A 71286-nucleotide genomic window follows, 5' to 3' on the forward strand; every position below is an offset into this window, starting at 1 on the left:
GACTAACTAAATTGTTGGTAGTTTTATGGCCTTTGAAGCAAACAGAGAGCTTTGTTTTTGTTAGTCTGGTTTGTTCATACAGGATAAGGTCAATCAAGACATCTTTATTTTTATTTCTCCTAATGGTCTGGGTTTTTACTGTTCTGGAATGTACTTGAAAGTATTATGTTTTACTTGTGCTTGAGTTTACAGAAGGTCCTTGAATTTATAGAGGCTACCTGAATCTCTGAATATTCCTAAAATTGCTGCACTTTATGGTAAAACTTAGTACAACCTTCATTAAAAAAAAAAAAAAAAAAAAAAATATATATATATATATATATATATATATATATATATATATATATATATATATATATATATATATATATATATATATATATATATATATATATATATATTGTTGCTTAAACGTATGCATTGATTCACTCATGTACCAAAATCAGTTTTAACTGAAAAGAAATTGATCCCACTTTGGACCGGGTCCTTTTACATGTTTACATAATTTGTGGCATTTTGTTCAAAGCAAATAACATGCAAACTTTAGATGCCTGATCTTAGCCAATGAGGATGGTGTATGAAAACATCGGACAGATCGGTCTTGATCACATTTTTCGTGATCATGATGATTTTTCGTGATGTTAGGACAAAATCTGTAGGAGCAGCTAATATGAAAACATTTGTTTTGCTGGTGGCAATAATAATAGGCCAATGCGAAAAGGGTGGCATTTCTTCCTTGGCCTAGTGGGAATGTGCGAGTAAAGTTTCACTGCAATTGGACGCTGCGTTCATACTTTGAGGCATTGTTTTCAAAATGAGCAACATTTAGATATCCCTTCAGGATAAGACCCGTGGTGCAATAGGGCAGGTGAAGCTGGTGTTCCGTTAAGCAGATTATGCATTTTTTGATGTCAGCCCTGGTACCATTTGCAGGCAGGTGTGTGCCAGTCACATGTGTGTGACTGGCACCTGAGCATGAGTCCTGCAACTTTGATATCTGTCTGGTGTCCATGGTTCCTCTGTGAAGCAAGGGTGAGGAACCGGGCTTCTTGGGTTGTTGTCTTCCTTTGACACTGTGAGCTTGTAGTTTGGCTATTTTAACTATTTTAAAACCTTTTGGACATACAAGGTTTCCACCGGACAGCAACGATATGAATTAGACCACGGGACCGTCATTTTATACCATTTCCTTTCACTTTGGGACCCCCAGTCTGCACAGAGAATCCTCAGTGTTAATTCAACTCTGAGAGCGTACAAAGTACAAATTAAGTACAATTAATCAACTCAGTCCTTAGAGGATGTTTAAACAGCACGAGGTTGAAACAATAACAATAACACTTAATTAAACAACACACGCTTCAATGACTCGCTTAATCACACAGACAGACACTCTGATTTTAATTGTTTATTTGAGATCATCAGAAGTGTAAAATGAATATGAATGAAAAGAGGCCTCTTCCTGGGGTAGCGATGGGTTCAGGGAGGCCCAAAATCCTGGTTCTCAAAAAAAAAAAAAAAAAAAAAATCTAAGTGTCCAGGGCCCTTGAGGAGGTGGGCCCCTGCCTTCCTGCCTCCGGGGATTTTCTTGCAGGTGCCTGGAAGGCCGACCTGTGCCATCGTATAGTTATGCCCAGGACAGAGTTCTCTTCCTGGGGTAGCGATGGGTTCAGCGAGGCCCAAAATCATGGTTCTTTGAAAAAAATCAGAAATCGCGCTATGTGTCTGCATGGGCTCCAGAGGTACGCGGGGACCCCCTGGAGGACCCCCGGCCGAAAATCTAAACTTTTTTTTGGCTTGTAGATCTGCTCTTTTTCGGGCCAAAACGGCCGGTACCGCCCGGGCCGTGGGTCGCTCGGATGTGGTGGAGGAGGATGTGGTGACCATCGCAGTGCGCGCCGCCGGGAGCTCACCCACCGCCCCCCCTCACAGGGGGAGGATGGCAGGCCTCCGCGGTCCGGCAACCCCACGGCGCGCGCCTCAGCTGGGTGCGCTGTGGCGGCGGAACAGGAGGCCTACCTGGTTGATCCTGCCAGTAGCATATGCTTGTCTTGAAGGGTGCTGCGGACTCGTCTGAGTTGGGCGTGCAGGCACTGCCAAGTGTCCACGCCGGGACAGTAACTTATATGGGCGTAGACAACATAGGTGGCGCACGCAGGAGTTGAGTAAACCAAAGTTCCCGATCGTAGACCCGCAAGGCATGTTACCTTGATGGGGTTGGGGGGGGGGGACTTGACATGAACCTGCGAGCAGCTACGTATCTATGTGGGTCGTGCCCTGCGCCCCGGTTGTCCCGCAACTCAGCAATGGCAACGCCCGGGTTAACCGAACGAGATTCCCACTGTCCCTACCAGCTACCTAGCGAAACCATAGCCAAGAGAAATGAAATCGGCTTGTACCACCAGGTACCTGCGGTCCGTAGGCCGCGGGACCCCCCCGACTTATCGCCCAGGGAGGGGCGCTAAAGTGTGGGTCCGCGGACCTGGCCGGTGAGCCGGGTCCGACGCGCTAAGTCCACAATAGTCCCAAGGGCGCGCCTCGCAGTTTGTACCACCAGGTCCCCGCGGTCCTTGAGCCGCGGCCTGTCACTTCACTTAACGCCCGCCGAGGGGTGCTTAAGAGTGGGTCCACGGGACCGCCTGGAGAGCCGAGTGTCCCCCGGAGGCGGGGGTCCCCCGGACTGGAGCGAGTACCCAGGTTCGGGGCTCCCTGGGCCAGGTCGAGGCCTCCCCGGGGGTCCCCGGGGGTCCCTGGCTGGAGAGGCCTGACCCGATGCACTCTAGCGTCATTTCAAAGTAACAGCAAATTTCGCGATCACTTATGACGTGTCACACAGCTGGATCACTGGAACCAGAGCTGTGGATGAAAATATACATGCATAGAATTATATGCAGGTATAAGTAAGTACAGAATAGAAGAATAGACAATTCATCAATGTGGATGGCCACATTGTTATCTGTATGGTTAACAATGTTGTGAAAATAAGCCATTTATTCCTGAAATAGTGAATAAGCACTTGGATGCGCAAACTTACATTTACTGTAATGAATGGAATCCTGACCGCGTCCCTCTTTTTACTCGTACACCCCCCTATGTAAGAAATATTGGTACAACTCCTGGAAGTCATCTTGAAAAATGGCGGCCATGTGGATTTTTTTGGGTGGCCAGCTCCCTTTTTCACAAGAGTGGAACTTGAAGAGTATTTGTGCCAATATCATCCTTGTATCACAACCTGAAAGATTATATCACTATTTGCTCTGCTAAGGTGGCAGCCATCTTGAAAAAATGGCCCTTACCGCAGGGGTCTTCAACGTTTTCAGCCCAAGGACCCCCTAGTTGAGAGAGATGAAGCAGGGACCCCCTCTATATTGTATAAAATTGTGTTTCAGATGAAACTTTTTTTGTTTACTTGGTCTTCTCTTTTTCCCCTCTACACCTATACCTCTTTGCCAAAAATAGCCGATCTACAAGCTCACAACGCAGCGCGAGGCGTTGCTGCGTTGTGAGCTTGTAGATCTGCTGTTTTTGGCTAAAGTTCACCTCAGAAAAGGGATGGGGTTAAAAATCATATCACACAGAGATTTGGCGGACCCCCTGTAGTAACTCTGAGGACCCCCTGGGGGTCCCGGACCCCCTGTTGAAGACCCCTGCCTTACAGAGTATGTGTGCCAAATTTCATGCTTGTATCACAAAGTGAACGATTCTTGTGAAATTTGCCATTAACCTGCTGTACTATAATGCATTTGTGTGCATGTCTGCGTGCGTTTAGAGTGTGCGTGTGCGTGTGCGTGCGTGCGTGCGTGTGTGCGTGCGTACGTGCGTGCGTGCTTGCATGCGTGCGTGCACATCACAGCAGTGGTATAAAACCCCACCGCTGGACAAAGCGTTTAGAGGAGGGAGGAGGGAGGAGGGAGGACGGGGGGTCAGAGACATGAAGACGCTTCCACACACACACCTGTTCCTGACATGCATGTTGTTATGTTCATTCTCTGATGTACAAGGTTATTATTCATGTTTAGCATTTCTCCCTTTCTTTCTTTTTAAATGTATTTACATTTAATATATTTTTAAAGTAGGTATGTTAGTTTATTTATTTTGTATTATTATGTCTAAGTATTTTAATAGCCTACTATTATTGTGAGATATCGGCTATTTTCACTATTTGAAATGGAGCTTAAGTGGTTAATTCATTACATATCTTGAGTCCCGAGTTTGATCATTTTTCATTTGTAGTCATTGTACATGTGGGGTAGTCTGGGGCGACGTAAAGAACGTGCTGGAAAAACTGTGGAAATAGCCGACATATAAACTCACTACCTATTTTAAACATATAAACTCACTACCTATTTTAAACATATAAACTCACTACCTGTTTTAAACATATAAACTCACTACCTATTTTAAACATATAAACTCACTACCTGTTTTAAACATATAAACTCACTACCTATTTTAAACATATAAACTCACTACCTATTTTAAACATATAAACTCACTACCTGTTTTAAACATATAAACTCACTACCTATTTTAAAAATGACATTGAAACGAAACTGAACTCGATAAACACAGTCATAATGGAAACCCAAATGAAAAATGTCAGAGCTATGATTCTTCTGTGTTTTGTCCTTCTTAGCTTGGTCTTCCTGTGACATACAGGCCCAGTTTGGAGTCAACAGATTTCACAAGGTATGTTATGTAGTATGTGTGTTTTAGGTATATGCATGAAATGTCTTGACTATATCGTCTTTTTTTCTGTTTTTCTCTTCGCTCTGTCCCTTTCTGTCCCCCCTTTTGTCCTTTCCTGAAAACAACTGTCTCCATGTGTGTCAAATAATCGATTTCAAAATACTACTGTTTACAGTCTATAAAGCTTTAAGTGGTTTAGGGCCAAAATACATTTCTGATCTTGTACCATATCATGACCTCTCAGGTCATCTGGGATAAAGGTCTGCTTTTTGTCCCTAGAACCACAAATAAACGTGGGTAAGCAGCATTTCACTTTTTATGTTCCACATATCTGGAACAAACTACCAGAAAACTGCAGGTCTGCTGCCACTCTTATTTATTTTAAATCACAACTAAAGACCTTTCTGTTTGCCAATGTCTTTGATTGAGCTACTTTTCTTTTTTCTCTTTTCTTTTCTCTTCTGCACTGTAACCATCTGTACATTTTTACTTCTTTTGTTTCATCCATCCTAATGTCATGTTATAATTGTGTTTCCTTTGCTTGATGTTCTGCGTAAAGCACGTTGAATTGCCTTGTTGTTGAAGTGTGCTTTACAAATACAACTGCCTTGCCTTGCATTATCATCAATATATAGGTTATATAATTATAACCCTGTTGTGTGTCCTTTGAAGGCAGGTGACTTGGTCCTGGGCGGTTTGTTTCCCATCCATTCGATTCCATTCTATCCTGAACTGAGTTTCTACTCCAGGCCAGAGGAACCAATCTGCTACGGGTGAGCCAGCACAACTTGACCATTAAGACCTGGAACGCATCTGTGTCATTTTTTTATTTGAGCTAAAAAAGCTTTATTTTACGTACTCAGTTATTCAAAAATAGCCGATCTACAAGCTCACAACGCGTCAAGCCTGTTTTTTAAATATTGAACCAATGAAAAGTATTAAAAGAGCCTGTGACTAAATAATAACTACATTGGATCCATTAGAACGCAGACTATTTTTATATATTTTTTTACGTTTCCTGAAAAGCAACAGTTGGACATACCACCTGACAGAGACAAAACACAGAGAACAGGGAACTTATTTTGATTTACAGTATGCTGTATGTTTCTACAAATATACATATTTGCAATGAGTGTTTGTTTTTTTTCCACGGGGGTTAAAACGGAAGGCTTTTTTGTTAAAAAGTTAAACATCTATATTCTATAGTAATCATTGCTATAGAGCAGGGGTCGGAAACTTTTTTGACATGAAGTGCAATGTTTTCATTTTCTTGATAGTCAGTGTGCCATATCAACATCAAGTTTAATTATGACATCACATCAACATGTTATATTTCCAACTGATTTTGATTGGCCATAAACATAAAAACCTTTATTTTTAGTCTAATTATTTAACGCAATAAAAATAACCTGCACACCGTCTACACTTGCACAATAAGGACAAATGTATTTAGGCCTAAATAACATTGTCCTTATTGTGCATGTGTAGACGGAGTGCGGGTCATTTTATTGTGTTCTAATCTAGACATCTGATCCCTGCCTACACAGCCGTCTCTGAGCTGATCAGGTGTACATAAGACCTCCATTCTTTTCTCTCTTTTTCCTCTTCTTCTTTAGAACTTTCTTTCAGGATGATCATTAGACTCAGAGCAATAACCCACCTAATCTCCCAAACTCCCTCACCAGTCAGACTTTAGGAGTTTGAATGAATGTAGAATGATGTGCAGGATGTAATTTGTAGATTAAAGGTAGGGTAAGTGATTTGCAATTATTCAAATAATTGCAAAATGGGTCTATGTTCTGATAGTGCTCGTTACTATAGAGTGTCCATATAAGGAGTCTCCAATGTCTCTCCAGCTCTTTATTCAACAGAAAATGCATTTTCAGAGCTCTCTCCTGATTGGCTTAAAATGTGTCACTTACTGTACCTGAAAATGTACTATATTCTGTTTACTAAAGAGCTGGAGAGACCCCTGTGACCGAACAAACGCTCTGTAGCAATGATTACTATCAGAATATAGTACTTGAACCTCTTTAACAAAAATAAAAAAATACCAAAAAATATCAATTACCCTACCTTTAACCTTTTTTTAATATTCAATTTCATAGAAAAAAAACTGTCTCTCACACTTATGCCAGTGTGCCAGTGATCACCCTCCCCTATGCCAATGTTGGCACCCGTGAATAAGGTTGCCTACCCCTGCACTACACTGTCTCTCTGCCTTCTATGTATGTGTTTACCTTGTTTATTGAATGTCTACATTGTACATTGTAGGTCCTAGTGGATGTAATTAGTAGGCTAATATTAACTCATTAGTAATGCGTGTATAGTCAAATATGGTCGATTTAGAAAGATTTGCCATCCCAATTTTTGCCACTAGAGACAAAATGGTACACAAATGGCATACAAATGGTGGCCGCCGTCTTAATGGAAGATCTCGCGAACATCCTATGTTTACTGGTGCTAGATCTATGTTTACTGGTGCTATAAATCTATGTTTACTGGTGCTAGACCTATGTGTACTGGTCCTAGATCTATGTGTACTGGTGCTAGATCTCGCGAGAGTGTGTTGCTGGAACAGAGGAAAGTTGATTTTCTCCTGATTTGCCTCTCTGAAAAAATGTCCTTTTAGTGTCAGAATGTTGGGAAGATTGTGTGGCTTGTAGCGATTGGGTCTAATGTTTAGTTCAGTGACCATGGGGTTAAAGAAATGGTTCAGAAGCTGTGTCCCATTTGAATGAATAGAATCCCTCCTGATTCCGTTGTTTTTAAAGAGGCGACCACCTACGTCACACAGATACAGGAAGTAAACCGGAGATGGCGTAGCAGTAGTGGCTCAGAGCCTCTGCCTGATGACCAATAGCCGCTCTAATATCTCCTCTGGCCAACGGGCCATTCCCATTTAGGATAGTGGATAAGATGTTGGCTTTCCACATGGGAGACATGGTTCGAATCCCAGGCGTTACACTGGCATGTCTTTTTTAGTCTTGGGTATAGTTTTGACGTCCTTTCAGTCAATCGCAGGTCACAGTGTATGTAATGAGTAATTAGTAATTAGTAATATTAATTAGTAATTATGTGTAGATTTAACATCCTAGGTTTCAGACGGTCGCAGGTCATGGCGTTCGCCGTGGACGAGATCAACGGAGACCCCGCCCTCCTGCCCAACGTGACGCTGGGGTACCGCCTCTACGACACCTGCTGCATTGTTCTGGGCGTGGGCTACAAAGCCGCCGTCTCATTGGTCAGCGGCAGGGAGGAGCGCGTCCGATTGGACGAAAACTGTGCCGGCTCCCCTCCGGTGGTGGGAGTCGTGGGCCCGGAGTCGTCGACGCAGTCCATCGCCCTGTCAAATATTCTAGGTCTGTACCAAGTACCTCTGGTAAGTAATCTATACGTATTAACACATCCGCTGCCAGGGACGCAGATCTGCGTCCTAATAGATAAAACCGTGGGCTGCCAGAGTAATCTAGGACGCATATCTGCGTCCTAATGTTTAATTTAGTTAATAGACGATCACGCTGTTTTATTTACATTCCAAGATCATTTTTGCTTCCGAGTCACTTCCGCTTCACCCGGAAGCAATTTCAGCGGTTTCCGTTTCCGGTTTCCGGTTTTAGCTTGAAAAATGCGCTAATGCGGCTAAAATACGTGTTTTCAAAGGGTATAAAATACAAACGGATAGCTCCACTTCTATTCTCTTTGGTCCGGGTGACGATCAGTCATCGTCGTCGTGTATCACATCGTTTTTAGGCCGATCAGAGATTGTCGAAGACGTCACATTCGGTTTATGTTGTTTTGACTGTTTGAGCCTGGAGGGGGCTCCAGGCTCAAACAGGTGCCCGCACGGTTAACACAACCCCTGCAATACATCAAAACGTCCGGCTCGGCTGGGACAAGATGTGCGATTACTTTTCTCGCCGTTACCCTTTAACACAGCAACGTAATACTTAAGAAACAACGGCAAAAAACCTTATTGACTTTCTATGGATTCTTTCGGACAAATCAGAAAACCTCACCTCACTTTGGAGCCACATTACTCTGGAATACTGTTACGCAGAAAATTGATTTAAACGTGAAATAGCGCGCGCTAACAACGACTTTATCCTGGTTCAAACGGTATTACGAAGTATGGCATTCATTTATGAAATGTACAAGGTTTCTGCCTGACAGGGACAATATGCTCATATCTTATCCTCTGCTTGAAGGGGACATTTATAAAAAGAAAATGTGTATAATTTGCATATTTTGTTGGTCAGATATTTTTTATATCAATTATATAACATATTACATATCGTCGATGTTGGGTGGAAATCTTGCATGTCCAAAACCGTTCCTTTTTGATTATTATTATTTTTTTAAATAGTGAAAATAGCCGATCTACAAGTTCACAACGCCTCGCAATGGCGTTGTGAGCTTGTAGATCTGCTATTTTCACTTCATCAAGTAAAGCATTAATTTACAAAAAAAACATTAAAAAATAAATAAATTGAGACATGAGGTTTCTGCCTGACAGCAACGATATATTTTGTACATTTTGATGGTCAGTCATTTTAATAAATTAATATATTACATTATATTTTGTACATTTGGCAGGTCAGTTATTTTGCCACCTGTTCGTGTCTGAGTGACCGTCAGCAGTTCCCTTCCTTCTTCAGAACCATCCCAAGTGACCACTTCCAGGTATAATGCACACAAACTTGTCCATGTTGCAGCACTGTGTTAACTTCCAGGTATAATGCACACAAACTTGTCCATGTTGTAGCACTGTGTTAAATTACAGGTATAATGCACACAAACTTGTCCATGTTGTAGCACTGTGTTAACTTCCAGGTACTAATGAACAGATTGCACTAACTAGTCCATGTTGCAGTATTGTAGGCCTGCCCCCTGAAAGGTGTTAATTCTAATAGTCAGTGGAAGAACCCCTTTCTTTTTATCTGTGGTAAAAAGGGGTGCATTTCGCCTTTCCGACATGTCGCCTTTCCGACGTTAACGAACCCTATACCTAACCCTAACCGCACGTGGAAGCCACTAGTCGGAGTGGCGAGATGTCGGAATGGAAGGAGCACCCCGGTAAAAAGACCGCCTTTCTTTTTTATCTGTGGTAAAAAGATGCCCTTTTTTTTTAGCTGTGGTAAAAAGATGCCCTTTCTTTTTTATCTGTGGTAAAAAGAAAAGACATACACATGTGCTGTTACCTGGTAGAAGATGTTCCGCACACTTGACAAACATTCCCTCTAGTGGGTGTAATGGGTATTGCATTATAGCCTCTCATTACAGGAGCTGATGGTGCCAGAACAGAATGATTATACTTTTTCTTCCCTATTCATTGTGAAATATGTAGGAGATGAACTGATCTGACTGTGTGAATAATCTAACCGGAACCCGCACCCGGAACCACAAGGTTTTATTTCCTTTTTTTTTCTTTCTCGGTAGGCGAGGCCTAGACCGGATCACACGGCCATTTAGAAACAAATACCAGGCTTTCTTCTGAGGTGGAAAGTCTGGTTACGCGAGGTTAATGCGTTTCATGCACCCACCAGCATCACCTACAGGTCATCATACAAACCTCATATAGGACCATCAGGTCATTCTTTAACCATCAGGTCATTCTTTAACCATCAGGTCAGAGCCATGCAGCACATCATGAAGAGGTTTGGATGGACCTGGGTGGGACTGGTGGTAAGTGATGATGCTGATGGACGCACCGCTGCCAGATCCTTAAAGGTACAGCAACACATTATTTTACACGATGGATATTAAAATAATGTGGAGAGAAAAACAAAGGGGAAAAAAAGAGGAGGGCTGTGGACAGTTCAGAAACCTGCCTACCAGTGACATCATCGATGGGGGATTCCAACCAAATAGAAACTACAGCCTTTTTTCTTCTAAAAAGTTACCATGCTATAATTAGAAGCCATTGACGGCTATTTTCAGAGGTATAAAATGACTTGTCAGTACATTTATAGCCAGGGGTGCACATAACTGGTGCGCAGGTGCGCATGCGCACCAAAAAAAAAAAATGCGCACCACATTAGACGACGCGAGGCGCTTTTGCGCACCAACAGCTGGGACAGGAATCCCAGGAATTTCCAAGCTTTTATTTTTTAGCAAAACTAAAAAATAAAAGCCTGGAGATCGAGGCTAGGAATTTACTTCCTGAAGTCACACTCACACATGCATTGCACCGCGATGCACGCCCATACACAATACACACCCATGGGGAGGAGGCGGAGGCGGGGGGAACACATGCTGCAGTGTACGCGACCGTGTGAGTAGCGAGGCCTCGTAGCCTCACAGCCTGTCGCACACAACAACACGCTGCTGGCTACGGTACAGGCACTCGTCAACATGTCTAAGAAGCAAGCCCCATTAAGTCATTATTTTGGTGTTTCACCACCTCCAAAGAAACGCCAGACTGGACCCCCACCCGAAAAAAAACGTTGGTTTGCGGAAAAGTGGCTGGAGGATGTCGGCTGGCTCCAAACCGATGATAAACGCACCATGATGTGGTGCAAAATATGCCGTGAGTTTCCCAACCTGGCGGATAAAAGCAGCCCGTTTTATACAGGGACAAAGAATTTCAGTCACCCACCCTTTGAGAAGCATGAGAAAAGCAAAGAGCACATCAACGTAGTGAAAACAATTGATAACAGGAGCAGCCAGGATCGGAGTCGCCCTCTTGACAAGTGGCAGGACAACATTAATGAAGAGCAACGTCAAGCACTGTCTAATATATTTCTGTTGGCCTTCCACAAAGCGAAACATGCACGTCCTATGCGTTCATTTGAAGAGGACATTGCACTATTCAAGAGGCTTGGAGTTAATGTCGGCAGTGCCTATCATTCACGAGAAGGGGGGTCCCGCCTCATGCAGACCATTGCACAGACAATCAGCTCGGAACTGTTTGAAAAATTAAAAATAGCTGAATTTTGGGGTCTGCTCTTTGACGGATCCGAAGACATCAACAAAACGGAGCAGGAAATTGTGTACATTGTTTCGGTGTCTAGCAATGGAGACTTTAGCTCAGATTTCCTTGGATTAATTAATCTGGGGGTAAAGCGATCAGCACAGGACATAGTGGATGGACTTGTGCAACTATTCGATGAATGTGGATTAGCGGACGAGTGGCAGACGAAGTTGGTCTCGGTCTGCACAGATGGAGCAGCTGTCAACGTGGATGTATACAACGGCGTCATCCCTAAATTACGTCAGAAGGTGGTCATCGGGGATTCCCTTGTGCACGTTCTGTGTACAGCCCACACCCTGGAGAACTGCGCCAAGTCAGCTGATCGCATGGTACCATACTGTGAGTCTTTTAATCGTTCCGTCGTCAGGTTGCTAAGCTTTTATTTGCAGAAGGGGGGTGCAAAAAGAACAGCACAACTACAGAAACTATGTGATGAGAATGGCATTGCCTGTGTGAAACTAGGAAAGTTTCACAACATTAGATGGTCTGCATGGAGACAAGAGACTCTCTTGAAAATATGGAGATTATTGCCTGCCATTAAAATTCAACTGGCTACAAGTGATGACAGTGACCTAAAACATGTCTGCACAGAGCGTTTTCACTGTTTCCTAGCACACATGCTTGATACTGGGAAGATCTTACAATTCCTCTCCCTTAAGTTCCAGCAAGATAAGTTGACTATTGGTGAATGCAAAGATGAGCTCATGGTAGCTATTGGACAGTTGACACTTCTGCTTGACAGTGATGGCAAATACAGGACAGAGACTGTTTCAAATGCTGATGCTGACAGGGACAAGATTAATGTACTGAGAGGTTTAATTCAGGAGTTTGAAACCAGATATGAATCCCTCAAGTCATGTGATCAATTTCTCATTTTTGATCCTTCAACTTGGCCTCAGGAAATGAAAGACATCCACAGTTTTGGCAACACAACACTTAGTAGCATCCTTCAGAATTATGAGGGCAGCATTTCTGTTGACAGAGACTCCACTCTAAGAGAATGGATGCGTTTAAAGCAATCAGCAAAACGTTTAGCAGCCTCCTCTGTGTATGACTTGCTGAACATAGTGAAGACAAGCAATCCAGATATTTACCCCAACATTCTGAAAGTCCCTGTGTTGTCTCTTACACTGCCCTTGAGCAGTGCTGCTTGTGAGAGAGGATTTTCACACCTCAATATAATAAAAAACAAGTACAGATCCTGCCTGTCAGACTCTCGCCTCTCATCCCTGATGCACATCCACCTGTCTAAGCTGACAACTGAGACTTTTGACCCAAAGCCAGCTGTTGCCTTGTGGATGCAAACAGCTGATCGCAGGCTCAACCAGGGGGAGAGGAGTAGGCCTAAATCTACAGTGGTTGAAATTGAGGACAGTGATGACAGCAGTCAAGAGAGCAGTGATGAATGATGATGTCCAGCTTGTAGAATAAATGCTTAGGTTGTAGCATCAAGAAAACTGAGCTCAAAGAGCAGCCAGTTCATTTCAGTGTTTACAGAACAGACATTCAGTGGTTAAAGAGATGTGATGTCTGATGTGATTTCAGTGTGTTTAAACAGAAGACATTCTATGCTTAAAGAGATGTCAGTTGATTTCAGTGTGTTTAAACAGAAGACATTCTATGCTTAAAGAGATGTCAGTTGATTTCAGTGTGTTTAAACAGAAGACATTCTATGCTTAAAGAGATGTCAGTTGATTTAAGAGTGTTTAAAGAACAGACTTTCATGCTTAAAGAGCAGTCATTTGATTTTGCATTTGTTTCTTTTGTTTTGCATCCAACACCCTCACACACACCATACTTTGCACACATCCACTCACCTACACTACTGATTCTACAGACTAACACACACCATAATTTGTTAATTCATCTTTATTTATGAATAAATGTTTTTTTGCTATAAGTTATCCATGTATCCCTCTTTTATCCATCCTGCGAGACGTGTCGCGGCAAAATGAGCACCAAGTGACATACCCAGGTGCTCTTCTGAGCACCAGACCAAAAAAGTTATGTGCACCCCTGTTTATAGCCATAGTTTTAGTCGTCATAGCTTACTTTTAATTTAGTTTTCGTCAGTGAAAAAGGTATCGACCAATATTTTTCGTCATAGTTTTAGTCGATTAAATTAACCCTGGTTGTTCTACCTTCTCAGTGTGACCTGCAAGCGGTCTGGTGTGGCCTGTCTGGCCTACATAGAGGTTAGAGCCATGCAGACCCAAAACTGGAGCTCGTTTTTCGCTTTCCCCAAATGTCAGCTGTTTATTAGCGTTTTTGTGTTCGCTGGCTCCCGGGTTGCCAAATCATGTGCGTGAAACAAGTGCCGGTGTTGCCACATCCGTGAAACAATCGGACCATCCTTGAAACAAGCGGACCATGACGCACTTTGGGTGCTCATATCCCCCGACGGGTAAGGTCTACTTATATTAATAAGGTAAACATTTTGTCTCAGCATGTGCGCTAACTTGAATGGAGGGGGTGTTTGGGAGGAAGCACCGTACAGTTTATGGGGCAGGGACCGTATCTCAGCAACACTGAAAGCGCTAACTCTCATTGTTCGTGTCATGAGTAAATGAGCCAATAAGCTGCCCGCAATGAGGGGTTTTCCAGACACCGACTCCCAAAGCTCAGTTAGCTCACTGACAGTGACACACAGCAAGGAGAGGGGGAGAGAGAGCAAAGTGGGATCAGGACAGCAGAATCACCGTAATTTCTCAAATAAATCGCCCTGTCTTTCATTTTGATTCCCCGACTTCAAAATAGGGAAAAAATTGCGTCCCGTACCAGTTCAATATGGGACGCGTTGTTTAGTTTCCAAAAACGGGACGATTCCATATTTTACGGGACGGTTGGTAACCCTACGCAGCAAGCTGACAATTATCAATGCCTGATTTTCTTTCCAAGCCAGTGCCAGCGAATGCAAAATCCCAAGTCACCAGAAGTGTGTGGGATTATGCTGCGAGGACATAAGATCATTCCAAACGGTGGCTGGAGGACGATTTCTTATTTTCTAGTGTGATGTGTGTGTTCTTGCCTTCTTGTGGATTTGTTTTAATCAGAGCGCGAGAGAGTGCAGCTAATGTGCGCACACCAGTGAAAGCGCACAATCGAAAATAATTAATTCATAATAATAAATAAATAACTATAAAATGTGCTCCTCGGAGCACAGTTCTCCGCCAGTACTGTTCCTGATTAATCCTGTCTTACCTCACTTCAAAAGATATAAATGATCTTTTGAAGTGACACACCTATTTATAGGACTCTATTTCATCATGCGTCTCGCTAGCCAATCAAAGCACACCCTTTCAACATATTGTCACGTGTCACGTGAAGCTTGACCAATGTTAGCTTGGTGGACACACGGAAGGACGAGAACGAAAACATAGTCTCCTGGCGGAGAAAACAAAAAGGTGTCGGGCTTCGGGCCGGGCTCAAGCTGTAAAATTGCGCCACCTATCGGACCAGGGGCCAGGGCCGGTCTAAGGCCCACATTTTCGCCCTGTGCAAGGCTCTAATAGAGGTTCTAACCCTGGTTGTTCTACCTTCCCAGTCTGACCTGGAGCGGTCTGGTGTGGCCTGTCTGGCCTACATAGAAGTTTTCCCCGCAGACAGTGACCCGGCAGAGCTGCAGAGGATCGTCTCTGTCATGAAGACTTCTACAGCCAGAGTGGTGGCTGTGTTCGAACTGGGAGGACACATGAGGAAGATGATGGCTGAGGTTTTTATCATCTAACACCTAATACATTGTTAATTAACTGTTAATTAAAATACAGGTTTTTCTTCTTTTTTTTTTGGAGGCACGGTGGCGCAGTCGGTAGCACTGTCGCCTCACAGCTAGAAGGTCCTGGGTTCGATTCCCGCCGGGGACGCTGTGGGCGCTGGGGGTGTGTCTTCTCCTCCGCGTCATCAGCGCCCATACCATACCCTCACAAAAACATGTAGTAATCCTGGTCGCTATACCGCCTCCCCCATGACAGCCGGGGCGCCTGATGGAGGGGAAGGGATCTGGTTGGAATAACGTGTTCCTTCCACGCGCTACCTCCAACCAGGGAAACTCCCCCCTGTCAGGTGACAAGAAGGTCAGTTGGCTCTCAATCATTGAAGGAAGCATGAGCTCGGCCCTGGCCTCCCTAGGCTGTGGGGGACTGGTGTAGCGCCCAGTATCACTTAGGAAATTGGCACCGGGGTGAAAAAAATGGGTTACAAAAATCGCAGGATAAAAATGTCAATAGAAATAAAATACACGATTTTTGGAGTGCGACACCTAGGCACAGCCAAGCATAAAATGACTTGTCTTAGTTCTACTGGATCTCATTTTAGTCTAGTTTTTATTTGTTGACAAAATTAGCAGTATATTTAGTCTTAGTTTTTGTCATTGTAGCCTCGTTTTCATTTAGTCTTTTGTTGAAAAGAATGTAGTCTACGAACATTTTATCATAGTTTTAGTCGACAAAATGAACCCTGCTAATAGTGGAACAATAGTATATTGTGTTGAACTCAACAGGTAATAAGGCAGAACCTGACAGGACTACAGTGGATGGCCAGTGTCTCCTGGGCCACGTTTCCCGACTTCCATACTCCTAAATTCATGCCGTACCTGACTGGCACCCTGGGGATCGCCGTCCGTCGCGCGGAGATCCCGGGACTCAAGGACTTCCTGTTGAAACTCCGCCCTGATGATGAAGACCCTGACAACAGCCATGAAAATAACATAGTGAGTCTGTTTGTTTTCATTTACTGTTTAAGAGATGCTTTACAAAATGAAGAAAGAAAAAAAAACTAGCATAGAAAACATTGAAATTAAAAGGCCAGGTTGCTGTAGGTGGTGATCAGTATCTTGAAATGTATTTTGTGTTTGACTGGGAGTCAATGAAGGTCATGGAGGACTGGGGTGATGTGGTCCCTGGATCGGGTTCTGGTGAGCAGGCGGGCAGCAGAGTTTTACACATACTGTAGCTTCTTGGGAACTTTGGAGCTGACACCGTTTAGTAGGAAAGGAAATTACTGTAACACTGTATTTTATTCATGCTTATACAGACTTCATGGTGTTGTTTCTCCTTGCAGGTGAGGCAGTTTTGGGAGCACACATTTGGGTGTAGGTTTGCCCCCGTCCCACCAGGCTGGGTGGATGGTGGAGGTGGAGGAAGGGTGTGCACCGGAGAGGAAGACCTGGGTGCAGCAGAGACGGCCCTGTTGGACGTGTCTGACCTCAGGGCAGAATACAACGTCTACAAGGCCGTGTACGCCCTGGCCCACGCCCTGCACGACATGCTGCAGTGTGCCCCGGGTAGAGGGCCCTTCCCTGGGCACAGCTGTGCCGGCCTGACCACCGTACAACCGTGGCAGGTGGATTATTCATGTAGGCTCTATAGGGCTTATATTGGACATATAGTGACACATTGGGGAGGGAAAATGTACTTATATTTCAGCTCAGAAATAATTTTCCGGAGTTCCCCTTCTTTAATTTCCTTAAAATAACGTAGATGGTTCAAATTCACTCTAATAACGGCGGAGTGTGTATTAATATTATTATGAATTATGATGCTATTTCTAATGTTGACAATCTTGTCTTCGAAGAACGAAGCAAACTCCTCACACTTTGACTGTGAGGGTTGGTGGAGATGCTCATTGAGGTGGGGGGGATTTAGAAGCCGATCAATAGTGGAGAATAATATCATGGGGTTATTGCTATTATTACTTATGGTTTTAGAGAAATAAGCCTGCCTTTCGCAGCATAGAGCTTTGTTGTATGTGTGGATGCAATTAAAGAGGATTTCACAATGGGCTATTAGCTTACTTTTCCTCCAAGCACGCTCAGCTCTACGGCATTCTCTCTTCAACAGGCCAGTTTGGTTTGTGGTTTCTTTTAGATTTTCTCAGGTGCTACTATATCTATGGTTGACCTTAATGTATGGTTACAGTTGTTAACCTAGTGAAAATAATAGCTCTACAAGCTCACAACGCACTTCATGCCACGTTGTGAGCTTGCATATCTGCTATTTGCACTGCTTCTTAAATATTTGTTTTCTAATTTAGGGAATTTCAAAACATATTCATGAAATTAGTTTTTGAAAAATGTTTGAATTTGTTTTCAACTCTAGAAAAGATTTTAAAATAATAATACATAATGACAAAATTTAGGAAACAAAAAATAAAGGTATTTTCACTCACAACCAACAAAAATGGATCTGCGATCCACAAATGGGTCACGACCCACTGTTTGGGAAAAAGTGCTCTATATAGTGTATATTGTATGCACTATTATTATTAGTATTTGTTCATCGTCTCATGTCCATAATGTTTCCAGCTCGTGCATTACCTGGAGAAGGTCAGCTTCACCACGTCAGCTGGTGATCATGTATCATTTGATGAGAACGGCGATCCTCTACCAATCTATGATGTCATGAACTGGGCGTGGCTTCCTGACGGAACCGTCAAGCTCAGGAATGTGGGCGGAGTCAGGATGTCCGCCTCCGGCGACGCAGAAGTCGTCCTGGACGAAGATATGATCTTCTGGAACTTTGAATCCACCAAGGTCTCTTTATGCTCAAATCAATGTTCTGGAGCTCATGATGAGAGTGTGTGTTAGTATGTATTATTAACTGATAGTATATTTGATAGCAATTATATAGTTTAAAGCTTTTTTCCTTCTCTGTGAAGTATAATGGAGATGTTCCTGAGACAATGTCTAGTTGTCTAGGTGAGGTGGCTCAGTGTCCAGCTAATTCCATGGAATGTTAATTTGACTTAGACCCGAGTAAAGGTCAATTTAAAGGGTCAAGAGTGACCACAATGGAATGATCTGTGTTTTGTTCTTATTAATGGATAACAGATGTGTGTGGATCGGGGCGGTGCAGCGGATCTGGCGCAGCGCTCAGGTCCTGGACCTGGTGAGACGAAGGAGGAGCCTGGCCAGGAGACAACCCACAGAGCCTAGTCCCTCCACGTGCCAGAGCCTCCCCGAGTCCCGGCAGAGTACTTCCGGAGAAGCGGACTGAGTGGCCCTGTCTTGCCCTGTAGGACTGACCGTGGGTAGCTACTGGGACGTAAGTCGGGGCTTGATCAACCCTGGCTGGGTCACCTGGGTGAGGGTGTATGTTGCGAGACCCGAAACACCCTATGACCCCAGGCTACAACACTGATGATACGTCCCAGTTGCATCCATGTGATGTTTTTCCGCATTAGTAATTCTATTTATAGTGGCTCATAGGAATAGACTATGTGACAACCAGGAATAGTTTGGTGACCACAGGAGAGACTGGTGACAGCCGGAATGTAGACGGCATCCCGGGAGCAGTATGGGTTGGCGCCCCATGCTGTGTCTTCCGTGAGGAAGAAGCCCAACAAACCCGCGGTGAGGCCTTTAGGAGGGCCATTCAATCAATCCGCAAGTGGAGCCTGCAGTACCACCACGGGCCAAGGAACCATCACGCCAGAAGGAAATGTTTGGATCGGGGCGGTGCAGCGGATCTGGCGCAGCGCTCAGGTCCTGGACCTGGTGAGACGAAGGAGGAGCCTGGCCAGGAGACAACCCACAGAGCCTAGTCCCTCCACGTGCCAGAGCCTCCCCGAGTCCCGGCAGAGTACTTCCGGAGAAGCGGACTGAGTGGCCCTGTCTTGCCCTAGGACTGACCGTGGGTAGCTACTGGGACGTAAGTCGGGGCTTGATCAACCCTGGCTGGGTCACCTGGGTGAGGGTGTATGTTGCGAGACCCGAAACACCCTATGACCCCAGGCTACAACACTGATGATACGTCCCAGTTGCATCCATGTGATGTTTTTCCGCATGTAGGAAGGAGGAGCTTGTGGAAGTGAATTGTATTATGTAAATCTCTCTCACTGTGGATGGACATTAACATTTTACTAACCCAGACAGGCCTGTCCTAATAAACCAAGCTTAGAATGATCCTCTCCAGTTATTATCAGAATCTGACCACTGAAGTTACGTAGTAACAGTGTGATTTAGTTTGGACCAGAGGTCTAATGTAACGATGCAGATCTATGGTTTAAACTGAAATTGACTGTTGTTATTTTGCTGTGCTGCTGTTCTTCTGGAACCTGGCTGGATTAATTCATTATTTATAATTTGATACAATTTAAAATAGTGTATTAATTACATGACTATAATTAACGTACAGGTGTCATTGTTATTGTAGCCTCCTGAGTCAGTGTGCAGCGAGAGCTGTTCCCCTGGAACCCGTGTGGCCAGAAGGAAAGGAGAACCTGTCTGCTGCTTCGACTGCATCGCCTGTTCTGACGGACAGATCAGCAACCAGACCGGTTGGTTTACATCTGTGGTTCTCAACCGAAAATCTCACGTTTGTGCTCCACCCATCTCAAAATCGATTGATTGATGATGACTAACACATTGACTGCCTGAGCTTAAAACATTGTTTAACATCCCCATGCCAGCGTTTTTACCTTATATTGACGATCTTTGGACAGTCGCGGGAGCCGCGTTGTAGACACAGAGGTTTACCACGATCGGCCATTTTGTTCGTATCGCCCGTTGAATAAGGTTCGTTTTCACCAAAGAAAGAACATCGGGGTGGACGGAAGTGACGTTTTTTGGGATGACGTCACATGCGTCCATTCCTTCTCTCAGAGTCAAGGGATCATTCCTAAGTTGTGTTAGAGCGCCCTCTTGTGGAATTTTCAAACACAAAAATGCCTTGGCAGACATTGTGTTAACATGGCTGCCGTGTCAAGTAGTCATCGTAAATCAATCGATTGTGTTCCAATGTTGATAATTGGAATACTATACGTTAAGTTGATTTGCAGAAAATTACCAAAGCAGACTTGGCAACAATGACATAATAGTCGTAAGATAGTAAGAAGTAGAAATGTTGTGCCTTTTTAGGACGATACTTTACTTGTCTGTCCCTTTAACCTCTGTGTCTTTTTTAGACTCTACAGAGTGCACCAGTTGTCCAGAGGACTTCTGGTCCAGTCCCCAGCGTGACCACTGTGTCCCCAAGATCATGGAGTTCCTCTCCTACCATGAGGCCCTGGGTATCTCCCTGACGACCATCTCGTTGCTGGGCACACTTTGCTGCGCCATTGTCCTGGGAATCTTCGTCTATCATCGAGACACACCCATGGTACGCGCCAACAACTCGGAACTCAGCTTCCAACTTTTGCTGTCACTGAAACTGTGTTTCTTGTGCTCACTTCTGTTCATCGGACATCCCAGACTGTGGACTTGTCAGCTGAGGCATGCGGCTTTCGGGATCAGCTTTGTGCTGTGCGTCTCGTGTATCCTGGTAAAGACTATGGTGGTGCTGGCTGTGTTCAAGGCTTCCAAGCCTGGGGGTGCAGGCATCATGAAGTGGTTTGGTGCTATGCAGCAAAGAGGAACAGTTCTGGCTCTTACTGCCATCCAGGCAATAATCTGCACAGCCTGGCTTGTGTCTGCCTCACCATCTCCACATAAAAACACACAATACCACAGTGATAAGATAGTCTATGAGTGTGAGGTGGGATCAACAGTTGGTTTTGCCGTGTTACTAGGTTATATCGGTTTACTGGCCCTCCTTAGTTTCATCCTAGCGTTCATGGCAAGGAATCTTCCAGACAACTTCAACGAAGCCAAGTTAATCACTTTCAGCATGTTGATATTCTGTGCCGTGTGGATAGCCTTCGTCCCGGCGTATATCAGCTCTCCGGGCAAATATGCCGATGTAGTGGAGGTGTTTGCTATTTTAGCGTCTAGTTTTGGCCTCTTGGTGGCGCTGTTTGCACCCAAGTGTTATATAATGCTTTTGAAACCCGAGAGAAACACTAAGAAGTCCATCATGGGTCGCAACGCCACCAAGACGTAGGAGCAGAAATGCAATGATAAAACATGTTCTATTTTATAACAATAATATATATGGATATATTTGATTGCTGATAACATCGTTAGTTAGTTTTGATTGCTTGAATACTGTATTAGTCAGAAATGTCAACAGCATGGAGGTACAGTGAAACATTTAGGTTAAACGGATGACACACAAATAAAGGTCCTGGTGACTTGTTTCCATTGTGGTCCTATATATTAAATTCATCAACATAGCATGCCATGTAATATCAGCACATCAATATATGACATCACAATTACAAACAACTATATGTACAAAGGAGAACAAAGTAAAAACGGCGGCACCAAATGACACCTCCTATTGTCTCCTGATTCTTTTGAAAGAAACCAGTGATTCACATCCTTTAACGGATGATGTCAGGGCATTCCACACTGAGAGAGAGAGAGAGAGAGAGAGAGAGAGAGAGAGAGAGAGAGAGAGAGAGAGAGAGAGAGAGAGAGCTTTCTATGTACCTCCGATAATCATGTTTAAATGTATTCATTCATTTATTTTGCACATAATACACTGCATTTAGTCCTGAAATATACACTTTAGAATGCCAATCTGTTCAAATTAATTTGTGTTCTATGTAATTGTATTTGAAGCATAGAACCAGTGTTGAATTTACATTACATCATGTATGATTATTTGATGACCCGTCCAAATAAACAAAGAGAAGTCTGTAAAAAAACAATAATAGATCAACAAGACTACAATACATATATATAGAGCTTCATCCATAAAATGTATTTAGAGGCCGGGATTCAAATTCGTGTTTCCCATGACGAGAGGCATGAAAATTCTACTGCTGAACTAAGATGGAACCACTTGTCAACTAGTGGTCCTGCCTGGACAGTTTTAACTTTCTTAGTGGAAGTAGAGCCGGGAGATCACCTCCAAGTTAACCACCACAGTTACTTTAGTTCTATTGAATTAACCAACTCTACCGTAGATGAGTCAAAATAACGTTTTAATCACACACTAAAACATTCTGGATTGCAGCTTTAATTTCCAGAAATCTCCATTGCCAATGGCTGCATGTACCACAGTCTATTAAATCAATCCATCTCATTAACAATAGCGTCATATAACGTTCAAGCGCAGATATAAGGAATCAGAAGCTACAAAAAGTATGGTACTTTAGGTATTACCTCAAAACATCATCAGTCAACTCTATAACCGTTTGGGATTGTATTTTGCTGACCGCAGGACCATCTCTGGTTATCGTGCCCTGCTCTGTCCCTCAGTCTTTGCTTGTCTTGTTATTAATGCTTCATTTCTACTTAGGCGCACACATCTACAAGCTCACAACGTGTCGCAAGGTGCGGCGACACAGCGCGCTGTGAGCTTGCAGATCGGGGATATTTTCGGCGCGCATCACCCGTGTACGATTAAGTATAAATGAGGTGTAAACACACTGCATCGCAGGGCGGGACACAGGAGCCGCCGCAGTGTGCAAGGAGAGGAGCTCCTCTCCATGCTGACCGAGAGGCAGACTGCAGCAGACCAGGTGATTTATGCTGCCTGTCAGTGGAGCAGATGCTCCGGTGGGAAGCTCAGGCTGCTCAGGTGCAGCAGATGTCCCCTTCCTGATACGGGAAACTCGAGGACTCAACCCTAAAAGGCTCAATGACAATTATATCCACTCCAATCAATTTTGTCTCCACCGATAAGGGCCGGGGGAAGCGCTTGAACGTGCATGCCCCTGCACCCGGTATAGTACACGATAGTGCACTCGAGTTTCCCTCGAGTGCAGTTAGGTGGGGTGTATTTGTTTAAACAATGCCTAACTCCAGGAACACCCTTGGCTCCGGCGTTAATCGCTAGGATACTGTTCAGCAGGCATGCAAGCAATCCCACACATCATGCATGCACGCTCGCGCGTGCACACACACACACACACTCACACTCACACACACACACACACACACAATTACGCATGTATACGCTCAGAGTTGAGTGAACTGTTGCATTTCTGTTGATTTTTGCTTGATTTTTGCTATGTGTTTAAGCAATGCCTTCATCCTGCAATCGCCCAATTGGCTCCAGTTTTAATCGGCAGGTCATGTACAGTACAGCGGGCATGGCAAGCAATCCAACACACACGCATACACACAAATATTCACTTTACACACATGATTCTTTTTTTCTTTGCTGAGCAGATGAGCTCACGCACTGAGGATGTTCCCCATAGAGGAGTGATCAGAGAGAATTCATGAAGAGTGTGGCATCGCATAGCTCACGTGTGTGCGCCCTTTTATCTACAGTAGAGGTCGTCGGGTTAGTCATGTAACCCGAAATACCCAGGTTCCGTTACCTGTTACCTGTGATGGATAATTTATAATCAATAATGTATTAGATTATGATTATTGTAATGTATCACTTTGGATAATTGCATAAAGTATGATGTATTTGCTCAGAAGGGACAGTTCTGTAACTGCTAAGATAAGATGTCCTTGCTCCCTGGCCTACTCTTTCTTACCCGTGGCTACAGTTTATCCATGATGCCTTAGAAAAGACAACCTTGCCACCAAGATGAGCCTTTGCCCCTGTTCATGTTGATATTATATTGTGGGGTGGGCTTAATGAAAGATAAACTGTCTGTTATATTGATGAACATTTTATATTACCAGTAGAGAATATTTTTGACGCTGTACCACCTTGTCTCTCCTGTGCAAATAATCCAGTAAACCTGATTATTATTTAAGACTGACTCCGTGTTACTTCTTTTTACGGTAATCCTTTTTGAGAGCTAAGTTATCAACCCGAGTAAAAAATATTTATGTCTATATTAGCCTTGATGATCGTCTTTCTTGACCGAAGGCTCTGTCTATATTAGGAACAACTTTGGACAGGTGGAAAACTTTAGTTAAACTTGCAGAGTGGCGCATTACTTTACCTGAGTTACATCTTCTGATAGTTGTACTGGAATGTTGACATGAAATAATAATCCTGTTTAGTGTTTCACTACCACGAGCAAAGACTACAGCGCATATTAACAGCGCTGATCAACATACACGTTGAAAGGCTAGGACAAAGATACCAAGGATTCGACAGTGATGTCACTATGCAACAAGGAAGTAGCGACGGACGCTATGTCATGTTCGAAGTTGGTTAAAGCTGGTTTAAAGATAGTAAGGATTCGAATCCTTGGACATATTTTACCCACTCATTTATATACACCAGTTATATTAAATATTGTCGTTTAACGTAACGCTTTGGTTAATGGTTAAAAATGGTAAAATAATCTAGTTAATATCAACATGTTGTTACCGGTATATTCTGCAAAGCACAATGGAAACTCCAAAGCCAATTATAATGTTAAACAACATTAAATGTTAACATTAGAAATTAACGTGGATTATAGTTGGCAATGAAGAAGGATTACACACATCTAGAACGTGGATTTATTTTTGTACAGCTGTCCAATGAGCATTGACTGGGATTATACATCATAATCATGGAGGCTATACATTTAGGTAAGAAAGTATGAAAAGTCTTATTTAACGCTGGACAACTATACAACTAGTAATGACGTTGGCAAACAATTTTGCGTTCGGGTATATCGGGGCTTTGGTTATGTACGGGTTCGGTTCTTGTATGTCACGGTTCTATACAGCTCTCGGTGCTGTTCGGGTCTCTAACAATGGCCCCGGTCCATTTGGTTTCGGGTAATATTTTCGCGGGTCCATTCGGGTATCGGTCCTTCATACTGGACTATGGGCCGGGTGCATTCGGTTCCGGGTAATTTTTTCACGGGTACATTTGGGTACGGGTCTTTATATTTTACCCGTGAAGACCTTTAATCTACAGTTAATACATGGATCATTTCCCCCCCTTCAAAACAATCTGTGTCTGTTTTTTTGAGGCGAGATGAAAGCTGCTTCCGGCGTATTCACGGAGGGAGGGAGGATGGCAGTGAGAGCGGCAGATGGCAGGGGAAAATCTAGGTTTCAAGTTGAGAGGGAATTGAGGGGGTGGTGGTGGTGGGTGGGTGGACGGAGGGAGGGGGTGGTGTCTATTGTTCTTCTGTGTAGTAGCAACCTCCTGACCAGAGAATATTTTCCTAGAGTACAGAGATTATCTTATCGCTGTACTGTTTATTGCGTTCATGCTGCGTCGGCTGCTTTTTTGCCCAGCACTGTGCCTATAAAAGTCGGTCATTATGTAGAGCCTTGTGGCAAGTCCTTTGGCCCGTTGGATATCTGTTGTACTGTAAGAAGATGAAGGAGGGAGGTGGTCTTTGAGGCAGTTTTACTGCCGCTGAAGAGCGATGGGAGGCTGAGGGAAGCTCAGATCGGGAGTGACGTGCAACATAGTGGATCCAATTGGGGACGTTGTACAGTGTGTGTGTGTGTGGTCGACGCCTCAGAGTCACTTTAAACACATGGATTGATTGATTGAGTGACATTTTTTGTTGGCAAAAATGCATATACATGACCCTGTATTTATCTGTCGAGAGGATAAAACACAAAAAATGTGTAAACAGAGGTTTTTAGTTGTGTGTGTCTTGGGAGTAGTAGAGACATACATTAAAATAAAGTCAATAATAAATACTGTAACAGAGAGAGGTCCTCTGTTACCTATGGTTGCACATTTAATGTAACCTTTATTTGTTCATTGAATCGTATTTTCACAGCATATCGGCACTTTATTAACTAAGTCAGTTATTGTTTATTGATACATTCTTTATCTGAACATTTTGAGTTGTGTTTCCTGTCCAGCAGAGATGGCCACTTGGCTAATTAGTTCCACCTGTGGAAACAGAAATGTTTGGTGATAAGCATGATGTTCAGTAAGCTTGGGCTGGACCATAGTCAGGATAGCAGAGGGGGGTGTGATGTGCTTTTGTAGTTGCATGTATTTATGTTGTAGGAGTTTGAAGTTATTATATTGGGTAGTTCATGGAGACTTTTAATATGCTTGTGTGGGTTAAATATATTTATGTATTTAATGTATGTTTATTTATGTATTCATTGTATGCTCTTTCATTTAGAATACACCTTGTAAAACGGTATCGTCCAGGCTCATTAGCTTAGCTGAGCATAAAAGGCTGCCACTCTCCAATGCAATTGACACTGTGCTGGGAGTAGAAACCTTCCTGTGTTTGTGTCAGTTGGTATTGTTCAATTGGTGAATAAATAAACCGGCTGGTTGAACTTTACCATGCCTTTGTACTGAATTGCATCCGCCAAGTCGAGCGTTTTCACAAATACATTCATTCAATTTCTGTATTCTGGGTATATGTCATAATAGGCGAACATTCGGCAGACATTTGTTGTAGAGGGGTAAAAAAAGAAGGAGTGAGTAAGTTAGACCCACTGGGGGACTCTGGTCAACAGAGTATTTAGCATTTAAGTGCATGTTAACTGCCAGTGATGCACCTAACAAATAATTGACAACTGCAGTTAAACACAGCAGTATGGGTTAGCGCCCCAGGCTGTGTCTTCCGTGAGGAAGAAGCCCAACAAACCCACGGCGAGGCCTTTAGGAGGGCCATTCAAGCAATCCGCAAGTGGAGCCTGCAGTACCACCACGGCCCAAGGAACCATCACGCCAGAAGGAAATGTTTGGATCGGGGCGGTGCACCGGATCTGGCGCAGCGCTCAGGTCCTGGACCTGGTGAGACGAAGGAGGAGGCCGGCCAGGAGACAACCCACAGAGCCTAGTCCCTCCACGTGCCAGAGCCTCCCCGAGTCCCGGCAGAGTACTTCCGGAGAAGCGGACGGAGTGGCCCTGTCTTTCCCTATAGGACTGACCGTGGGTAGCTACTGGGACGTAAGTCGGGGCTTGATCAACCCTGGCTGGGTCACCTGGGCGAGGGTGTATGTTGTATGTTGCGAGACCCGAAACACTGGATGACCCCAGGCTACAACACTGATGATACGTCCCAGTTGCATCCATGTGATGTTTTTCTTTATGAAACACAATATGACAGTGATTGCAAGACGTTCGGAGAACTAAACTATAGCACAGCGTGACTGCAGAACTAAACTATAGCACAGCGTGACTGCATTTCTCCATTCAGGATTCAATAGCTGAAAAAAAAAGAACCACTCGTTCAATATTCCACGGCTTGCAACAGTGCTCCCCATTCGCTGACGGGTGCAGTGGCGACTGATAAACCAAACAATGACATGAAAAAAAAAAGAATATCCCACGTTGTTGACATAACCATAACATAACAACCCCACTCCACCTCCAAAACCCTCTCCACACAGGTGCTTGTGGTGTGTGACACAGAACAAAAGCGACATTTGTGACAAATGGCCCGTGCATTGATAGTCTATTGTATGTGTGGATATCTCTTCCTCCCACGTTGACAGTCCACATTACTCTTGTTGTTGCCAACCTCATCCCGGGCCAGTGGTGTTAGAAGTACTCTGATTTATTTTTATACTTAAGTAAAAGTAGCAATGCCAAAGTAAATGTCCTGTATTCAAAATTTTACTTGAGTAAAATACAAAAGTATTGGCATCAAATATATCATTAAAGTACCAGAAGTAAAAGTACTCATTATGTAGAATGTCCCATTTCACAAGTTTAAATGTGCGTCAAGATGCATTGTGAGCTTTTAGATTGTCTATTTTCGAATAGCTGTTGTATAAAATAGGGCTGAAAGGATTATGTATGTTTTGTAATAATAAGCAAAGTCTAATAAGTAAGTACAGTGACTAGTTTTCCCATAATTGTAGTGGATTAAAACGTTCAATGTGGTCCGAACGGGATCTTCCCTTTCTAAACCTTGCCTGTTCTTTTCGAAGAAGCTCATCAACTGAATCACTTAATCTATCTAATATGATTCGGCTGAGGATATTACGGAACAGCATTATTCCTCTCCAATTGTTACAGTTTGCCAGATCTACTTTCTTTGCTAGTTTGACGATGAGGCCCGTTTTCGAGGATTGTGAGTGGACTTGGTCCATAGTAAAGTAAAAATCACACCCAGTGTGAAGAGAGTGGTGCCTTTGAAAGTGTAACTGGTTGCATCCTTGTGTTGCAATCAGCAACAATATGTTGTCACGTGACGTGACAACATACTATCACGTGTCACGTGAAGCTTGACCAATCAGCCGTGCTCAAACATACGGACGGACATACGGACGGACGGACATACGGACACACGGACAAAGTCAAATGTAGGAGTGGTTGGCACCACTCAAAAAGCAAATTAAAAGTACCTCAAAATGTACCTTAAGTACGGTTCAGAATTTTGGTAATTAGAGAAACAAAAACATGAGAACGAGCAACCAAGATATATCTGCATAGTCGTCATATCTTGGTCGGTCGCTATAGCCTCAATCGAGAGAGAAGGTGTCTAGAAGGCGTACAGGGAGAGTGAAATGCTAGGGTCTGGAGTCTGAAGAGATGAGTCTTCAGATAAATCCAGAGGCTTTGACGGCCCAAAAAAGCTTTGAAGGTCAGGCTCTGATTAGTCAACGTTTGACTCAGGAGTTTCTACAAATAGTGTCAATTTGTAAATATACCAATACATTATTGTGTGAAATAAACTGCTTTTTAATTTATATATAGGCTGGTATTTTTTTCACGCATTTATTTCACTGGAAGTTATAACATGTATTAAAAATGAAATCCTCCCGAACTTTCTAGTTAAAATATGTATTTCTTAAAATCATTTTATGTGGTGGCTTTGCTGCCCTGGCATTTGATGTTACAGCCCTCAAAAGATTGACCCCAAAGACAAAATGACCATGCCCCTAAAAGTATTACATTTCAGGACTGGCGTGCATCCGTGCATTGCTTGGGCTTTGAGTTATGATGTGTAATTCAGAAAGAGAAGACACCAACATCTTTTTAGTACACAGCATATTCCTGAGTGTTAATTTTACTTTGAAACTGTGGACACTTAACGGATGTGAATCACTGGCTTCTTTCAAAACTGGCCTGAAAAAGCATCTATCAGAAACATAAAACATCTATCAGAAAGCTACAAGTGGTGTTAGATATGAATTCCCATTGGAATGAGAGGTCGTACACTGCAGTCGTTTTTTTCTTTTTCTCCTCTGTAAATATAGCCATTTGTATTTGTTGATGACATATGTTAATTTATTAATATTCTATGCTGTTGATGATTTGAATACATGGAACCAAGTCCCCAGGACTTTTTTTGTAGGCCTATTATCCTTTTAGCCCAAGTGTTTTACTGTACCTCCGCGCTGTATAATTTTGTTTGACTAATTAAGTATTCAATCCATCAATCAATGCAGTGTAGAATAAAACTAAGCGTTCCTGAAAGCACAACAAACTGTGAATGGTAGAAGAAGTTTCAGATTACTATATTTGTTTTCTTCTTTTTGTTTTACTTAAAAAAGGGTAGCAATTCCACAATATAAAAACACTTTCTTCTTCAAAACAGAAACAACTAGAAAAAGTGCTCCTCGGAGCACAGGTCTCCGCCAGGTCAGGTACGTTATTGTGGCCTCCTGGTGGCGCTATAATAGGCCAATGTGAAAAGGGTGCCGTTTATTCTTAGGCCTTTCACGGCAATCAGATACTGCATTCATGATTTGAGGCATTGTGTTCCAAAAATGTGTTTTGCTAAAGTAGACCTGCTGGTGGTGGCGCAGGCCAATGTGAAAAGCGTGGCATTTTTTCCTCGGCCTAGTGGGAATGTGCGTGTGAAATTTCACGGAAATCGCAAGCTGCGTGCATAGTTTGAGGCTTTTTGTTCAAAACGGACCAATCCTGCACACTTTGGAAGCCAACGTTAGCCAATGAGGATGGAATATGGGAAATCGGACAGATCCGGGTTGATCACATGACTGTAGAGATACTGTGTACCGATTTGCATTTGTTTGGATAAAATCTGTAGGAGTAATATTAAAAAAAAGGGTTTTGCACAAATCCTGGCCTCCTAGTGGCGCTATAACAGGCCCATGTGAAAAGTTTGGGGCAGAGGTTCTGAATTGGCATCCAGGGAGTGTGTGTGCACAGTTTCGGAGCGACCGGGCCAACGGTGCCGGAGATTAGCTGCTAACGGACGGACGGACACACGGACGGACGGACAGGGGGTAAAACATACTCTCTCGCCAAGCCTTTCGGCCTGGCCTGGCGGAGACAATAACAATGATGTAATGTAAAAAATAAGTGCGTAAAGTTTTAAATAAAATATCACACATAACAAAGTTGGTTCGGAACTGAAAAAGACCCCTGTTTTTTCTTGCCCTGAACTGGGAACCAAAGTGGGCAGATGCGATATAAACAATGGCAAAAACAAGCGAAAAATCAGCATTACAAAAAGAAAAGAAAGGGGCCAGTTCGACCGATCAAATTCAACACATAGATGGCCTGGCCTGGAATTGAACCTGGGGCAATCGGGGACTCCTGCTCCACAGGCAGGCTCTCTAACCATTCAGCTATGCTAAAACTGGTGCTCATTACGGGTGGAAATGCAATCCGGTTCGCGGCCAGTTCTGTGAAAGCACCAAGGTTCCAAGAATCTAGAACGGAACCAGTTCTACAACCAAAGTTCTTTTGGTGGAAAGGGGGCCTCATTACATCAATATGTGTCAATAAATATAACCTATTGTTTATTCCATGACAGCACAATGGAAAGCAGTAGCAATTGAACCATTTGGGGAACATTTTGAGTGCATGTCTTGTTTATAGGAAACCTACTGGACCCTTAAATGAACTACATGTTCATAGGGGTGTCACGATACGCCTAGTCCAAGATTCGATTCGACTTTCGATTTTAAGGTCACGATTTGATTCGATTTAAACTCTTAAACTAAAGTATGTTCACATTGTTTGAACAGGTAAGAGCTTTTACAAACATGTAATGTAAATAATAAGCTACGGCTGCTAAGCCATACGCGTGTGGAGCATAATCGACAAACGGTAGCCATTTTGTCAACAACGCGTCGGGTGCCCTCATAATTCACTGGGAAGCCAAAATATTGCCAGACTTTTGACTTAAAGGAAGCGGGAGGGTTTTCCAATTCTTCCGTTTGTGTATTATCATCATTACCATCGCTGGCTTCAGCAGTGGCCATGGTGAAATGTAAAGTACAGACGCAATGCTACAGCTGTCTCTCTCTCTGTCTCCTCCAAACTCCTCTGTGGTGTGTGTGGGTTTGTCCTGTCGTCTTTTTTTTGCTCCCCCGTCGTAAGCACGCATGCGCGATGCACAGAAAAACAATAACAGCGGCTCGAGCATGGCTTCACCCGGACGTGCAATCGGATGTGCGCATGCGCGGGAGTATTTTTTAATTATTAACCCTTGAATCGTGATACGGCTTTTGATTTCGATACACTGTATCGAACGTCATTTTCGGTACTCCACCTCCTTCAGACTATCCTCCAGCTTGGGGAGAACCTCATCCAGATTAGAAGCCAGATTACATCCACGTTTTATTCTGAAATGTACGTCTTTCCTTTAAGAAACCAACAACAAAACATGGTGTTGACCGGGCAGACACTATCACACATGAACGGAACCAACGTTTTTTTGCTGGAAAGGGGGCCTCCTTGGACTGATGAGATAAGAAATATGTCAAAACTAAATTATTATAAACTCACTGACAGGAAACTGAGGCGGAGATCAGGGAGACATGAGAACTCCAGACTTCACAACTCACATGAAGCATAATGTTTAGTGGTGTTTATTTAACAATAGTACTACTATTGTGCAGTTCTTATTTGCCCACGTCTAGTCGAGACGAACAACTTTCAGGTAACCTGGTCGGACATATGAGAGCTGCTGATCTGGCCAAACCATCTAGTAACATTTGCATACTTCTCCTTCTCTTCGAGGTAACACAGCCGAAACAGACGATGAATGCCGTGGTACATGAGAAGATCAGCTAGGGTCACAGCAAGGGGCACTAGTCCACCTCGCCTGGAGGGAATATATGGGACAAATACATGTACTTCTGTTGACACAGGAGGTCTGTGTCTCCCACCTCCTTGATATGATCCTCCAGCTTCGGGAGAACTGTATCTCGCAGGAAATCAATTATATCTACAGGAAGTAGGATGAAGAGAAGAGGAAATTTGGTTGTTCAGTTAAGACTTGGTGCAAATGTGACCACACACTGTAGAATATAGGCTGCAAAGCTCTTTCCCATCATGAAGTTGAACCAGCAAAACAGGTAAAGACATGCGAGTGCATACAGTGTATACTGACCCAGAAAAGACATCTTATACCACCCGGGGACACATGTCACCTTCAGTCTTTAAAAACTCTGCTGGACGTAGAGTGCAGTCACTTCACTGGAAAAGAATACTTCACATCAATACTACATAGTACTGCAATACACCACATATTAATACTTCACAATACTACAACACAAAATACTGCCTACTACACTACATATTAAAACTACATAGTACAACTCTTTGCCTCCCCTACATATTATTGTGTTGCTGTCGGGCAGAAATCACAATATTTTAACTTGTTGTGTTTCTTCGTAAATTAATTCCCTCACTACAGCGTCACACAAAAGCATCAAGAGTAGCAGGTCTGCAAGCTCAACATGCGGTGCGAAGCGCCGTGCTTTGAGCTTGTGGATCTGCTAGAGGCCATGATGCCTCTAGTTGGATGTGACAATAAACACCCTTGAAATGTGTCTCCACTGACCTTTCTAAACTTGGTGCTTAAAGTTTCCTCTCTGTTTTAAAAATATAAATGTTTTTTATTATTATTTTTTGTTCCCCAATCGAGATGGCCACCTCATCCCAATTGATGAGTGCTTGATCCTCTACGGTTGTACAACCTAGACGATAAATCATATGTTAGTGCAGCATTGTTAGGGCTGTTACGACCATCAACTTGTTTCTGTTACCACCGCGCTCTGACTCTTCTGGTGCGTTGTCCTCATGAAACAGTAAACAATGTTATGAGCTTGCACGTTTCAGAGCTGTACATAGGTTTTATCTGCTGCTGTCTCATACTCCAGGATCCTCGCTGCCGAGCTGGACTGCCAGGATTTGCCCAGGGATTCTTCCCCTTCCATCCTGGTTGTGGTGTGGTCGGTCACCTCTTACTTTAACAAAGAAAACATGCATTCCTTCGACTTAATTTAGTTTTTGTTTTTATTCTAACGTTAACCTAAAAAAATAATAATAATTCATAACTGAACCTACATTTAATGTTTTAACAGCATACTGTTTTTAAATACCTGACAGTAATGTTTAATCACATCTCTTTTTTTCACACATTTGTGATTATTTTGGGTCACATGCAGCCCGCTACCTGCGGCCGAATATCTGAATATTGATATATTATTGTTTTCAGATGTTCATCAACACATTTACAGACGACTAAAGTACAACTTCAAAGAAGGGCAAAATACATAGCATAAAAGGCAAACACATTTAAGAAGACAAATTCTTAACTAAAACAGGAGACTAACAAACAGGCAACCAAGTTAGCTTTCAAACAGATCAAATACCCATGGTCACCAATGAACCTAAACAGTCTCAGCGGGGTTGTCCAGGTGAAACTTTTTTTTTTAAACAATGTTGTGGCACTTAAGTCTGCAGTCTCAAAAACTTGCATTTTGTTTTCCTGCAAATAATAAAAATGTAATCTTGACTTGAGCAAAGCAAAGAGGAGGAAACTAGTGTTAAGTCTTGGCCAGGCGAGGATCCATCATCATCATCAGGGGCATGCTGGTCAAAAGCCGCAGCGGCGGACGAGGATTGCAGACTACCCCCAGTTTAGGCGCTAGCGGGAGCACAGTGCTGTCTCCCGCAGCAGGAGTCCCTCGATCAGCTCCTTGATGGATCGTATCTCAACCTCAAGCTCAGCGACCTCCGGTAGTGCTGTCATTGGTTCTGTTAAGATGAAAAAAAAATACAACCAGCTAACGGACAAGAAACTGGGACCAAGCAGCGAAGAACCAGCGGCTGCAAAACAGTTCAACTTCCAGTCCGGAAAGTAGGAGAGAATCTTACCACTGAGGTTTAGTCGTCTCAAGTAAGTTCTTGTCGGAGTTGGCTTTCATTGTAGAAGTGTTGTCTTCAGGTTGTAGCAGGCTGAATTCGGTCGGGTCCACACGTTGCAAGAGTTTCGTGACCATCCGACGACCAAAGTTCTTTGTTAATTTTTCATTTTTTTAGAGCTACATCTTTTTTAAAACCTCGATCTTCGGGTTTATTTCAAAATCAACCAAACCAAAAAGTTCAATATCAAAGTCTATGAAGAAGAGAAGGACAGCCACGCCGATCCAGATGTTATTTTATCCCACAGCCAGATGTTTGCCTAGGTTTTTCCAGTGCTGACAGACGGAGTTGTGTGTGTTGCTGTGATGGGGTCGGTTGTGCCCCCATCGACAACTAGGGACAGATTGACTGCCGAGGAGAAACAGGAGACTAACAAACTGATGAAACCATGAGATATTGCGTTCAGCTGACCTCGGTCAAGGCCGACCACATGTTGTGGACCCAGGCTGGCTCCTTTCTGTAGATCGGGGCCCTTCTGAATCCTGCTGTGTCCAGAGAACCTCTCCTCTTCGGGTGGATTCATGTCATGAGCTTGCACGTTTCAAAGCTGTACATAGGTTTTTATCTGCTGTCTCTTCATACTTCAGGACCCTCGCTGCCGAGCTGGACTGGCAGGATGTGCGCAGGGATTCTTCTCCTTCCATCGGTGGTTGTGGTTCGGTCCCCTCTTACTTTCACAAAGAAAATGTGCATTCCTTCGACTTAAAAAAAAATTGTGTTTTTATTCCAACGTTAACCTCAAAAAACCAAACACTTTTAATTGATCATCCTTGAAAATAGAATCCATTAGGTCAGTGGCTCGCTGCGTCTGTTGAAACTCTGTGGAGATGTTGTCACTTCAAGTCCCGAGTGAAATGACCTGAGGACGCAGTGCTGTGCTCCTCCATTCTCCTGCTTCTGCCAAAAGGTGTGGGACCCGATGCGATAATGGCAGATCTACAAGCTCACAAGCTGGTTCTTTAACAATGTTGTGGCACCCAGGTTTATAGTTTTCTTGCAAATAATCTAAATACAAATTTGACTTGCACAAAGAGCAGGAAACTAGTGTTAAGTCATGATGACCCTTTCTTTGTCTTATTTCAGTTCCTAATAATTTAGTTCTCAATGCACTTTTAAAAATCTGCACCAAGAAATCTAAAGGAGCGGATGATCTCGAACCATATCTTTTGCATCTTAGTGCACATATAATCTCCCCCCCCCCTGTCACCCACATTTTTAATTTAACATTCTCCACCGGACAATTCCCACAATCTGGAAATCAGCACATGTCGTGCCATTGCATAAAGGTGGTGATCCATTTGCTTTAAATAATTATCGCCCAATATCTATTTTATGTTGTCTAGCCAAGGTCCTCGATTCCCTGGTTAGCTCTCAATTGCGATCATTTTTGGATACACACAATATACTGCAACCCCAGCAGTCCGGTTTTAGACCAGGTCATAGTACCATATCAGCCACAACTCTTGTCATAAATAACATAGTAAGTGGCCTGGACAAGCATCGTCACTGTGCAGCCATGTGTATTGATATATCAAAGGCATTCGATACGGTAGACCACTCAATTTTAATACACATTCTTTCTCTAATCGGTTTAAATGCACTCTCAACACGCTGGTTCTCAAACTACCTCTCAGGGAGAACACAGAGAGTTGTCGCTGATGGTTCCAGTTCAACTTACCTGGTAATCGACAAAGGTGTCCCCCAAGGATCCATACTGGGCCCTCTTTTCTTCTCTATATATATAAATAATATGATCATTCCCACTTCGCAATGTGACGTCCATTACTATGCGGACGACACAATTCTGTACAGTATTGCCCCCTCAACCGACCGAGCCATAGCTAACCTCCAGTCCGCTTTTAACAGGTTCCAATTAGCTCTAGTAAAACTCAAGCTGGTCTTAAATTCTAAAAAAACTAAATGTATGCTGTTTACACAAGCCTTAAATACAAATGACTCTTTAGGCATACATACTCTTGACGGTGAACAAATTGAGTTTGTTACATCATACATATACCTCGGCATTTGGTTAGACGTGAAGCTTACTTATAAGATTCATGTTGAACAGCTAATAAGAAAGCTAAGGGGAAAAATTGGTTTCCTATATAGAAATAAGGCTTGCTTCTCCCTCTCTAACAGAAGGATGATTGTTCAAGCTGTAGTTATGTCTGTGTTTGACTATGGAGATGTGCTGTACATGCATACCTCAATATCCATACTAAAACCTCTCGATGCAGTGTACCTAGTGCATTACGCTTCATCACCGGCGATGGTTTTTATACTCATCACTGTACTTTATATGAAAATCTAGGTTGGTCTTCTCTCACCACTCGTAGTGAACAACATTGTGTTTTATTTGTTTATAAGGCTCTGTGTGGCAAGCTCCCATTGTATTTATATTCTTTTTTAAACACCAATCCTTCGGGATATCGCACACGCTCACAAGCGGTTACATGGCGGCTTTCCGACATGTCGCCTTTCCGACGTTAACGAACCCTATACCTAACCCTCAACCTAACCCTAACCGCACGCGGAAGCCACTAGTCGGAGTGGCGAGATGTCGGCATGGAAGACGGTTACCCTCACAAGCTTACATTTCTCTTAAAATTCCTCGAATAAATAGTGAACAAGGAAAATCTGCTTTTTCATTTTATGGCCCTGACAAATGGAATAAACTCCAGGTCTCTCTGAAACTGGATAGTCTGAGTCTTTTAAGGTTCTTCTCATTGAGGTATTACGTGAAGAGTGTACCTGTTTTGCATACCCATTGTGATTTTACATCATGCATATTCTCTATATTCTCTGTATTATTATTATTATTACCCTTATTATTATTATGTTCTTTAAATGTTCTTCTATACTATATCTTATTTCAGTGTTTATTTCTTTCTATTGTACTGCATATACTGTATCTGTGTTGTACTCAGGGCGTCCTCGCAAAAGAGAGCTTGCTCTCAACGGACTACCCTGAATAAATAAAGGTCATTAAAAAAAATATCACCTAGCGATTAACGCCGGAGCCAAGGGTGTTCCTGGAGTTAGGCATTGTTTAAACAAATACACCCCACCCAACTGCACTCGAGGGAAACTCGAGTGCACTCTCGTGTACTATACCGGGGGGAGGCATGCGATAATCCGACAGACCTTTTCTCCGACTATGTGGCATCCGCGTGCGGTTAGGGTTAGGGTGCGGGTTTGGTTCGGGTTTAGTATTGAAACGTCGGAGCGCTGCGCTGTCGGAGGAATGCGCTGTCGGACTAACGTACTGCACTATACCGGGTGCAGGGGCATGCGCGTTCAAGCGCTTCCCCCGGGGTGCAGTACGTTAGTCCGACAGCGCATTCCTCCGACAGTGCAGCGCTCCGACGTTTCAATACTAAACCCGAACCAAACCCGCACCCTAACCCTAACCGCACGCGGATGCCACATACTGTAGTCGGAGAAAAGGTCTGTCGGATTATCGCATGCCTCCCCTTCCCCCGGCCCTTATCGGTGGAGCCAAAATTGATTGGAGTGGATATAATTGTCATTGGGCCTTTTAGGGTTGAGTCCTCGAGTTTCCCGTATCAGGAAGGGGACATCTGCTGCACCTGAGCACCAGCCTGAGCTTCCCACCAGAGTATCTGCTCCACTGACAGGCAGCATAAATCACCTGGTCTGCTGCAGTCTGCCTCTCGGTCAGCACGGAGAGGAGGCTCCTCTCCTTATACACTGCGGCAGCTCCTGTGTCCCGCCCTGCGATGCAGTGTGTTTACACCTCATTTATACTTAATCGTGCGCGGGTGATGCGCGCCGAAAATATCCCCGATCTGCAAGCTCACAGCGTGTCGTGTCGGCGCGCCTTACGACATGTTGTGAGCTTGTAGATCGGGCTATGCTCGGTGCGCGACACCCGTGTGCGCTTAAGTAGAAATTAAGCATTACCCAATAACAATACAAGCCAAGACTGAGGGACAGAGCGGGGTACGATAACCAGAGATGGTCCTGCGGTCAGCAAAATACAATCCCAAACGGTTATAGAGTTGACTGATGATGTTTTGAGGTAGTACCTAAAGTACCATACTTTTTGTAGCTTCTGATTCCTTATACCGGTATCTGCGCTTGAACGTTTTATGACGCTATTGTTAATGAGATGGATTGATTAAATAGACTGTGGTACATGCAGCCATTGGCAATGGAGATTTCTGGAAATTAAAGCTGCAGTCCAGAATGTTTTAGTGTGTGATTATACGTTAGTTTGACTCATCTACGGTAGAGTTGGTTAATTCAATAGAACTAAAGTAACTGTGGTGGTTAACTTGGAGGTGATCTCCCGGCTCTACTTCCACTGAGAAAGTTAACACTGCCCAGGCAGGACCACTACTGATTGACAAGTGGTTCCATCTTAGTTCAGCAGTAGAATGTTCATGCCTCTCGTCATGGGAAACCCGGATTTGAATCCCGGGCTCTAAATACATTCTATGGATGAAGCTCTCTGTTAGATTATCGATATGTATTGTAGTCTTGTTGATTTATTATTGTTTTGTACAGACTTCTCTTTGTTTATTTGGACGGGTCATCAAATAATAATGACCAATACTTCATACATGATGTAATGTAAATACACCGCATTTAGTCCTGAAATATACACTTTAGAATGCCAATCTGTTCAAATTCATGTGTGTTCTATGTCATTGTATTTGAACCATAGAACCAGTGTTGATTTTGACAGCAAATAGTTTTAGTCATAGTCTTTTGAATAAAATTCAACTTTAGTTTTAGTCATATTTTAGTAATCTGAAATGTTTTAGTTTTTGTCTAGTTTTGGTCGACTAAATATCATAGTCTTATAGTCTTATAGTCTTATAGTCAATATAGTCTTAGAATAGGTGAGGAGCTGCTGTGAGAAGCTGCAGCTTCTAGTGCCGTCAAACTGAATGGTTTATCAACAACTCGATCATAGAATACATCTACGGGACTGACAAATGGTTCTTATCTGCTGCAATTATAACTTTTAAAGTCTTTTTAAGTCTTTTTATTCTTATAAACATGCGTTCAAGACGCTCATGTGCGGCAGCGTGGAAGCTAACGCTAGCCGTGGACTAGCTCCACAGACTCTTCCAAACTTTTCTCCAGCCGGTGTGGCTCGTCCTTAGCCTAGATCCGATTGGAGCTTAGTGAATGGAAGACTGAAAGAGCAGGGAAATATCCTAATTCAAGAGCCCTGAACCCTCTACAGCTACTCGGAGGACATTCCGACAACAACTTGCACAGTGGGCAGCTAATTGCTGGCTAACTTTCTACTGCTGGCTAACTTCTAGCTGCTGGCTAACAGCTACTACTAAGAGCAGGGAACACTCCAGCTAGAGCCCTGAACTCTCTTCTGGACCGATTCGCCCCTACAACGGTGTGGCTCGCTTTCAGCCAGGATCCGGGGTGTCATGGCGGACGGTACTGTGTTAGACAATGACTCGGCTGGTCGTGGACCGGCACACAAACGTGTGCATTCTTGCACTAAACCTATCATCTACAAAACGTTGGACGGGCAAGTAATCGTTGAGGATGAGCTTCTTAACTTCTTGGCCATCAAAATTAAAACATTAAGCCAGGACGACATTGTGCTGCTGGCCATTAATACTTTCGATTCTGCTGAAATCGAGGCATCTAAGAAAATGCTGTTTGAAGTTTGTCCCTCCACATCACTTCGTTGCATCTCTCACAAAGGGATACACAAGGTTGCCAGCAATATAAAACTATGCCTCAGGGTACTGAACGAATATGGGGAGGATATTCCTAGGTTTGTATCCCACTACCTGGACGATCTACCGCCTGTATCCTACTCTAGCATGGATGTATCCTGTCTACTAAGGAGAATGGAGCAGCTCTACACAGAGGTCTGTGCTTTGAAACATGTATCGTGTCGTCAGGCTGACATTTGCGAAAGTGTTCGGGCTGACACGGTGGCCATCAACGCTCGACTGAGTGCCCTGGAGCAGCCTGCCGATGCTTCGACACTACAGGTGGTCCAGATTGCCGTCCATGCGGAAGACACACCACGGTCTGCACCTTCGGTCACACCGGGGGAGGTGAAGGACCGAAGAGAAGCCTCAGCACCAGTGGCGAGTGCAGCAGATCCTCAGGCGGAATGGAGCGCTGTCTTAAGGAACGGGCGGCGTGTACAAGGACCAGCGGCAGAGTCGTCTGGTTCAGGTCAGCGGCACCCCAGATCAGCAGTTCAAGGGAAGAAGACAGGCGCGTCAGCTGCGGTGGTTCACGGAGCGGGGAGCTCTGTAGGCCGGGCGAGGAAACAGGCAGCAGCGGCTATCATTGGTGGGGTTCTCCTTCCATTCCGACATCTCGCCACTCCGACTAGTGGCTTCCGCGTGCGGTTAGGGTTAGGGTTAGGGTTAGGTATAGGGTTCGTCAACGTCGGAAAGGCGACATGTCGGAAAGGCGAAATGCACCCATCATTGGTACAGGAGCAGTGAGTACCATCAAGATTATGAAGACTAAATTGGTGAGTGTGTTTGCCACCAAATTCCACCCTGATTTGGACCCCTTAATTCTTTCTGACTATCTTAAAAGTCAACTTGGCCGTGATGTCACTTGCCACAAGATAGACAAAAAACAATAGATTTGGCTCTCTTTTAAAATCACAGCGGAATGCAATGAAGTCAGTGAAATGTATAGTCCAGATATCTGGCCTGAGGGTGCACTTGTACGGCGCTACTTTGAGCCCCGCAAGAATGGTGTTTATGGATCCAATATTCATGCTGTTGTGGGGTCACTACCTCAAAACCCCTCGAACCTGTCATGAAGATAGTTTCATATAATGCCCGTGGCCTCCGAGTGGGACACAGTGCTGCTGATAAAGCAAGACGCTTAGTTGTCGCCTCTCTGCTTGAAGAGTGCGACATAATGTGCCTACAGGAGACATGGCTTTCCAAGCAAGATCTGGATAAACTGAACTCTCTCCATGTCAACTTTCATGGTATAGGTGAATCCACCACTGACCTCTCCTCTAAAATAACTAGGGGGCGAATACCAGGGGGGGTAGCCATATTATGGAACTCTAAGTATGACAATGCTGTGAATGTGGTCAGACTAAATGTTGACTGGGCCATAGCAATTGAATTAAAATGTGATGGCAAGTCATTTATGCTCTTGAATGTTTACATGCCTTATGAATCAGTTCAATCTGAAGATGAATTTCTGAATAGACTTGCATTTATACAGTCATTCATTCAGGTTAATGACTCCACTTGTGTTTTTACAATTGGTGATTTCAATACTGATTTGTCAGATAATAATGCTTTGTTCGCAAAACACCTGAAACTGTTTTGTAACGACTCTAATTTAATTATTTCAAGTACATCTATGTTACCTGACACTACCTTTACTTTCCTTAGTGATGCATGGCATACTACGTCTTGGCTTGACCATTGTCTAAGTACAGCTGATGCACATGCATGCATAGACAGCATGGAGGTATGTTATGGACTGGCTACATCAGATCACATGCCGCTGGTAATGAATATTAATATTGACAATATTCCCTCTTCTATCAACATTGATCCAGGTATTAAATCTGGGAGGATCGATTGGTCTAAACTAACTAGTGAGGATATTGAAAGGTACACTGCCACAACTGAAAAACTGCTAGATGGTATTGACCGGGAGGCATGCGTTAATCCGACAGACCTTTTCTCCGACTATGTGGCATCCGCGTGCGGTTAGGGTTAGGGTGCGGGTTTGGTTCGGGCTCAATTGTGTGTCATGTATGATATCATTGTAGAGGCTCTTTTAGCTTCGGGGAGGCAATTCTATAAAAAAAGGAAAAAAAAGGTCCACAACATTAAGCCTGGTTGGCATACTTTTGTGGCTGAGCATCATTTGGCGGCCAGGACAGCTTTTAAATGCTGGAATAATTCTGGAAGGCCCAGACAAGGCTCTGTGTTTGAGGAGAAAAAACTCACAAATGCCAAATTCAAATATGCCGTCCGGTATGTAAAAAGACAGGAGAACACTTTAAGAGCCGACTCTCTGGCTAGTAAACTACAAAGTAAAGATCTCTATGATTTTTGAAAAGAGGTTAAAGTCATGAACAACAGTAAAACTTCTTTACCCTCTAACATAGAGGGTGCTTGTGGCCAGGTTGAAATTGCTGAAGTGTGGAGGAAACAAATTGAGTCTACAGTTGATTTAGTCGACTAAAATATTTTGGCGGGCCTTGGTGTCGTAATGGCTGATTTTACACTTGGTTGCATGCTGAAAATAGCAGATCTACAAGCTCATAATGTGTCACAGCACGACACGTTGTGAGCTTGTAGATCTGCTTTTTTCAGGGCACAACACCCGAACTCTAACAAAAAATGACTTGTCTTTTATTCCTACTAGATCTCTTCTCCACTAGTCCCTCACTGACATTTTAGTCTGTTTTTATTTGTTGACGAATTGTCAATATATTTAGTCATACTTTTAGTCATCATAATTTAGTTTGTATTTCCTTTTTATTTAGTTTCCGTCAGTGGAAAAAGGTAGTCAACGAACATTTTTCGTCATAGTTTAAGTCAACGAAATAAACACTGCATAGAACATAGTCTAAAGCAATCTCTCAAAGTACTAATTTAGATTTGACTGCAACTGTCAGGGTATGAGCGTGAAGTAGGACCCACATGCAGAAGGAGCAGACAGGCAAGTTCAACTCAATAAGGTATGAGCATAAACAAGTTCTCAGGCTAGATACAGGCACTAAACTCTCATGGACGGCAATTTTTGTACACAGGGGAGTTTAAGTAGACACAGCACTAACAGGACACAGGTGAAACTCAAAGCACAATCAACACAGGATTGGACGAGACCAACGGAACACAGGTGAACAAGATAACTAATAATCAATGGGATGAGACAACACAGGTAACAATCTACAAGGGCAGACAGGAAGACTCAAACATTACTACAAAATAAGATACACAATAACTGTGGAATTAAAGACGCACTGAAGTGACATTTTCGGTCATTTTATTTTGAAGGTTCAGCCCGAAACGTCGGCTCAACGACTCTAAACCAATCAGAAGGTCCCATCCCTTCAGGCTATGGGACGTTGGATCTCAATCACTTCAGCCGTGCTGGCACACGGCTAGTGTTTGTTTACAAGTGAGAGAGAGACGGCCAGTGAAGCACGTTTGCTACTACCTGGCTTATTTCTAACCTATAATGTTTTCAGATACATATTTTAGTGTGCAGATGAAGTTTAAAATGAGTAATACACTCATCTTCAATGAGATTCAAAACGGAGTATCTCTGTAATTAAAATCAGCTGTGTTTGAAGAACGTGCAGCTATGGGAATCAAACAGGTGCATGTAATCAAGATTCATTTATATTCGTGAAGGCTGTATTATGTCATCACGCAGCACGTTTTCGTTTACAGGAAGTAATTAAGATTGGCTTTTTAGGGACTTTTGATGTAAAAATACACAAAAATGGGTTTTTTTCATTTTTTTTGGCATCTATTGTTAGGTATGCCCATATGATGACCACGGATATGCTCTAAAAGTGTGAAAAACATATTTTTCATTTCACTATACCTTTAACAGACTAACATAACTCAGACCTAGACACAGAACATACTAAACACAGAGTTATAGAAATAAACATAAATAACCTAAACCAAACTGGGAAATGAATTGAATGTTTGACAAACATTGTCAAAAGTCCAAAGGTCTTGACAGCAGCTTTCAATCCAACAGCTGACTTCCCCTACGGACTGTGACTTCTACTCTACTTGCTGTATCAGCATACAATCTGTCCTAAGTGAAACTATACACGGACATGCTTAACTTAACCAGTCTGACACTTAGTACATGGGTTCTGTTAGGAAAATTAGATTTAAAGTCTATAAGTATAATGAATGTGTCTGTAGAAAACTGCATAAATGGAGGAATTTAGAAGAGTAAAAAGGGGGGCACATAGTGGCTCCTGTTTATATCCTGCCGTTTAAACATATAAATGCTTTAAGTTCAGCTATTCTAATCACTTAAGCCACACAGTGATATATAGACTATTATACTGTGTACCGTATATATACCGTATATTTTAATCATTAGTATGACTAAAAGTGTTAAGTTTTAGTTTAACTATGTCATTATAACCTTATTCAAAGAAAATGTGTTTACCAAGGAGGAGAGGAGATCATAGTGAGAGGGGCCCTGTCTTTCCCGCTCTCTCATTTACTCCCTTTTTCAGAGGAATGTCTTACTGAAAATACAGGCACCAGTGATGCCATAGAATTAATATTAGGTCATAATAATCGCATACTTTTGTTGTAATACTCTTATAGTAATATACTAAAAGCTTTAATATGGATATCAAAATGACATAAGATTACACAGCAGAATTCAGAGTGTTAGTTCCCAGCCAGGAAATAGAAAACTAAAAATGCCATTTACCTTGGCCAAATTATAATAGACAAAGGGTTCATAGACGCTTATCGCAATCAAAAGTAAGGGAGTGTAGGGCCATGGAAGGGAGGTGAGGAGTGGAGAGGCCTGTGACGGGGAAGGTGTGGAGTCAGCGTGAGAACAGCAGGAAGCCTCGTCCTCTGAAGCCAACATCAAGATCTAATTGATAATGTTTTTATGATGTAACGCTGGGCTAGGGAAAGGATGCTTCAGTGCAGAAATATCGCCCTGTCTGGAGCATCATTACTCTGTGATTAGGGAGAGATTTTTGTATCCAGCGCGCTGTTATTTGAGTGGTATTGTATCTTTTATTTCTGTATATGACAATTCATTTCTGATTGTTTAATAGGCTCATCAATAATTGTAAACTTAGTTTAAGGATAATAAACCATTTTGATTCTTACAATTGTAATTACCTGTGTAGCAATTCTTTCAAGGGGTGACTCCTCACACTATGGAACCACTGAACCAGGTACCTTAACCTTATCTAGATTTACTTTTATGGAGTTAAGGTTCAGTACTAATTCTAACAGTTCCCAAACTTTTCAGCCCGCGACCCCAAAATAATGCGGAAATTGACTTGCGACCCCACCTAAACCTGGAGGTCATTTATGCACATAAACTTGCATGTTCGGTGCGCATTTGTAATGTATTAACTCATTGAGTGCCATTAACGTGTTTCACGTGTTTTAGCGCTATGGTGTTGAGTGCCATTAACGTGTTTCACGTGTTTTTGAAAAAAAATAGAAAAAAAAAATCTTTTTTTTCAACCCAAGATATCATCATCTGAAGATTTGCAGCTCCATCCACTCCTTGTTTAATTTATAACTTAAAAAGGCTGTATCTCGCTTCCTAAGCACTTTCTTTTTACTTTGAAAAAATACAAAATTGTAATGGCCAGAAATAGACAATAATAATTTGGGCACTCAATGAGTTAAAAAGAAAAGTAAATCCAATCCAAAACTGTCATATCTCTACTAGCAAGGGCCCATGGGCCCCTGGGCCTGAGACTGCCTCAGAGCCTTGTAGATCGGTTGATTTTATTGTTTCAAAAATAAGTTCCTTCAGACATCTTGTCAGGAAATCCAGTCAGCGAAAAACTATTTGCACAAATGTTCACGATTTATCAAAAATAGCAGATGTACAAGCTCATAGTGCGGCACTCTGTGCCGAGCTAGGAGCTTGTATATCTGGTGTATATATCTTGTATATCTGGTGCGCAACGATAAACAAGGAAGTGTAGTGGATCAAATAGAATCACTTTTCGGTCATTGCATCGTCTATTTCTCAATTCAAAGGTTTTCAAAAACATTCTTGAGAGCAACTTTTAGTTGTAAATGACATTGTTTGTTTGTTTGTTTACATGACTGTCATGTTGGATTACAGCATAAAACCAAGCAGCGCAGGTTGACATGAGCAGGTGCTCTGAGTCTTTGGTGGATGTTGTGGAGTCAGCCTGGGTGTATAACACACCACAAGCTCAGACACACCTTGTGCAGGGGTCATCGGCATGTCCGTCCACAGACAAACATGTCCGTGGCAAGACATCTCTATGTCCGTGGCCCATTTTTTATTTTGAAAAAAAGATCTAGATATAGCCTATATATTTTCCTCATTGTATAAAAATGTGTTTACATAACTGGTGACTCGTAAAGTAACATGCTCATTATATGAGTTGCAGGTGAGTTTTAGTAGGCCTATTGCACATGGTACCTGTACACACAATTGCATCAGGTGAAGACAACAAGACAGCTAAAGGAAATGATTGCTAATAGCTGCCTCAATTCTGTGAAAATAGCAAAATGTGCTTTAAATAAAGGTAATATTACCAGAATCACATAGGCCTAGCCCTAAATATATAATAATGGACTCCTGATGTGCCATATTGTCTACTCTAATCCACAGCCAAAACAAGCCACTTGCCACTTGCCACAAAATATTATTTGGGGGGGAATGCCGATCTAAATGCTGGATTATTATAATCCAAATCAATCAATCACAACACATCACAGCATGTTGTGAGTTTGTAGATCAGTCAGTGGCGTGCACAGACATTTTGAGGGGCAGGTGCTCAAGTAAATTATACTTTTTTTTGTTTACTTGGTCTGCTCTTTTTTTCCCTCTACAGCTATACCTTTTTGCTGCGAGGCGCTGCGAGGCGTTGTGGGCTTGTAGATCGGCAATTTTTGGCTAAAGTTCTCCTCAGAAAAGGGATGCTAGGTTTCGAGTGGTTATGGTAAAAAGAAAAATCATATCACATAAGGATTTGGCGGACCCCCTGTAGTAACTCTAAGGACCCCCTAGGGGTCCCGGACCCCCTGTTGAAGACTCCTGCTGTAAACTGAAAAAAAAAGAAAGAAATATATATCTTTTTTTCAAAAGGGCACTTCTGGTCAAGAGGGCAAAGGGCAGGTGCTCTAGCACCACCTAGAGTCTATCTGTGCACGTCCCTGAGATCAGTAATTTTCTTATAGTTTTAGCCTATAATGACATGCCTAAAATTGGGATGTCAGGGTTAAAGTGGTAGCTATACTTTCAAAAACCTGGAGACTGGGAAGTTATCCACTGTATACTGGCAGGTGGCAGTCCTGAGACAGGCATTTCATGTGGCATAGTATATTACATGTTTGGGATTTCAATAATTGACAACTGTAATAACACTCCACAATCATAATCCATGGAAACCCTCCATCCACCGCCTAGGACCTCCTCCAACCTAAAAGTTAGCTCACGTCTGATCAAAGTTAGGTTCCTTCACATTAAACTATTGTGACTCTGCATTCAATTAAAATCCTGGCATGCTCTTCATTAATCACTCATCATGTGTCTTTTTTGTCTCTCAAGTTTCCTTGTTACAGTGTTCCATTGGCATTTTATCCTTGACGTTTCCGTGAGAAGCATTTAACATGCAATTATTATGTCTAATAAATCAAAAACAAATCAAGTGTAGCTTGTAGTGTGTGTCTTTTTCCATTGTTACATGTGCATGCCCTGGACTTTCTAAATCAACAGAGAATACCTGATCACCTTAATGGAATCCACTAGCTACCGTACCTTGCCAAACCAAACGGTTTAGCTAGTAGAACTTGATCTGCTTCTGTCCTCAAATAACACTGTCATTTGATAAGCCAGCAATCTCTATATTAGCCATATGATGTATACTACGCACCCACTCACCTTTGCAGCTAAGTGGGCCTTTTGAGGTTGAAGCACTGTCTGTACTGATATGACTCAATTATTATTATCCAAAATAATTAGGATTTAATGTGTTGATCGTTAGCTCATTAGTTAATGCAGACACGCTATATCTTTTTAAAATGTGCAGTACATTAGAATAGACCCTATGACACATGGAGTCCATTAGCATACATTTAGGGCTATTAGGCCACTGTGTTTTTGGTAAGATGATTATTTTGCATGTCCGTGCAAAAATGAAATATTAATGAAAGATAAGATACGTTTTCTACATTTTCTACACTTACCATCAAGCACAAAGCAATAAAATATTGCCTCGCAAAAGGCGCAACGTTTTTAGCTCAATGTAATAGTTTAAAAAAAGATATGTATACATATGTTTTACTTTTAAAATATCAATTCCTTGAAGCTTAATCTGTATAAAAGTACAGACTGCTTAATTATGTTTTTTTTTTGTTTTTTTTACATGCAGTTAAATCTTTGTTTTTGAAAATGCAAATGATACAACGCAAATGGCTAGAAACAAAACCAGCAGCAAAGAATGAGAAAAAAAGATATATGATTTGCTTCATATTATTCCGCAAATGATGGGCGGCGTCCATAAATGATGTGAAATGTTATACGAGACGCAAATGACACATGGCCAAAAATCACACGAGCTGACACAAATGCAAGGCAAATAACGTAAAAGTTAAGGCCGTTGCACGCAAATGACACCAAAGATTCCTTCGGAAGAGCAGTTCTCCAGAACCGTCCTGCTCCGTACTGGCACACGGGTACAGGGACTGCACTAGTATGAACAAGATATGATATTTACTATATTACACATTATATATTATTACTCAAAAGACGGAGGGAGGGGGCAGATAAAGCCCCTGTCACCCCAACACTATAGCAATGATTACCATCACAATGTAGAGCTATTTAACACTTATTTTAACAAAAGGAAAATAATTGACTAAGCATTTACCTATAAAAAGGCAAAATAACACTACATTACTTCAAACCATGAAGTAACACATTTATTATGTTCAGAATAAATGAATGAATACATTTAAACATGATTATCTGAGGTACATAGAAAGCTCGCTCGCTCTCTCTCTCTCTCTCTCTCTCTCTCTCTCAGTGTGGAATGCCCTGACATCATCCGTTAAAGGATGTGAATCACTGGTTTATTTCAAAAGAATCAGGAGACGATAGGAGGTGTCATTCGGTGCCGCCGTTTTTACTTTTTTCTCCTTTGTACATATAGTTGTTTGTAATTGTGATGTCATGTATTGATGTGCTAATATTACATGGAATGCTATGTTGATGAATTGAATATATAGGACCGCAATGGAAACAAGTCACCAGGACCTTTATTTGTGTATCATCCGTTTAACCTAAATGTTTTACTGTACCTCCATGCTGTTGATTTTTCTGACTAATGCAGTATTCAAGCAATCAAAACTAACTAACGACGTTATCAGCAATCAAATATATCCATATATATTATTGTTATAAAATAGAACATGTTTTATCATTGCATTTCTACTCCTACGTCTTGGTGGCGTCGCGACCCATGATGGACTTCTTAGTGTTTCTCTCGGGTTTCAAAAGCATTATATAACACTTGGGTGTAAACAGCGCCAACAAGAGGCCAAAACTAGACGCTAAAATAGCAAACACCTCCACTACATCGGCATATTTGCCCGGAGAGCTGATATATGCCGGGACGAAGGCTATCCACACGGCACAGAAGATCAACATGCTGAAAGTGATCAACTTGGCTTCGTTGAAGTTGTCTGGAAGATTCCTTGCCATGAACGCTAGGATGAAACTAAGGAGCGCCAGTAAACCGATATAACCTAGTAACACGGCAAAACCAACTGTTGATCCCACCTTACACTCATAGACTATCTTATCACTGTGGTATTGTGTGTTTTTATGTGGAGTTGGTGAGGCAGTCACAAGCCAGGCTGTGCAGATTATTGCCTGGATGGCAGTAAGAGCCAGAACTGTTCCTCTTTGCTGCATAGCACCGAACCACTTCATGATGCCTGCACCCCCAGGCTTGGAGGCCTTGAACACAGCCAACACCACCATAGTCTTTACCAGGATACATGAGACGCACAGCACAAAGCTGATCCCGAATGCCGCGTGCCTCAGCTGACAAGTCCACAGTCTGGGATGGCCGATGAACAGAAGTGAGCACAAGAAACACAGTTTCAGTGACAGCAAAAGTTGGAAGCTGAGTTCCGAGTTGTTGGCGCGTACCATGGGTGTGTCTCGATGACAGACGAAGATTCCCAGGACAATGGCGCAGCAAAGTGTGCCCAGCAACGAGATGGTCGTCAGGGAGATACCCAGGGCCTCATGGTAGGAGAGGAACTCCATGATCTTGGGGACACAGTGGTCACGCTGGGGACTGGACCAGAAGTCCTCTGGACAACTGGTGCACTCTGTAGCGTCTAACAAAGACACAGAGGTTAAAGGGACAGACAAGTAAAGTATCGTCCTAAAAAGGCAGAACATTTCTACTTCTTACTATCCTACTACTATTATGTCAGTGTTGCCAAGTCTGCTTATTTTAGGCGACTTTGGTAATTTTTTGCAAATCAACTTAAAGTATAGTATTCCAATTATCAACATCGGAACACAATCGATTGATTTACGATGACTACTTGACACGGCAGCCATGTTAACACAATGCCTGCCAAGGCATTTTTGTGTTTGAAAAATTCCACAAGAGGGCACTCTAACACAACTTAGGAATGATCCCTTGACTCTGAGAGAAGGAATGGACGGATGTGACGTCATCCCAAACAAACGTCACTTCCGTCCACTCCGATGTTCTTTCTTTGGTGAAAACGAACCTTATTCAACGGGCGATAGAAACAAAATGGCCGATCGCGGTAAACTTCTGTGTCTATAACGCGGCTCCCGCGACTGTCCAAAGATCGTCAATATAAGGTACAAAAAAACTGGCATGGGGATGAAAAACAATGTTTTAATCTCAGGCAGTCAATGTGTTAGTCATCATCAATCAATCGATTTGGAGATGGGTGGAGCACGAACGTGAGATTTTCGGTTGAGAACCGCATGTAAACCAACCGGTCTGGTTGCTGATCTGTCCGTCAGAACAGGCGATGCAGTCGAAGCAGCAGACAGGTTCTCCTTTCCTTCTGGCCACACGGGTCCCAGGGGAACAGCTCTCGCTGCACACTGACTCAGGAGGCTACAATAACAATGACACCTGTACGTTAATTATAGTCATGTAATTAATAAATCATTTTAAATTGTATCAAATTATAAATAATGAATTAAACCAGCCATGTTCCAGGAGAACAGCAGCACAGCAAAATAACAACAGTCAATTTCAGTTTAAATCATAGATCTGCATCGTTACATTAACCACTTGAACCCTAGAATCCGTGTTCTGCAGCAACATTCCTAGAAAAAAGTAGATATGCAAGCTCACAACGTGTCGCAGCGCTAGCTCACTTTGCCTCTACACCGGCAAAGAGGTTTGGTGTACAGGGAAAAAAAGAGGGAACCAAATACAGAGCCAAAGGTCTAGTGTACTATGTGGTTAAATGTCTGAAAACAAACATCGACATGAATCCAACAAATTAATAGACAGATAATGTGTATACTGTAAACTAAGAAACAAAGAAAAAAAAAACATTAATTTACACAACTGATAATGAAGCTATCTATGAAACCTACTATGCAAATATGGGCCGGGTTTATCACCAGAGGCATTTTTTGGATTCCGCCCCTTGGAAATGCAGGTTCCACAGAGAGATTCCAGACTAATATCTACGCAGTGATATTAGTCTGGCCACCAGGCTATAAGCATATGCGCATATGGGCATGCTGATATGCCCATATATGAAGATCTCTGTATCTGTCAAACCTTGTCCCTTTAATGCCCATATATGGAGATTTCTGATGTCATCAGTATATGTTAATATATGGGCATGCCCCCTTTTGTGCCCATATATGTATAAAGTGTATAATAGCGATACTGAAATAATAATTTGAACGGATCATTGCCGTGAACGTGAACAAATCATTCGTTCACTGAAATGATTTTCTTTTCCCCACCACTACCTCCTATTAGCCAATTTTAATATAGGCTATGTAGTGGGGGTCCCTGCTTCAACTCTCTGTCAGCTAAGGGGTCTTTCGTCGTTGAAGACCCCTGGTCCAAACTAAATCACACTCTCATCATGAGCTCCAGAACATTTATTTTAGCATAAAGAGACCTTGGTGGATTCAAAGTTCCAGAAGATCATATCTTCGTCCAGGACGACTTCTGCGTCGCCAGAGGCGGACATCCTGACTCCGCCCACATTCCGGAGCTTGACGGTTCCGTCAGGAAGCCACGCCCAGTTCATGACATCATAGATTGGTAGAGGATCGCCATTCTCATCAAATGATACATGATCACCAGCTGACGTGGTGAAGCTGACCTTCTCCAGGTAATGCACGAGCTGGAAACATTATGCACCTGAGATGATAATAAATAATACATAATAATAGTGTATACAATATACACTATATAGAGCACTTTTTCCCCAAACAGTGGGTCGAGCCAGAACTGTTCCTCTTTGCTGCATAGCACCGAATATATACCTTTATTTTTTGTTTCCTAAATTTTGTCATTATGTATTATTATTTTAAAATATTTTCTAGAGTTGAAAACAAATTCAAACATTTTTCAAAAACTAATTTCATGAATATTTTTTTTCCTTTTTTTTTAATTCCCTAAATTAGAAAACAAATATTTAAGAAGCAGTGCAAATAGCAGATCTGCAAGCTCACAACGTGGCATGAAGTGCCACGTTGTGAGCTTGTAGATCTATTATTTTCACTAGGTTAACAACTGTAACCATACATTAAAGTCAACCATAGATATAGTAGCACCTGAGAAAATCTAAAAGAAACCACAAACCAAACTGGCCTGTTGAAGAGAGAATGCCGCAGAGCTGAGCGTGCTTGGAGGAAATGTAAGCTTTTCCATTGTGAAATCCTCTTTAATTGCATCGACACATACAACAAAGCTCATGCTGCGAAAAGGCAGGGTTATTTCTCTAAAACCATAAGTAATAATAGCAACAACCCCAGGATATTATTCTCCACTATTGATCGGCTTCTAAATCCCCCCCACCTCAACGAGCATCTCCACCAACCCTCACAGTCAAAGTGCGAGGAGTTTGCTTCGTTCTTCGAAGACAAGATTGTCAACATTAGAAATAGCATCATAATTCTTAATAATATTAATACACACTCTGCCGTTATTAGAGTGAATTTGAACCATCGATGTTATTTTAAGGAAATGAATGAAGGGGAACTCCAAAAAATGTTCCCTCCCCAATGTGTCACTATAGGACCAATATAGGCCCTAGAGCCTACATGAATAATCCACCTGCCACGGTTGTACGGTGGTCAGGCCGGCACAGCTGTGACCAGGGAATGGCCCTCTTCCCGGGGCACACTGCAGCATGTCGTGCAGGGCGTGGGCCAGGGCGTACACGGCCTTGTAGACGTTGTATTCTGCCCTGAGGTCAGACACGTCCAACAGGGCCGTCTCTGCTGCACCCAGGTCCTCTAGTCCGGTGCACACCCTTCCTCCACCTCCACCATCCACCCAGCCTGGCGGGACGGGGGCAAACCTACACCCAAACGTGTGCTCCCAAAACTGCCTCACCTGCAAGGAGAAACAACACCATGAAGTCTTTATAAGCATGAATAAAATACAGTAATTTCCTTTCCTACTAAACGGTGTCAGCTCCAAAGTTCCCAAGAAACTATATGTGCAAAACTCTGCTGCCCGCCTGCTCAACAGAACCCGATCCAGGGACCACATCACCCCAGTCCTCTATGACCTTCATTGACTCCCAGTCAAACACACAATATATTTCAAGATACTGGATCACCACCTACAAGATCCTCAACAACCTGGCCTTTTAATTTCAATGTTTTCTATGCTTAGTTTTTAGCCTCTTGACTAGGTTTCTTTTTTCTTTCTTTTTTCTTTCTTAATTTTGTAAAGCATCTCTTAAACAGTAAATGAAAACAAACAGACTCACTATGTTGTTTTCATGGCTGTTGTCAGGATCTTCATCATCGGGGTGGAGTTTCAACAGGAAGTCCTTGAGTCCCGGGATCTCCGCGCGACGGACGGCGATCCCCAGGGTGCCTGTCAGGTACGGCATGAATTCAGGAGTATGGAAGTCAGGAAACGTGGCCCAGGAGACACTGGCCATCCACTGTAGTCCTGTCAGGTTCTGCCTTACTACCTGTTGAGTTCAACACAATATACTATTGTTCCACTATTAGCAGGGTTAATTTTGTCGACTAAAACTATGATAAAGTGTTCGTAGACTACATTTTTTTCAACAAAAAACTAAATGAAAACGAGGCTACAATGACAAAAACTAGGACTAAATATACTGCTAATTTTGTCAACAAATAAAAACTAGACTAAAATGAGATCCAGTAGAACTAAGACAAGTCATGTTATGCTTGGCTGTGCCTATAGGTGTCGCACTCCAAAAATTGTGTATTTTAATTAACAGTTAATTAACAATTTATTAGGTGTTAGATGAACATACATCGTCCATCATCTTCCTCATGTGTGCTCCCAGTTCAAACACATTAACTGTTATAACAGTTAATTAAAGCTGCAAGCAGCGATGAATGGGCCCTCGACGTTCTGTCCAAGATACAATTCTTTAAGGCTACATTGAGCAAATGCACCGAAACCTAAAAAAGGAAAATAAAAAAAAACAGACAAAAAGTTTGAATAAAAAAAGTTCTCAAAAAAAAAGTTGGGAAAAACATTGTGAAAGAAAAGTTCGGGGAAAAAAATCTGATTTTTTTTTTTCTTCCAGAAATTCAGGAATTACAGCTCGTCCCTATTGGTGGTCTTAGTCCACATACCAAATTTGGACTCGGTAGCATGCTGCGAACCAAAGTTATGGCTGTTTAAAGGCCGGCCAATAGGAAGACAGAGGGGGTGGGGCTTCAGAAATTACAGCTGGTCCCTATTGGTGGTCTTAGTCCACATACCAAATTTGGACTCGGTAGCATACTGCGAACCGAAGTTATGGCTGTTTAAAGGCCGGCCAATAGGAAGACAGAGGGGGCGCGGCTTCAGAAATTACAGCTCGTCCCTATTGCTGGTCTTAGTCCACATACCAAATTTGGACTCGGTAGCATGCTGCGAACTGAAGTTATGGCTGTTTAAAGGCCGGCCAATAGGAAGACAGAGGGGGCGGAGCTTCAGAAATTACAGCTCGTCCCTATTGGTGGTCTTAAGGCCTTTGCACACAGGGTGCGATTAGTCAATCAGTTTTTACCGCATGCGAAAAAACGCACAAATCGAACTGGATTCGTTTGAAAAAAAAACGCATCGCCGCACGGGGTGTGCATGAGGTCATTGAGAACCATGTGTTCATTTAAAAAATGATATTGTCCTTTTTTTCTGTGCGGAAAATCGCACCCTGTCTGCAAAGGCCTTTAGTCCACATACCAAATTTGTACTCGGTAGCAGGCTGCGAACCGAAGTTATGGCTGTTTAAAGCCCAGCCAATAGGAATTGTAGATCGGCTATTCTCACTTCCTGTTTGGCGTTGAAGTTTGACGCTTTGCCACGGTCACGCCGTTTTACGAAAACTCAAGCTTTCGAAAATGGCGTGAAATGCACAATTAAAAATGGCCGACTTCCTGTTTGGTTTTGGTCATTGCTCCAAGAGACTTGTTCGTAAGTCGGGACATGATACAGGTGTGTACCGATTTTTATACATGTAGGTGAAACCGTGTTTCACCTACATGTTTCACCTAAAAGTTTTGTAGGGGGCGCTATTGAGCCGTAATTTTTCGTCACTGGTAATGTGTGTGCAATGTTGCGTAACTTTTAGTACGTATAGAGTACGTATTGCCCCTCAAAAACGCGATTCATTTGTGCAAATAATAATAATAATCATTGCAGTTTCAATAGGACTTCGCACTACTGTGCAGTGCTCGGGCCCTAATTAACTGTTAAATGTGTTAACTAACATCATCCATCATCTTTCTCATGTGTGCTCCCAGTTCGAACACATTAACTGTTAATAAACATACTTCAGCCATCATCTCCCTCAAGTGGTCTCCCAGTTCGAACACAGCCACCACTCTGGCTGTAGAAGTCTTCATGACAGAGACGATCCTCTGCAGCTCTGCTGGGTCAATGTCTGCGGGCAGCACTTCTATGTAGGCCAGACAGGCCACACCAGACCGCTCCAGGTCAGACTGGGAAGGTAGAACAACCAGGGTTAGAACCTCTATTAGAGCCCTGCACAGGCCGAAATGTGGGCCTTAGACCGGCCCTGGCCCCTGGTCCGATAGGTGGCGCAATTTTACAGCTTGTACAGCCCGAAGCCCGACACCTTTTTATGTATTTATTATTATTAATTCATTATTTTCGAGTGTGCGCTTTCATTGGTGTGCGCAGCAGCTGTACTCTCTCGCGCTCTGATTAAAACAAATCCACAAGAAGTGAAGAACACACACATCAAACTAAAAAGTAAGAAATCGTCCTCCAGCCGCCGTTTGGAATAATATGTCCTCGCAGCATAATCCCACACACTTCTGGTGACTTGGGATTTTGCATTCACTGGCACTGGCTTGGAAAGAAAATCAGGCATTGATAATTGTCAGCTTGCTGCGTAGGGTTACCAACTGTCCCGTAAAATATGGAATCGTCCCGTTTTTGGAAACTAAACGACGCGTCCCATATTGAACTGGTACGGGACGCAATTTGTTCCGTATTTTGAGGTCGGGAATCAATATGAAAGACAGGGCGATTTATTTGAGAAATTACGGTGATTCTGCTGTCCTGATCCCACTTTGCTCTCTCTCCCCCTCTCGTTGCTGTGTGTCACTGTCAGTGAGCTAACTGAGCTTTGGGAGTCGGGTGTCTGGAAAACCCCTCATTGCGGGCAGCTCAGAAGTCTCACTCATGCATGCGCCAGCGTTGACAGCGTTGACAGCGTTGTGTCTCAGCGTCTAGAAGTCCTGTCTCATGACTTTTTAAGTCTGTTTTTATCCTATTTTATGCATTGTTTTTTAACAACACTTTTAAACCTTGATGGTTTGATGGCCATACTGCATTATGGTCGAAGATCACCACCAATAACCACTGGAATCTCTCACTATCCTGCTACGCCGGTACAACTGAGCACTCCTGCTAGACTCGTTCAACGCAGTGGGTCCCTATTCGGGACCCTTGTGTGTAAGTACCGCTCTGGATCTCATCCTACCTGTGTACATCTATATCATCTATAACATCTGATCAACGCACTGGACTCCTCTTGGAGTCCTGGTGTGTAAGTAGCCTTCCTAGCCGCTGCTAACTGCTTAGCCCTTGGCTAACATCAACACCAGTATCTACCTATTGGACTGTGTACTGGCAGTTATTTCTCTCTCCATAGATGTCGCCACTTACCCCAGACGAATCCGAACTGGTCACCTTAAGGTCCGAGCTCCAGACCATCGAGGGAGTCCTAAAGGATGTCCTCCGGAGGAAGACGATGCTGCAGTCCAGGCTGGACAAACTGGTTCCGAACGGACCCCGCTATTCCAGTCCCACCCCGGGCCGCTCTTGGACTTCTGTCGTCAGGAATGGGAGAAAACGATCTCTTCCCTGGTTCTCCCCTGGGGGGCCCGATAGCCCCATTCCATTGACCAACTTCTTTACCCCACTGGCTAGTCTACCCGAGCCAAAACAAGCTACCCCGGAGCTAACGGCTAGCAGCGAGTTAGCCGTGGCAAAGGGGTTGCTACCAGACCCGTGTCCGCCAGCTGATTCTCAGCAACGGGTCTTCTCCATACCAAACAAAAAGCGTTCCTGTCCCTCGACCCCTCGAGTCCACCATAAACGCTCTCGTCGCAGAACCCCCTCGCCTCCTGTTGTCCACATGTCCAAGCGTGTCCTCACTACTAACGTGCAGCTCTCTCCCCCACTGCCCAACGGTCTGATGGACACAGCTGTGGACAATCGTGACGTCACGAAATCTACTGACGTCACCATCGGCAGGGAAACCCCAGCAGAGTCTCCAGTGTCTGTCCCAGCTGCCAGTATCGCTAATGGGGGTTCCCCCAACGGCGCCATGGACACAGTTGTGGCGGAACGTGACGTCACCAACGTCACCAATGCCACTGTTGCCAATCATTTTAAGGACAATCCCCTCTGGTCCAAACTTTTGATCTATAAGGGTGGATGCAAGGACAGGTCCCCAGAAATTGTTATTATTGGTGATTCTATTATCAGAGACGTTGTGATCCCAGGTGCCATCACCTATTGTCTCCCTGGTGGCAAAGTCCATAATCTCATCGAATTGGCCCCTGTTGTCCTAGATCATCATCCTACTGCACACACTCTCTTCGTTCATGTTGGCTCGAATGATATTCTGAATAGACTTTCTATCAAACTTAGGGAAGACCTCGAATCACTTGCCATCACTGTACAGAGCCTGGGCAAAACATGCGTGTTTTCCGGCCCCATCCCAGCCCCCTCAAAGAGCCCTGAACACTTTAGTAGAATCTGGAGCCTACATGAATGGCAAAAAACTTTCTGTCAGGCTACTGGAGCTGGCTTCATCAGCAATTTTGACAGTTTTTGGACCAGAAATTACCTGTATAAACGTGATGGCCTGCACCTTAACTCAAAAGGCACCAATCTATTAATTACTCATTACATCCAGTTCATCGCTTGCAGCTCCATTTGACATGCACCCCAGCATGATCCCACTACTGTAGTTTTACATTGCAATAAACATGAGCATCTCCCTTTGGGTCATGCTGACTCCATTTCCCTCTTCTGCCCTTTGTCCATCCCTGTTCTTATCAGGACCAGACTCTCATCACTGAACAACATCACCCCTCGTACAGTCATTCTATCAAACCTCACTCACATCCCTTGCCTACCTATAGCTCCTCCCATTAAGTCTGTTCCTTTTAAAATGGCTTTACTTAACGCTAGGTCAGTCTGTAATAAGCCCTTCAATATAAGAGACTTTTTTAACTCTCATCACCTTGATTTTTTATTTTTAACAGAGACTTGGCTGAAAGAAAATGACAACGTAACGGTGAATAAGCTTTGTCCCGCTGCCTGTAGAGTTATAAATGCTCCTAGGATATCTGGACGTGGAGGTGGTCTAGCGGCTGTTTTCTCTAAACAATTTGCTTGCCGCTCTATGGACATTGATAATTTTAATACCTTTGAAGCTCTCCTGCTTAAGATTGGATCGGCTAATCCTCTCTTTATTTTATTGTGTTATCGCCCACCAGGTTCTAAAAGCGAGTTTTTAACTGAATTCTCAGAATTTTTATCATCGGTTGTTATGAAATATGATAACTTGATTCTGACAGGAGATTTCAACTATCACACTGATAAATCTGACAACTCCACTGTTGAGTTTATGAGCCTTACTCAATCGTTAAATCTGACTCAGCATGTGTCTGGGCCAACACATGACCATGGTCATACACTGGATTTAGTTTTCACAATGGGCGTGAACCTCAATAATTTGTGTTTGGGTGAGTTCTTTCTCTCTGACCACAAATATATCCTTTTTAATATAGACTTTACTGTTGATACCCAATCCATCATACGCTCCATCCGCTCCCGCTCTCTCAACAGTTCCTCTGCGGAAAAATTTTGCTCTGCTTTTTCAGCCCTTAGTAACGATGTAACAGCTCCAATCGCCACCAATGACCTCGTCTGCCATTTTAACAATTTATGTCTGTCTGCCCTTGATGTAGTTGCCCCCCTCAAAATAAAAAAGAAATTTGCTGGTGCCGTTAATTCATCCCCATGGATGAACGATGCCATCCGCAGCCTAAAAAGGGAATGCAGAAAGGTGGAGCGGCAGTGGAAAAAGTCTAAGGAGACAGTCCATTTCAACCACATGAAGGAACTGCTGTCTGCTTTTAATCATAAAATTGAGGATGCAAGATCGGCATATTTCTCAAATTTGATCAATCTTAATAAGAATAAGCCTAAAGCACTTTTTACTGTCATTAACACTCTGGTTAACCCAGCCGCCCCCCCAGTTCCGGTCTTCTCTGACGATGATTGTGAACAATTCTTATCTTTCTTTCTGAACAAAGTTGACAATATTAGATCCAAGATAATACCACCTAGTATCACCATAGTTGACCATCCTCCTCTTGTCCCCTCAATGTCCCAGTTTAATACGATCTCCTTGGATGAACTTTTACCGATCGTGTCACACATGCACCCCTCCTCCAGTCCTGTTGACATTGTTCCTACTGCACTCTTAAAAGATGCTTTTAACTGTCTAAGCCCCTACTTCTTATCCATCATCAATAGCTCCTTAGTCTCTGGCTGTGTGCCTGATCACTTTAAGCATGCCATTATCCAACCACTCTTAAAAAAACCAAGTCTCGATCCACTAGTTCACTCCAATTATAGACCCATATCCAAACTCTCGTTCATTTCTAAAGTCTTAGAAAAGGTTGTTTGTAATCAACTTTTACATTTTCTTAATAACAATAACATTTTTGACACGTTTCAGTCCGGTTTCCGCCAGAAGCACAGCACTGAAACTGCACTCCTCAGAGTCTCTAGCGACATCCTCATGAGGGCTGATGTTGGTGAGTGTTCAGTGCTGTTGCTGCTCGACTTAAGCGCAGCTTTTGACACTATCGATCACTCCATCCTTCTAAATAGGCTTCAACAGTGGGTGGGATTAAACGGGTCGGCCCTGGAATGGTTCTCCTCCTATTTGTCAGGGAGAAGTGTGGCTGTCGCTGTTGACAGTTATGCGTCCTCCTCAGCTCCCCTGACCTGTGGGGTCCCCCAGGGCTCCATACTTGGTCCAGTCCTGTTCTCCCTATATATGCTACCCCTTGGTACTCTTATCAACACTTATGAAGGTATGTCATATCATTGCTACGCTGATGATACACAGCTGTATCTCTCATTCAAGCAAAACAACCTCAGTAAACTCACAGTCATGCATGACTGTTTAACCGGCATTAAAAATTGGATGGCACAAAATTTCCTACAACTTAACCCAGATAAAACTGAAATCCTCATCATAGGCCCCGAGTGTAGCTCAGATGCAATTCGGCTGTCCCTTGGTTCTTTGGCTACTAATGTCACACAGACAGCAAAGAACCTGGGTGTCTTTTTCGACAACCAGATGAATTTTGAGTTCCATGTTAAAAAGGTAACTCAGTCATGTTTCTACCATCTGCGCAACATTAATAAAATAAAATCAATTATCACGTCTCAAGACCTGGAAAAAATCATGCATGCATTTGTCTCTTCCCGTCTTGATTACTGCAACGGACTCTACACCACTCTGAGCCGTGCGTCACTATCCCGACTTCAACTAGTACAGAACACGGCGGCCAGAATCCTCACCAATACTAATCGCAGAGCACACATAACACCAGTATTAGCCGCACTTCACTGGCTTCCAATTAGGTCCAGGATAGATTTCAAAATTTTGTTAACCACCTATAAAGCTCTACATGGGCTAGCGCCACTTTACATCACTGAGCTACTGCCCCCTAAGGAAAATGTGAGGTCCCTCAGGTCCTCTGACAAAGGCCTCTTGAAGATACCCGCATCCAATCTAAAAACAAAGGGTGACAGGGCCTTTGCAGTAGTTGCTCCCACACTGTGGAACGCCCTTCCCCTGGCTTTAAAACATGCTGAGTCTGTTGAAAGTTTTAAGAGAATGCTTAAAACACTGTTGTTTCGTAGGCACTTTGAAGTTACCTGACTCACATAGGTCAACGCTTTGTTTTTATCCTTGCTGTTTTGTACTTTTCACTATTTTGTACTATGATACCCTGTTGGTATCTTGTTAACTGTATGTATTTTTGATTTTGTATTTTTGTATTTTGTGTTCCATTGTACAGCACTTTGTAACACTGTTTCGAAAGGTGCTCTATAAATAAAATTTACTTACTACTTACTTACTTACTTATTGGCTCATTTACTCATGACACGACCAATGAGAGTTAGCGCTTTCAGTGTTGCTGAGATACTTTGACGGCCCTATTCTGGGCGCCGCCTTACCCATTATCCCTAAACTTCTTTGCTATTTTTTACTATTTTGAAAAACATTTTCAAGTAGTTCAAATAGCCAATCTACATCGACACATTGTGAGCTTATAGATATGCTATTTCAACTATTTGAAAATGTTTTTCAAAATAGTAAAAAATGGCAAAGAAGTTTAGGGATAATGGGTAAGGCGGCGCCCAGAAGAGGGCCGTGAGTCTCTACCCCATAAACTATACGGTGCTGCCTCCCAAAAAAAACGTCCATTCAAGTTAGCGCACATGCTGAGACAAAATGTTTACCTTATTAATATAAGTAGACCTTACCCGTGGTGGATATGAGCACCCAAAGTGCGTCATGGTCCGCTTGTATCAAGGATGGTCCGATTGTTTCACGGATATGGCAACATCGCTTGACGCTTGTTTCACACACACGATTTGGCAACCCGGGAGCCAGCGAACACAAAAACGCTAATAAACAGCTGACATTTGGGGAACGCGAAAAACGAGCTCCGGTTTTGGGTCTGCATGGCTCTAACCTCTATGTAGGCCAGACAGGCCACACCAGACCGCTTGCAGGTCACACTGAGAAGGTAGCGCAACCAGGGTTAATTTAATCGACTAAAACTATGACAAAAAATGTTGGTCGATACCTTTTTCACTGAAGAAAACTAAATAAAAAGTAAGATATGACAACTAAAACTATGGCTATAAATGTACTGACAATTTTGAAGAAAAAAAAAATCAAGACTAGACTAAAATGTTAGGGAGGGACTAGTGGAGAAGAGATCCAGTAGAACTAAGACAAGTCATTTTATACCTCTGAAAATAGCCGTCAATGGCTTCTAATTATAGCATGGTAACTTTCTAGAAAAAGAAAGGCTGTAGTTTCTAATTGGTTGGAATCCCCCATCGATGATGTCACTGGTAGGCAGGTTTCTGAACTGTCCACAGCCCTCCTCTTTTTTTCCCATTTGTTTTTCTCTCCACATTATTTTAATATCCATCGTGTAAAATAATGTGTTGCCGTACCTTTAAGGATCTGGCAGCGGTGCGTCCATCAGCATCATCACTGACCACCAGTCCCACCCAGGTCCATCCAAACCTTTTCATGATGTGCTGCATGGCTCTGACCTGATGGTTAAAGAATGACCTGATGGTTAAAGAATGACCTGATGGTTAAAGAATGACCTGATGGTCCTAGGTGTGTATGATGACCTGTAGAGTGGTGCTGTTGGGTGGTCCTATACGAGGTGTGTATGATGACCTGTAGGTGATGCTGGTGGGTGCATGAGACGCATTAACCTCGTGTAACCAGACTTTCCACCTCGGAGGAAAGCATGGTATTCGTTTCTAAATGGCTGTGTGATCCGGTCTAGGCCACGCCTACTGAGAAAAAGAAAAAGAGGAAAAAAACCCTGTGGTTCCGGGTGCAGGTTCCGGTTAGATTATTCACACAGTCAGATCAGTTCATCTCCTACACATTTCACAATGAATAGGGAAGAAAAAGGTCTAATCATTCTGTTCTGGCACCGTGCCAACAGAGACCATCAGCTCCTGTAATGGGAGGCTATAATGCAATACCCATTACACCCACTAGAGGGAAATGTTTGTCAAGTGTGCGGAACATCTTCTACCAGGTACCAGCACATGTTCGTCTTTTCTTTTTACCACAGATAAAAAAGAAAGGACATCTTTTTACCACAGATAAAAAATAAAGGCGGTCTTTTTACCACAGATAAAAAATAAAGGCGGTCTTTTTACCACAGATAAAGATAAAGTGGTCACAGTCTCACGTGTAAAAATGCATCCCATCAAACTTTCAGATGCTGTTTTTCTCCCAGTGTGGAGGAAGAATGCTTAGGATTTTTACTGTGATCTCTCGCTCTTGAAATATATAATCCTTGGTTTCTGTTGTGTGTAAACAATAATAACAATTCAAAGCAGTTGTCCTCAAAACTCCACCTCCAGTGGCTGTCATAATAACAGAGGGGAGCGCTCTATGATCATGGCACCAGAACCTGCTTGGCTCGCACAGCTGCAGCCCGTCAAGACTAATTTATGCTCCGTCCCGCGAAGGTGTCGCGCACAGAGCATAACGGCCGAGAATAGCAGATCTCCAAGCTCACAGCGGTCGCATCCGTGACGTGGTTGTGAGCTTGTATGTCAGCTGTTCTCGTTGCGCAATACCGTTACGCGATGAAGTATATATGTGTCGCCAGGGCGCACCCCACTAGCCTACACACAGAGGAGGTTGAATGAACTGAAACAAGCTCACCCTAAAACAGCAGGTTTGGGGATCTGTTGGGAATTGATTACATGAAACAGTCACCTGTGCGTCCAGTCCCAATGTTTGTAAACAAATAATTGGTCTATACTGCAACATGGACTTTAGTGTGCAATCTGTTCATTAGTACCTGGAAGTTAACACAGTGCTATAACATGGACACGTTTGTGTGCATTATACCTGTAAGTTAACACAGTACTTACTATAACATGGACACGGTTGTGTGCATTATACCTGGAAATTAACACAGTGCTACAACATGGACAAGTTTTTGTGCATTATACCTGTAAGTTAACAGAGTTCTATAACATGGACACATTTGTGTGCATTATACCTGGAAGTTAACACAGTGCTACAACATGGACAAGTTTGTGTGCATTATACCTGGAAGTGGTCACTTGGGATGGTTCTGAAGAAGGAAGGGAACTGCTGACGGTCACTCAGACACGAACAGGTGGCAAAATAACTGACCTGACAAATGTACAAAATGTTATGTAATATATTCATTTATTAAAATGACTGACCATCAAAATGTACAAAATGTATCGTTGCTGTCAGGCAGAAACCTCATATCTCAATTTATTTATTTTGTAATGTTTTTTTTTTGTAAATTAATGCTTTACTTGATGAAGTGAAAATAGCAGATCTACAAGCTCATTGCGAGGCGTTGTGAACTTGTAGATCGGCTATTTTCACTATTTTAAAACCTTTTTTGAAATGATAATCAAAAAGGAACGGTTTTGGACATGCAAGATTTCCACCCAACATCGACGATATGTAATATGTTATATAATTGATATAAAAAAATATCTGACCAACAAAATATGCAAATTATATACATTTTCTTTTTATAAATGTCCCCTTCAAGCAGAGGATCTGATATGAGCATATTGTCCCTGTCAGGCAGAAACCTCGTACATTTCATAAATGAATGCCATACTTCGTTGCACAGGTGTGTCACGTAATACCGTTTGAACCACGATAAAGTCGTTGTTAGCGTGCGCTGCTTCGCGTTTAAATCATGTTTCTACGTAACAGTATTCTAGAGTAATGTGGCTCCAAAGTGAGGTGAGGTTTTCTGATTTGTCTGAAAGAAACCCATAGAAAGTCAATAAGGTTTTTTGGCGTTGTTTTTTGTGTATTACGTTGCTGTGGTAAAGGGTAACGGCAAGAAAACTAAAATCTTGTCCCAGCCGAACCGGACGTTTTGATGTATATATTGCAGGGGATGTGTTAACCGTGCGGGCACCTGTAAGGGACGAATTTCGCGGAAAGAATAAATATTATTAAGTATGGCAGATTACAATAAGTGTTCTGCCATTGGCATGTCAGGCACACTTAATACGTATAGATTACTTACCAGAGGTACTTGGTACAGACCAAGTATATTTGACAAGGCGATGGACTGCGTCGACGACTCCGGGCCCACGACTCCGACCACCGGAGGGGAGCCGGCACAGTTTTCGCCCAATCGGACGCGCTCCTCCCTGCCGCTGACCAATGAGACGGCGGCTTTGTAGCCCACGCCCAGAAAGATGCAGCAGGTGTCGTAGAGGCGGTACCCCAGCGTCACGTTGGGCAGGAGGGCGGGGTCTCCGTTGATCTCGTCCACGGCGAACGCCATGACCTGCGACCGTCTGAAACCTAGGATGGTAAATCTACACATAATTACTAATTAATATTACTAATTACTAATCACTCATTACATACACTGTGACCTGCGACTGACTGAAAGGACGTCCAAACTATACCCAAGACTAAAAAAGACATGCCAGTGTAACGCCTGGGATTCAAACCATGTCTCCCATGTGGAAAGCCAACCAACAAATAGATCTAGCACCAGTACATATAGATCTAGCACCAGTACACATAGATCTAGCACCAGTACATAGATCTAGCACCAGTACATATAGATCTAGCACCAGTACACATAAATCTAGCACCAGTAAACATAGATCTATAGCAAGCACCAGTAAACATAGATCTAGCATCAGTAAACATAGATCTAGCACCAGTAAACATAGGATGTTCGCGAGATCTTCCATTAAGACGGCGGCCACCATTTGTATGCCATTTGTGTACCATTTATTCTCTAGAGGCAAAAATTGGGATGGCAAATCTTTCTAAATCCGCCATGTTTGACTATACATGCATTACTAATGAATTAATATTACTAATTACATCCACTAGGACCTACAATGTACAATGTAGACATTCAATAAACAAGGTAAACACATACATAGAATGCAGAGAGACAGTGTGGTGCAGGGGTAGGCAACCTTAGGCACGGGTGCCAACATTGGCACAGGGGAGGGTGATCACTGGCACACTGGCATAAGTGTGAGAGACAGGTTTTTCTATGAAATTGAATATTCAAAAAAAGTTCATCTACAAATGACATCCTGCACATCATTCTACATTCATTCAAACTCCTAAACTCTGACTGGTGAGGGAGTTTGGGAGATTAGGTGGGTTATTGTTATTGAGTCTAATAATCATCCTGAAAGAAAGTTCTAAAGAAGAAGAGGAAAAAGAGGGAAAAGAATGGAGGTCTTTATGTACACCTGATCAGCTCAGAGACGGCTGCGTAGGCAGGGATCAGATGTCTAGATTAGAACACAATAAAATGACCCACACTCAGTCTACACTTGCACAATAAGGACAATGTTATTTAGGCCTAAATACATTTGTCCTTATTGTGCAAGTGTAGACGGTGTGCAGGTTATTTTTATTGCATTAAATAATTAGACTAAAAATAAAGGTTTTTATGTATATGGCCAGTCAAAATCAGTTGAAAATATAACATGTTGATGTGATGTCATAATTAAACTTGATGTTGATATGGCACACTGACTATCAAGAAAATGAAAACATTACACTTCATGGCAAAAAAAGTTGCCGACCCCTGCTCTATAGCAATGATTACTATCTAACTATATAAATGGCGAGCAACTTCCGTGCCCTCGGTGTCCACACCCCACAGCTCTGTTATCGACTAAACACAACACCGTCACACCACATGTCGCCAACACTGTCGCCACGGCGGGCGGCCTGAATTTACGTTTCGCGTAGGGCACCTGCCATGCCTCACTACACCGTTCCCACCTCGCAACATAATTAATTCTACTCACCAAATGTCGGACACAACGGAAGTGGAAGCAGCTTCCTACCGCTTACCGTGCGTACCACCGAGGCCAACACAACACGACGGCCCGCCATTGAAAATCCCCAAAACAACAAGAGCACGTTGCTCTGCTCTGCTCCACACACCAGGCTAGGTTCATGACACCAAAGGATTAGCCAGTGATGTCATCATTACTGGTCAACACACCAGGCTAGGTTCATGACAGCAAAGGATTCGACAGTGATGTCATCATTATGCAACCCGGAAGTACACATCGCCGGCATTGGGATGCCACGCCAGAAACAAGCAAGAACCTGCATGATTTTTTTTTTTGATTTTTTTTTTTTTTTTTTTTTTTACCGTTTGGAGATTTTCATCCGACGACTTTGGCGCGGACCACCAGGGGGTCCGCGGACCCCCTGAAACATAAAAAATATTATTTCTTCCCAATTTTTTTCTCAATTTTTTTACTTTTACATTACAACTTTTTTTTTTTTTTTTTTTTAACCAAAATGTTCATCCCATACATACACGCGCCCACGCTGGGCCCCGTGCGCGGCTGGGGGTTTCGGGCGGCCGTAGGCCGCCCGGACCTCTAGTAGAATATAGATGTTTAACTTTTTTAACAAAAAAGCCTTCCGTTTTAACCCCCGTGGAAAAGAAAAAACCTCACTCTTTGCACCTTTAAATATGTATATTTGTAGAAACATACAGCATACTGTAAATCAAAATAAGTTCCCTGTTGTCTGTGTTTTGTCTCTGTCAGGTGGTATATCCAACTGTTGCTTTTCAGGAAACGTAAAAAAATATATAAAAATAATAATTCTAATGGTTCCAATGTAGTTATTATTTAGTCACAGGCTCTTTTAATACTTTTCATTGGTTCAATAGTTAAAAAACAGGCTTGACGTGTTGTGAGCTTGTAGATCGGCTATTTTCCTACTTTTCTGTGACACATAGCATTACCAAGTAGGACATAAGAAAAAGTTTCCACCAGACATTGATGATTAACCCATTAAGACCTGAAGCCGATTCTACAAATGTCTTCTAAATCCCAGCAGTATTCTGAAAATTGTTTTTCTATATCAGTGGTGCTCAAACATTTTCATGTCAAGGACACACAAAAATGAAATGTATTTGGCCGCCGACCCCCATCTCAAAATATTTTGTTCCAGGGACCCCCAGAAGCAAAGATTTTAGTCAAAAATAGCAGATCTACAAGCTTGTAGTGCGGCACCGAGTGCCGCGCTACGAGCTTGTAGATCTGCTATTTTTTAATAGCTGAAGTGTAAAATAAAGCTTTTTAGCTCAAATCAAAAAATGACAGAGATGCGTTCCAGGTCTTAATGGGTCAAGTTGTGCTGGCTCACCCGTAGCAGATTGGTTCCTCTGGCCTGGAGGAGAAACTAAGTTCAGGATAGAATGGAATCGAATGGATGGGAAACAAACCGCCCAGGACCAAGTCACCTGCCTTCAAAGGACACACAACAGGGTTATACTTATATAACATATATATTGATGATAATGCAAGGCAAGGCAGTTGTATTTGTAAAGCACACTTCAACAACAAGGCAATTCAACGTGCTTTACGCAGAACATCAAGCAAAGGAAACACAATTATAACATGACATTAGGATGGATATATATGCATATGGATGAAACAAAATAAGTAAAAATGTACAGATAGTTACAGTGCAGAAGAGAAAAGAAAATAAGCTCAATCAAAGACGTTGGCAAACAGAAAGGTCTTTAGTTGTGATTTAAAATAAATAAGAGTGGCAGCAGACCTGCAGTTTTCTGGTAGTTTGTTCCAGATAATGTGGAACATAAAAAGTTAAATGCTGCTTCCCCACATTTATTTGTGGTTCTAGGGACAAAAAGCAGACCTTTATCCCAGATGACCTGAGAGGTCATGATATGGTACAAGATCAGAAATGTATTTTGGCCCTAAACCACTTAAAGCTGTATAGACTATAAACAGTAGTATTTTGAAATCGATTATTTGACACACAGGGAGCCAGTTGTTTTCAGAAAAGGACAAAAGGGGGCACAGACAGGGACAGAGCAAAGAGAAAAACAGAAAAAAAAACACGTCAAAGATTAGTCAAGACATTTCATGTATATACCTAAAACACACATACATAACATACCTTGTGAAATCTGTTGACTGCAAACTGGGCCTGTATGTCACAGGAAGACCAAGCTAAGAAGGACAAAACACAGAAGAATCATAGCTCTGACATTTTTCATTTGGGTTTCCATTATGACTGTGTTTATCGAGTTCAGTTTCGTTTCAATGTCATTTTTAAAATGGGTAGTGAGTTTATATGTTTAAAATAGGTAGTGAGTTTATATGTTTAAAATGGGTAGTGAGTTTATATGTTTAAAATAGGTAGTGAGTTTATATGTCGGCTATTTCCACAGTTTTCCCAGCACGTTCTTTAGGTCGCCCCAGACTACCCCACATGTACAATGACTACAAATGAAAAATGATCAAACTCGGGACTCAAGATATGTAATGAATTAACCACTTAAGCTCCATTTCAAATAGTAAAAATAGATGATATCTCACTATAATAGTAGGCTATTAAAATACTTAGACAAAATAATACAAAATAAATAAACTAACTTACCCACTTTAAAAATGTATTAAATGTAAATATATTGAAAAAAAAGAATGTGAGAAATGCTAAACATGAATAATAACCTTGTACATCAGAGAATGAACACAACAACATGCATGTCAGGAACAGGTGTGTGTGTGGAAGCGTCTTCATGTCTCTGACCCCGTCCTCCCTCCTCCTCTCTCCTAAACGCTTTGTCCAGCGGTGGGGTTTTATACCACTGCTGTGATGTGCACGCACACACACACACGCACACGCACACGCACACACGCACGCGCACGCACGCACGCACGCACGCACGCACGCACGCACGCACGCACGCACGCACGCACGCACGCACGCACGCACACACACACACACACACACACACACACACACACACACACACACACACACACACACACACACACACACACACACACACACACACACACACACACACACTCTAAACACACGCAGACATGGACACAAATGCATTATAGTACAGCAGGTTAATGGCAAATTTCACAAGAATCATTCACTTTGTGATACAAGCATGAAATTTGGCACACATACTCTGTAAGGCAGGGGTCTTCAACAGGGGGTCCGGGACCCCCAGGGGGTCCTCAGAGTTACTACAGGGGGTCCGCCAAATCTCTGTGTGATATGATTTTTTTTTTTTACCTTAACCCCATCCCTTTTCTGAGGTGAACTTTAGCCAATAATAGCAGATCTACAAGCTCACAAGCTGCGAGGCGTTGTGAGCTTGTAGATCGGCTATTTTTGGCAAAGAGGTATAGGTGTAGAGGGGAAAAAGAGAAGACCAAGTAAACAAAAAAGTTTCATCTGAAACACAATTTTATACAATATAGAGGGGGTCCCTGCTTCATCTCTCTCAACTAGGGGGTCCTTGGGCTGAAAACGTTGAAGACCCCTGCTGTAAGGGCCATTTTTTTTTCAAGATGGCTGCCACCTTAGCAGAGCAAATAGTGATATAATCTTTCAGGTTGTGATCCAAGGATGAAATTTGGCACACATACTCTGTAAGGGCCACTATTATGGAAAAGGGCACTGGCCACTCAAAAATCCAAGATGGCAACCATTTTTT

At 42.8% G+C, this 71286-nt stretch overlaps 2 protein-coding genes across 2 annotated transcripts; one reads left to right on the forward strand and one right to left on the reverse strand.

Annotated features, from left to right (window-relative positions):
- Positions 1–7804: 7804 nt before the first annotated feature.
- LOC311050084 (extracellular calcium-sensing receptor-like) lies at positions 7805–23547 on the forward strand (the record flags this gene model as incomplete). The annotated part of the gene is made up of 12 exons (XM_084064050.1): positions 7805–8068; positions 9283–9369; positions 10315–10416; positions 11098–11988; positions 15204–15371; positions 16158–16367; positions 16718–16999; positions 17961–18188; positions 19810–19933; positions 20561–21470; positions 22921–23061; positions 23505–23547. The coding sequence occupies 12 exons, from the start codon at positions 7805–7807 to the stop codon at positions 23545–23547; spliced, it is 3450 nt and encodes a 1149-aa protein (XP_083920176.1).
- Positions 23548–49632: 26085 nt separating this feature from the next.
- LOC311050085 (extracellular calcium-sensing receptor-like) lies at positions 49633–57381 on the reverse strand (the record flags this gene model as incomplete). Its single annotated transcript, XM_084064051.1, has 7 exons — positions 49633–50546; positions 51190–51313; positions 52347–52574; positions 53525–53791; positions 54174–54383; positions 56209–56376; positions 57367–57381. 7 exons carry the CDS (start codon positions 57379–57381, stop codon positions 49633–49635), a joined length of 1926 nt encoding a protein of 641 aa, XP_083920177.1.
- Positions 57382–71286: the final 13905 nt, after the last annotated feature.

The sequence above is a fragment of the Gymnoscopelus microlampas genome (assembly GCF_963454915.1).
Source record: "Gymnoscopelus microlampas genome assembly, chromosome: 8".
Classification (NCBI taxonomy): Eukaryota; Metazoa; Chordata; class Actinopteri; order Myctophiformes; family Myctophidae; genus Gymnoscopelus; species Gymnoscopelus microlampas.